Source organism: Caretta caretta, chromosome 8 (assembly GCF_965140235.1).
Source record: "Caretta caretta isolate rCarCar2 chromosome 8, rCarCar1.hap1, whole genome shotgun sequence".
NCBI lineage: Eukaryota > Metazoa > Chordata > Testudines > Cheloniidae > Caretta > Caretta caretta.
Window position 1 is genome coordinate 77,024,332 of NC_134213.1, and position 69,155 is coordinate 77,093,486.

At 42.6% G+C, this 69,155-nt stretch overlaps 1 protein-coding gene across 1 annotated transcript; it reads right to left on the reverse strand.

The window, feature by feature from the left end:
• Positions 1 to 21,853: 21,853 nt before the first annotated feature.
• Positions 21,854 to 59,704, reverse strand: ZNF326 (zinc finger protein 326). The gene is made up of 10 exons (XM_048860542.2): positions 59,547 to 59,704; positions 54,383 to 54,512; positions 51,815 to 52,220; positions 48,834 to 49,029; positions 41,365 to 41,479; positions 39,961 to 40,108; positions 37,328 to 37,427; positions 33,885 to 34,015; positions 32,268 to 32,363; positions 21,854 to 22,607 (listed from the first exon to the last, which is right to left on the reverse strand). Exons 1-10 carry the CDS (start codon positions 59,560 to 59,562, stop codon positions 22,422 to 22,424), a joined length of 1,524 nt encoding a protein of 507 aa, XP_048716499.1. The 5' UTR covers positions 59,563 to 59,704; the 3' UTR covers positions 21,854 to 22,421.
• Between the last annotated feature and the right edge of the window lie 9,451 nt (positions 59,705 to 69,155).

Genomic DNA, 69,155 nt, shown 5'->3' on the forward strand with positions numbered 1-69,155 from the left:
CTGCTTTCTTCTTTCCTTACACAGGTGCATGAAGGTTACTATTTTTCTAGTAGAAAGAGTAGAACAGTTGTTTTCTGCTCTGCACAAGATCCCACAGTGAACAAAACTAAAAAGCTTAAAAATAGGTAGCTTGTGGTACTATGATAGTAACTGTATGATATCAGTTACTGTAGGATAGTAACTATGCAGCTCTTGCTTTCCTTTCAGAACATGTTGAATTCTATGACTCACTATATCTTTTTTCTTAATAAATATTATACATTGCTTCAGTTTGCTGCAGTACAGTATTGATTTTACTGGGGATGCATTTATGCACTTTCCAAATTAAATGTGAGCAAGGTAATGCTTCGTTTAAAATAACACAGGCTGCAGGGGACAGATTCCTTTTCTAACTTTTATACAGGATTTCCTCTCCTACCCCACCTCAACTCTCTTTGTGAAAGAGGACAGACTGATGGTTATGAACATACCCATCTTTAATGTGGGAGAGTGAAATACAAGCCAAAGATGCCTATTTGGATTTCCCTTTTTGTTTGTTCTCTGGAGCCTGGATTTAACTGTGCCTGTTTGTTCTGACAGCCAGGCCGCGCAGTGACTTTAAGGAAGAGTTGGATCTGTCTCATACATAGTAGTGTATAAAATGTAAAAGTTAATAACTAATTTTTAAAAATATGTAGGCCACTAGAATGAAATGACATGAAGTAGTAAGGAAGGAAGGAATCTGATAATGCTTTTATAATTGTGGATTAGCCTTCTTACAGTATGTGTGTAAAGAAATTCCTAAAGTATCAGTCATTCTATTCTTGCTTTTTGTAGACTTTTTGTGGTGAAAGTAGCTAGGCACTTTATCAGTATTTTAAACACACAGGGTGAAATCCCAGACCCACAGAAATCCATCGGCATTTTGCCATTGACTTCAGTGCAGCCAGGATTTCACCCATGCCATTCTTCTTGTACAAATGTTTTGCTCTTCATTTAACCAAAAATATTTTACAATATTTTTTCTGGCAAATATTAAATCCCTAGAACTGAACATTGTTAATTGTTTTAAAATTGCCATCTGCAATAAAATTATGCTAACATCTAACATGACTCCCCAAACTCCAAGAATTGAATCAGTACTAACTCTGCATAGTTGAGCCAAGTGCAGTTACAGTTAATAACATAAGATACCCCCTTGATAAGATTTTTTTTTTTAAAAAGGCAAATATATAAAGGCTATATTTTTTAACATTTTAAAATATATAGCACTCTTTACATGTTGTTTCATCCTAAAATTTACAGTAGATATGTAACATTTACGAAAAGCTGAATGTTAGTCTCTAGATATGTCCATTTGTCTCCACAAACCTTTTAAAATGTGCTATAATTAAAATACACAAGACACTTAAAAACATTATACAGATATGAAAGTCACACCACCAATCTGCCCATTCCCCCCAACGAGCATGAATACAGTTAGAGGTTAAAATGATTGCACGGTCTTTGGGGCAGGAACCTTGCTTTTCTATCTGCACTCTGAAGCGTTTGGCATGCTTTTGGGTGTTGTGAAATAAACACCTCTAGAATCACATTTCCACAAGACAAATCCAAAATAATAAAATAAAAGCTAGTTTTTCAAACTGTGCTCTTTACAACATTCCATAAGGAACGACATGGTGATATTTCACATTAGTACTTTGAAAACAGCCCAGTTAGTTTGAACAGACAATTTTGTAATTTTGAATCAAATTAAATAAAAAGAAATTCCTATAATTAGACATTTCAGAGAGACACTCTCTTTGAATTTACGAATGCCATATTTAAATGCAGATACTGATTTTAGTAATCATTCTACAGAGCTGGAACAGTGTATGCAGCCTTAAATGGTGTTTAGATTTAGTGCATTCCTTTTCACTTAGGAGGTACATTCTGTCAGATTTTAGGCACACTTTTATTAAGATGTACTCAATCTCTAGTGGGAGTTTATACCTTGCACACTGGACAATTCTCTGAGTGAAAAACAGTCCAGCATAAAGAAGAGTTTCATGTAGAATACAAATAGGAAGCATTAGATGACTACCTCTGGGGGATACAGGGTTCTCCAGGCTTCATCACTAACTGACGTAGAGGCTCAGGATTGGTCAATCTGTTCACCCTCAGGGGCTGTCTGGAATTATAGATCAGGGACCTTATTGCCATACCCCAGCTGCTGCACAAAGACACTAGAAGAAAGGAGATTTACGAGTATTTCAGCAGCACTGAACCAGGGATACAGAAGTTATACAACAGGGAGTACAGTGACTCTAAATCTGTAGGCATTATGCAAAAAGAAAATGCAGAGTTTGGTGTCAAGGGAGCTCTCCAGAAGCAATAGGACATTTTTGTAAAATCTCTAAAGAATAAATTTAACAGTTATTAAAGAACAACACCCTGTTATTGCAGTCACTGAACTTTACATCACAAGGAAAGATGCAAGGGATTTTCAGGAAGACATCTGTCATTTAACAGTGACAGTGACCTCGGCACTGCCAAGCAATTCAAATCCCCAGTGATGGAAACACATTAATCCTTTGGTAAAGGGTGGGTTGAGACCTCTAGCATTAGGGCTGCTGCATGGTACCTCAGCTTTTAGCCTCAGAATAATAATAAAATAATAATAAAGTGTTAGAATATAATTTAATTATTCATATATTAATTTAACTTCACTTATACAAAATGGACAGCCCGATAAAGGGGCATTAGGATTTGATGGGCAGCATTAGGTTCCTCATTCAAACATTTTTATAAATGTGCTACTAATAAAACCTGGACATGCACATGAAGGGACTGAACTCCTACATTAATGTTAGCCGTTCAAAAATAAAAGGCAACTATTTGTTAGACCAATCTGGAATTCAGCCAATCAGATGCAGTATGGGGATGCTCTATAGATCCTGATGGACAGCTGCACAGGTTTTTCATCGGTAAAGGCTAAGATCCAGTGCTGCAGTCTGATTGGCGCAAACTAACCCTTACACTCATGCCGAGTCCCACTGAAATCAATGGGGCTCTGCACAGGCATGGAAGCCTGCTCAGAAGTACCACACACTTGATGGATGTGCCAGGAAGGAACCCTTTCACGTGCCATGAAGGCCACCCTAACCCAATGACTCAAGTAGCCTCAGTAAGCCTTTGCAGGGAAGGGCAAGAGGATTTGGGCAGTGATGGAACCTCTTGCCCTGCCCTGCCCTCCCCAGGCCCACTCTCTGTGCACTATCACACAGGGAGCTAGCATAGACTGGAGCGCCATGGAAGGTATGCATCCTCAAATCCAACCCCTTTCCCCTCTTTAGGCAGCAGAATCATGCCACTTCTACAACCAAAGGGGCGTCCACAGCCAAAGAGGGGACTACATTTTTCCCATAGTGAATTCTGTTGTAAAACTTAATAATGTGCAATTGTATAGTGCTTTCCTTCTAGAGATTTTAATGCACTTCATAAACATTGAGTTAACTTCACAACACCCCTACGAGCCTATGGTTGAGTCAGGACTGGAACACAAGAATCACTAAATGAAAGTCTACAGTTTGTGTTATGCAGGAGGTCAGACTAGATAATCATAGTGGTTCCTTCTGGACTTATGAATCTATGAATTTAGAGTAATCTGTCACATGCTAAAATCTAGGGCACCCTGCCTATACCCTACCGAGGGCTCAAGGCGTGACCCAATCAATTTAGGCACCCCCACCCTTTCCCTTCCAACGGCTCAGGGTCTCATGTTGGGTTCCAGGAAGTGCCCAGCCTGTGCCCACCCACCGCTAAAGGGCCCTCTCCCAGCCTATGGGGACGATCCACTAGACCTGGGACTCAAATAATGACGTGGGACAATAGAAAAAACAACAGGGACAAGTTGTGAGAGTCAAAGGGTCAAAAGTAGGAAACCTTTAGGGGATACCAAGCAGAGAACCCTGGACAGTGCCCACTGCTCCTCAAAGGTGGCAAGGGAGCCAATGGACGCTGCCCAGAGAAACTCTGCCCTGATGCGTGAACAGAGGGAGGATCGGAAGTAGGCCCCACAGTCACAGGAAACCCCGTAAGCCAACCTCCTCTCCCTGGTCTTATAGATGACCACTTTAGCCAGCGCTAGGAGAAGGTTGACAAGGAGGTCCCGCGACTTTGTGGGGCCACGGATAGGGTATGAGTATAGAAGAAGGTGGGGTGAAAAGTGCAGCCAAAAATGTCAAAGGATATACAGGAGGAGCCAGAATAGGGGCTGCAACCTGGCGCATTCAAGGTATACGTGCGCCAGGGTCTCCCTCATGCCGCAAAAGAAGTAGGTGTCGGGGACAGAGTGAACCGCGCCAAGTACACACCCAGGCTAACGGCTCCGTGGAGGAGCCACCAACTGATATTCCCGGCTGAGGGCTCAGGAAGAAACCTGGTCAATTTAAGTACCTGCCCTTTTCCTCAGAGCTTAGGGCTCTACAGGTCTGTGGAACCTTTTCCCAGTGAAAGAGCCTTACACAGTTGTGCTCTGAACATCTATTTATTAGCAACACACGCAGAATATGTATACCAAGCAAATATCTTATGCTCACCACTCCCAATATACAGACAAATTTCACCCAATGGCCAGTGAGGATCCACTCACCTGGGGGTTCCCAGCGATGCCTCTGCACATCACGGTCATGCAGAGGGTCAGAGTTCCAGCAGCTTGAAGTTGAACTGCAGTCTTGAAATGGTTCCCAAAGAGCATAGTTTTATCTATATAATGTAAATGAAAAACAATCTTCCCTCCTCCAAATTTACTGAACTTATCACACTATCCCACACTCCTAAACAACAAAAATTTTAACCAATTACACACCGGCACCTATGCGTCTTCCTTCCTACCCAAGTTTCTTACATTTTATATTTCATGCCCAAACTGTAAATAGTCATGACCTTCTCTTTTTATGCCAATAGTCAGCATAAAAACACTAGGTAGAGCTTATCTTACCATTTATTGAGTCTCTCTCCGTATCCTCCCTAATTTCCCAGCACCTGGGTGTCTCTACTTTACAACCTTGGTGGTTATAACTCTTGTTCGGGACATTCCTGAGGTGTGCGTATCGGGGGGAGCGGGGTGCTTTATCAACAGCAGAACATTCTTTTTTTAGTTTTGGTGATGAATTCCCTGAGTTTCACACAAGGCTGGTTTGGGGAGGGGGAACTGATCTGGTCTCAGGCCTACAAATCCATGTGAGGGCTTACCATTATATACATAATGGTACCATATTTTCAGTGCAATTTTTCATCCCATTGCTTACTGCATCATAACCTTGTTTACTTTATTGGCCATCACTACACATTGAGCAGATGTTTTCATTCCTCTGCCCACAGCGCTGCCCAGATCTTTTCCTAAGTTGTTTTAGTTCATTTAGAACCCAGGAAGCTGTACGAATAGCTCAAATTATTCATTCTAATGCACATTACCTTTCATTTAACCACCCTGAATTTTATCTGCCATTGTATTCTCCATCCCCCTAGCTTTGTCAGGTGCCTCTGAAGTTCCTCAGAGTCTTCTCCAATCTTGATTAACACCACAGAGAAGCCAATGAATAAAAAAAGAAATCAAAGGCTATGAAGTTACATGACCAAGAGCCTTCTCCACCCAAGGAGGAGAAATCTTTCTTTCCTGGCATTGGAAAGAAGAGTCCCCAGAATGAGAGACACATGCTTAGCATGAAAAATCAAGTTGCAGTGTAATGAAAATCTTAATACTAGGGGGCTGTGAACAGAAGTGGGGAACTATCCCCAAATTGTTAGTGTACTTGTACACTGTAAAAGCCCATTGAATGGTTACTGTGGTCATCTGAGGCGCCCAAGCAAACAGTCCTCTGGCTTAAACCAGAAAGAACTGGGGGAAGGCTGTTCTAGGGGAGGAGGACTTCGACAGTGGGATGATTTTTTTCCTTTTTCTACGAAGCCGATTTGGTGACCTGACCCACAAGTCCCACTTCGGAAGTTTGCTCAGGCTTTTTGCGGGGGTAAGTTGAATGGACAAGAGAGCGAGATCGGAGAGTGCTTTTGTGGAGGGAAATAAGACACTTTTTGATTTTAGGCATTAGGCCAATTTGTTATATTTTTATTATTATTTATATATGAAGAAATTTACCCCATGCTCTATGTGCACTTGACTGTATTTTAAAACATTCAGAATCTTATTTAAATTGGACCATCTTGAGCTGTAGATGCTCAGCTCCTCTAAAAATAGAATTACTTTTATTTATCTTACTGCGTATGACTTGAGATGCCTAGAATTTTAGGCACTCACGGCTGAAATGTATTACAATTCTTATGACTTAAGACTCCATCTGCTTCACCTAACTCCCCTGACCCACAATGACCAAGCAAAAAACAATCCCTTTCTGTCATAGAATCTACCTGTTGCCAAAGAATTGTGCTCCAGTACCCAAGCTAAGCTTTTATTTTAAAAAGTTTACAGTCTACAGGGTCGTGAAGGTAACCTTGAAAACAGTAGTGCAAACCAACACTGTGTTGTCTTCCCAAGTCTGCAGACAGTCTGAAACAAATGCTCAGAGGTATGACCATCATGAGACCATTAATGTCCATGAGTTGTTGTCTCAAGCCTAATGACAATTAAAATGTTAATATTAACCATTTCATTCCTGTTTCAAGAGAAACATTCACCTAATGTGGTTATCCTACAACGCCAACATAAAAAAACCCAGATTGTCCCCAAGTCAGCTCCCAAAATCTCCAGTTTCCCCCCCATCTTTTACAATGCAATTATGCATGGTCAGAACAAAAGCCTGTATGTGCAACACTGAAAATGACAAAAAAATTAAAAATGAATTTAATATCAGAATAAACAGGAGCTACTATACCACTATGTAGAATATAAATTATTCATTCATTTTCATATTTAATTCATGACAAATCTCCATTTTTATTTAAATTAATCTGCTGCAGAATTTCAAGTCTGCTACACCAGCGAGCCACAAAAATTCAAAGGCTCACTACAGAGAACACAGGGACTTACCTATGACCTGGTTTCTGCCTTCCCTTGCTCTAAGACCGGAAAAGAGACTCTGCTTCTGGCTGGTATGGAATCTTTTCTGATAAAGGTTTTCCCTAGAGTTCTAACAACTGCAGTGTGCAAAGACTACATTTAGGTGGAGCAAACCTATCTGAAGAGAGGCTGTGTTACTCATATCCTAGGGTCACTTACAAAGAATATGCAGTAACAGGACAATGTCTAAGGCTTGCTCATCAAATTTTCACATATTGGCTTCTAGAAAATACTGGAAGAATAGACTGATATTTGAAGCAGAATTGAATTTTGCTGAGCCTTTCCTTACCTTCTGGCTCTCCCTACTTCCCTGGGTTTCCCAACCTCACACTCCCTCCTCACAGGGAGTAACTGTAGGCTACTTCCCTTTGTAGCCCCCAACACACCTCCCTTCTCCCATGGAGTGACTGCAAACTACTGAACCATGAAGCCTCAGCTGCTCTCAGCTCCTCCTGGGCTTTATAGAGCCCCTCATGTTCCTGTCCAGCTAAGCTTCATCTAATTAATCTCTGCTCCCTGGTTCTTTCTCCAGGTGTAGTCTTGGCAGTTAGTTGGCCCACCTAGCCACCTTAACCCCTTCAGGCTTTATCTGGGGTGGATACCCCCATCACAAGGATCCTCTTGCTTCATTTGTTGCAGAAGTGAGGTGTGTAGTGAATGAGACAAGGGATTGCAGGAAAAGACAGGGTGGTCTCATGATTCAGACAGATGAATGCTACCTTGGAAAACTGGTTTCCACCCCATCTTTGTCAGAGTCCATGTGTGATGCTTCACAAGTGACTTAAACAAAACTTTTCATGGGTGGTCACTGTGTGTTCCTCATTTTTTCGGTGCCCAACTTGAGACCCTAGGGTCTAACTCACAGAAGTGCTGAGCACTCAGCTGCAACTGGAGTAAGTGGGAACTGTTTTGAACATATGCTATCAAAATGGCAAGTACTTTGAAAAATCAGGTTCCAGGTATCTCAAGTTGGGAACCCAAAATTAGTGGACACTTGACACTTTTGGCTTTATTCTCTGTCTCAGTCTCTTCATCTGTAAATGGTGATAATGCCAACACCTCATGGGACAGTGCTGTTGTGAAAATAAATTCATGAATGTTTGGGAAGGACTCAGATACATTAGTGATGAGTGACATAGAAAAGCCTATTAGGAATTTAACAGTGCTGCATTTAGCACACTGTGTTGATGGAGAACAGTAAATAAAGCAGGGGGCCACACAATCAATGAAGATAAAAAGAAATATTGAATAGCCACACATTCAGTGAGCACCATCTATCCTTCAAGTATCTCCACGTACCCTGGGCAGTCGTCTCTTGCTATTCAGTTGCTATACTGTGAGAGATCAGGCTTGTGTCTAATAGGAAGTCGAATTGCTTGGACTAGGTGTGTGCATGGGGATGTGGATGGGATCATATTTAAACTAATAATTCTTGCCCACTCCCAGCAAAAATCTTCTAAATTGCCCTAAACCAGAAAAGTATTGGAGAAAATAAAGAAAGCATCTTAATTCACATTGCAACATCATGTCCACCATGCCTGCTTCTCTTGTCCCTCTAAAGCTGCAAATCTGTCTTGCCGTTGTTTCTAATGCAAACTGATCGACCTGTAGTTTTCCAATCTCGGATACTATCGATTGGAAGACCCAAGTGGCTTTCCTGGGTGTTTTGTCTTTCAGCTGAGGCACAAAGGGAACTATGTCGTAAGTTCTGGTGCAGCTTGGTTCCCTTTGTGCCTCCTTGCCTCGTGGGAGGTAGGTTGTTATGGTGCATCACACAGTAGTGCCTGTCTTGTTGACCTGAATTTGATGGGTTAGTTGTGGTGGCTCGCCACTGATCGCACCCAACCAGAAGATTTATATGTTCTTATCCAATTCAGACTACAGAGTTTAAGAACTCAGAGTTCTATATTGGGAGAGAATTCTCGGGGTGCTTGGCAAGAACAAGTACACGGAGGACAATACTAAATTGATAAAGCCTTATTGAAATTAACATAAAAATAAGAAATGCTATGAAACTTATAAACTGCCAAACAGTAAAAGAATTCCAAAACTCCTGGTGGTACCATTTCTATTATACCTTAACCTAACATACTCACATCCTTCCTTGAGAACCCAGTAATAGGAGGTGAAGCACCAGCCTCACTCCTGGCATGCCCGATTACATGATGGTGCTGGCTTCCCCAATGGTTAGGAATGTTGAGTAGTTATACTATACTCACAAGCTAAGCTATAGATAGAGGTCAGAACTTAGAAGAGCTGAACTTAGCAGAACCAAACTGCACTGAACTAACTAAAAAACTAACCGAACTCTCTTACAAAGTATTTTATAGGATCCTGACCTATGTAATTCAGGCCCAACCTACTATACCCAAATCTTATTTCCGTACCCTAAGAAATCTATGGGTACCCTTCTCCTATAGGTTAGAATTATGACACTTACTTTCTAAATATATTAATAAGGATTATCTCATTCCAAAACTGCCAACCTAGCCTCACTTGATGACCTCCAAGTTGTGGTGTACCCTGCAGTTACCAACCAGTTGTAAAAGCCAGATAACCTGTAATGTGATGTGGATAGTTCCTCCCTTTGGTTCCCTAAAGTTCAGGGACCATTCAGTTGAGTTATTTCTCTTTCTTAACTGATCTAACTCCCACCATGTGAACTGCTTGAAGCAGTACAATTGCCCTTTTGGAAACTGATGGTAAAGCCATGTTTCAGAAGTGCTCACAGTTCTTTGGCTAGCATCTCCTAATAGTTGACATCTCATATGTCATTTAGAAATGACTCCAAGGGGCTGGTACACTCATTGGTCTCACAGTGAGCAGGACATTTGTGAATGGCTGAGCTTTGACACAGAATATGGAAGTAAACCCAAAGAGCTTCCTGTGGCTTTTTGATAGGGAAATGCATACAAGCCTTCCTGGTAAGTGTGTAAGTACTTGTGGTGTATTCTAGGGTTGTGTCAGCATCTCCATCCCAAACTCCCTAGGGTCATTAGGTTTATTTTTGTTGAGATTCTAGAAGTAAAGTAAGCAGATTTCAGATTGGCACTCTTGGGTAGGTGTGTAATCATACCAGCAATTTGCATCTTCTGGAGAAGGGGAGCCTGAAGTCACATTCTGTCTCTGATGTTCCTACTGCCATACTTTTCTTCTGGATGGTGGAAGATCCTTTTGATTGAATCAGATGAAACCGATACAAAAAGGAATCCTGGTTTTTACGGAAGAGCAGGTGGCAGAGCCCACTTTTCTTTCTTTGCATTACATCTGCCATGACATTGTTGAGCTTTCTGAAGTTGGGTTGAGGCTGCCACTTGGTGTGCCTCGTAATTGTTTTCCATATGCTGTCCCCCAGTTGTCTCCCAGGTACTTCAATTGCCACTAAGTTCAAAGATGCAAAGAGATCCTTAGAGTTTGTAGTGGCAGTGGCAACTAAGGACAAAGATATTGAGAGTTTGTTTAGAAGGGCTTATGAATGCTAACCCTATAACAGGAGCAGCTTCTTGACCTTTCTGAACCAGGCTAAGAATACATGTGCAAAGCACATGGCAGAAGATGCTTACAGAAATCTATCAGCAGCACAATGCCTCAGTTTTCTCATCAACTATCTGAGGAATGGGTTTTGACATGCTGCCACAGTTCCTGTTAGTTTCCACCACTCCTGCTAAAGATTATTGTTGGAGCCTTTTACCAGGAGCCAAATTCTTCTTTGATTTGCCTGTTGATCCCACTTAAGCAGGGCCACTGGCTTGCAAGCAAAAAAAAGAGTTACCTACCTTTCGTAACTGTTCTTCGAGATGCATTGCTCATGTTCGTTTCAAGTAGGCGTGTGCACACTGTGTGCACAGTCGCCGGAAGGTTTTTCCCCTTGCAGTACCCGCCGGGTCAATTATGGAACCCCCTGGAGTCGCGCCTTAATGGAGGTATATATAACTCCCTGACAACCCGCCACCTCTTTAATTCCTTCTTGCCAGATACACCAACAGAGGGAAGGTGGGTGGGTCTTGGAATGGACATGAGCAACACATCTCGAAAAACAACAGTTACAAAAGGTAACAATTTTTTCTTCGCGTGATTGCTCATGTCGATTCCAAGTAGGTGACTCCCAAACAGTCCCTAGGAGAAAGGGTTGGAATTTACCGAGTCACAGACCGTAGCACTGCTCTGACAAATGCGATATCATCTCTAGCCTGCTGTGTAATGGCATAGTGTGACATAAAGGCGTGAATAGATGACCTCATCGCCGCCCTGCAGACGTCTTGAATAGGAACCTGTGCCAGACACGTTGCAGATGAAGCTTTCACTCTTGTGGAGTGCACATTAATACTGGGGCCAGTACCTTTGCTAGGTTGCAGCACACCCTGATACATGCCATGATCCATGTAGAGATCCTTTGGGATGACACTGGGAGCCCCTTCATCTGCTCAGTAATTGCAATAAAGAGCTGTGTCGATTTCCGAAATGGCTTTATCCGCTCAATGTACAAAGCTAATACTCGTCTGACATCTAGAGAATGGAGCATCCATTCCCAGTTATTAGCATGTGGCTTAGGGAAGAATACTGGAAGAAAAATGTCCTGGTTTGTGTGAAACTGTGAGACCAACTTCGGGAGGAAAGCTGGGTGCGGCCGCAACTGCACCTTGTCTTTATAAGACTCAGTGTAAGGGGGCTTGGACGTCAAGGACTTGAGTTATAGCCACTAGGAATGTCACCTTCCGAGAAAGGTAAAAGAGAGAGCATGTTGCTAGGGGCTCAAAGGCCTTCAGCCTCAAGAGCATCAGGTTGAGATTCCATGGGGGAATCTGTTGCCTTACTTGTGGCTACAGTCTATCTAGCCCTTTGAGGAAGCAGCCAACCATGGGGTTAGCGAATACTGACCATCCAGTTGAGCTGGGATGGAAAGCCAAAATAGCGGCCAGGTGCACCTTTATCAACGATACCACCAGGACCTGCTGCTTTAGGTGAAGTAAATAGTCCAGGGTGAAGGGAATCGATGACTGCAACAGAGGAGTGCCCTTCAGCAGAGACCAAATTGAAAACCTCTTCCACTTAGCCAGATAAGTGGCCCAAATGGATGGCTTTCTGAGGCTAAGGAGAACCTCCTTAACCAAGTCTGAGCATGCAAGCTCTAACAGGTTTAGCCATGGAGTGCCACACTGTGAGGTGAAGAGACTCTAGATTGGGATGCTGGAGGTGACCATGGTTCTGTGTTATCAAGCCTGGGACCATGAGCAGAGTTATAGACATCTAGCAGACTGACAGGTCTAGCAGCTGACGTGGCCACGCTGATGCTATCAAGATTATTGATGCTTCCTCTCATCAGACCTTGAGGAGGACCTTGTGGATGAGCGGGAAAGGTGGAAATGCATACAGCAGGCGCCCCTTCCAAGGAAAGGCATCCGCAAGCGAGCGTGGGCTATGAATCAGGAAAGAGCAGAATTGCTGACACTTCCTGTTGCACTGTATCGCAAACAGGTCTATCTGGGGAAATCCCCACCTTTGAAAAATGTTGATTGAGTCATCAGGGCAGAGAGACTACTCGGGGTCATGAAAAGACCTGCTGGGGTGATTGGCCAGTTCGTTCTGCGAGCCTGGAAGGTTCAATGCCTTCAAATATATCCAGTGGGCAATGCAGAAGTCCCACAGCTTGAGGGCTTCCTGACCCAGGGGAGAGGAGCGAGCACCACCCTGTCTGTTTATACAGAACATTGCTGTGGTATTGTCTGTAAATACCAATACACATCTGCCCTGTAGACGGGTTTGGAGCGTCTGGCAAGCAAGGCGCACCACACACAGCTCCCTGACATTGACGTGCAGAGCGAAAGTTCTGCCTGAGACCAAAGACCTTGAGTCCTGAGTTTTCCCAGATGTGCCCCCTGATCCCATCAACAATGCATCAGTGACTAGGGACAGCAATGGCTGAAGTCTGGAAAAGGGTATTCCCATACTGTTTGCAGGTCAAGCCCGAGGGACTCGAGGACCTGAGGAGTGAGTGTGACCAGTGTAGGTGGTCCCAGTTCGGCCTGTACATCCAGGCTAGCCAAGCCTGAAGGGGCCGGATTCACAGCCTGGCATGCTGTACCACATACATGCAAGCAGCAATATGCCCAAGTAGTCTCAGGCAATTCTGCGCTGTAGTGGTAGGAATTCTTCTGAGATCCTCTATGATGGCGCTCATGGCAAGGAAGCGAGATTCCGGGAGGAATGCTCTCGCCTGACTGGAACCCAGGAGGGCTCCGATGAACTCTACTCTTTGAGTGGGGTTATGGTTGACTGCCACATTCAGAATGAGGCTGAGCCTGTGGAACATTGTCCGCTCCAGGCTCATGTGGTCCTCCACTTGTGCCCAGCAGCAGCCCTTGGATTAGCCAGTTGTCTAGATACAGGAATACTTGCACCTGCCGCTTCTGCAGGAAGGCTGCCACGACGGCCATGCACTCGATGAACACCCGAGGGGCCACCTCAAGGCCAAAGGGGAGGGCTGTGAACTGACAGTGGGTGTTGCTGACCACAAATTGGAGGATCCGTCTGTGGCACGGAATTATGGACATGTGAAAGTACATGTCCTTAAAGTCGAAGGCGGTGTACCAGTCCCCTGGATCCAGGGAGGGAATGATGAAAGCCAGGGAGACCATGTGGAACTTTAACTTCTTCATGAATCTGTTTAGGTTTCGCAGGTTTAAAATAGGCCTGAGCCCAGCCTTGGCCTCAGGGAGTAGAACCTCCTGCCCTGAACTCCAGAGGAACCTCCTCTACTGTCCTGAATTGTGGAGGTTGCTTGTGAGAGGGGTCCCTGAAGAGGGATGGGGAGGGTGGGTGGGAAGGCAGGAGGGAACAGAATTGGAGAGAGAATATCCTAATTCTACCATGCTCAAGACCCATCAATCGGAGGTTATTTGAGCCCAGGCACAGTAGAAATGGGATAGAGGATTCACAAAGGGAGGGAAAGGATCCGGGATTTGAATTGGTGTGTTGCCCCCGGGCGCAACTTTAAAAGTTTGGCTTAGCAGCAGAGGGCTGCTTTGCTGCGCCCTGGCCTTGACCAGAGGAGGACTGAGGGGACCTCCTCCTGTTACTCCTGACCCGCTTACTGTTACAGTCCTGCCTGGGAGGAGCTGAGTAGAAGCGAGGGGCAGGTTATGGTTTGAATGGCTTTCTCTGGGGGGCTGGCATATGCAGTCCCAGGGACTTAAGGGTTGCCTGCGAGTCCTTCAGGCTATGGAGCCTAGTGTCTGTTCGCTCTGCAAAGAGTCCTGAATAGTCAAAAGGCAAGTCCTGAATGGTGTTCTGGACTTCATGCAGGAGTCCCAAGACTTGAAGCCATGAGCTGCACCTCATGGCTATCGTGGTTACCATAGTCCGAGTCACTGAGTGCAGGAAGGCCTGTAAGGAGGTCCTTGTGACTACCTTGCCCTCCTCCAGAACCACCACAAATTTGGAGTGGGATTCTGACAGTAGCAGTTCCTGGAACTTGGACAATGTGTTCCAGGAATTGTAGCTAGGACCACTTGCTGGTTGGCAATGCGAAGCTGGAGCCCTCCAGTAGAATACACCTTTCTACCGAAGAGATCCAGCCTCTTCGTCTCTTTAGACTTAAAGGTCAGCCCCAGCTCTCCATCTTTCTGGTTGGCCAACTCCACCACCAGAGTACCCGGTTGAGAGTAGGTAAACAGGTGCTCATACCCTCTGGATGGCATGAAATATTTCAGCTCTACCCCTTTTACCGCGGGGGGGAAGAGAGGTGAGTGTTTCCCATAGCACCTTAATGGTGCTAACTAGTGGCAAAGCCACCCTTCAAGGTCCCCTTAGGGACCAGAATATCCACCATAGGGTCCGTCTCCATCTGCATGTTGAGATTTTGAGCCACCCTCCTGAGCAGCTCCTGGTGTGCCCTAGTGTCCATGGCAGGCAGTGGTGGTGGAACTGCCCATCACCACTTCATCCCCCCCATCAAGACACCTTGTGCGGTGCCGGTGCTGGTTCCCGGGCCTGGGCCTGCGTCTGCCTCGGTCCCAGAACCCGCACTGGTATCAGTGCCAACCTGCGTGCCCATCTACTGCCCTCACAGAGGTTCCCGGGCTACTGAAGTAGCTGATGGAGGGACCCAAGCCTCCAAAGCCACTGACAGGGATCTGGATCCCAGTTCTTGGGCTTGGTGGTAGGTCCACGGTGTCCAGAAGGGCCATTGAGCCGGCGCCTGCCACTGCGGAGGCCAAGATATCACGGGAAGCAGCTGCCCTTTTTCCTGCCTCGAGTGGTGCTGGGAGCAGTGACGGCTGCTCCTAGAGGCATACGACTCCACCTCAGAGTCTGATGAATAGTCTGACCTTTGCGACCAGGATGGTGTGGACCCAGATGGTGCCGGGCAACAGTGCTGCAGCAAGGGCAAGAGGTGCTGCATCAGTCAGCTTGCCTCTCGAGGGCATGGAGCCTCTCTGCGGCACCGGTGCCGTGCACGGGACTGCACCATCATCGCAATAAGGCCCCAAGCCACCTCAAAAGGTGTCCGGTGTGGAAGGGAGGTCTATGTCCTCCTCCTGAATCTCCCACACCAGGGAGTCCACAAGAACTACACTCGACGGACCTTCCTGCAAGGCGGGAGTCAATGGTGCCAGCAGAGTCACAGCCGGAGCACGGTGTCCTGACATGGGACACACCCCTCTGGCACCAGCTCACTCCACTACTTTAGTGGGAGATTTCAGAGCAACAGCCGTGTTAGTCTGTATTCGAAAAAGAAAAGGAGTACTTGTGGCACCTTAGAGACTAACCAATTTATTTGAGCATAAGCTTTCGTGAGCTACAGCTCACTTCATCGGATGCATACTGTGGAAAATGTAGAAGATCTTTTTATATACACACAAAGCATGAAAAAATACCTCCTCCCACCCCACTCTCCCGCTGCTAATAGCTTATCTAAAGTGATCACTCTCCATACAATGTGTATGATAATCAAGTTGGGCCATTTCCAGCACAAATTCAGGTTTTCACACCCCCCAACCCCCCCACCCCCCAACACACACACACACAAACCCACTCTCCTGCTGGCAATAGCTTATCTAAAGTGACCACTCTCCTTACAATGTGTATGATAATCAAGGTGGGCCATTTCCAGCACAAATCCAAGGTTTAACAAGAACGTCTGAGGAGGGCGGGGGGGTAGGAAAAAACAAGGGGAAATAGGTTACCTTGCATAATGACTTAGCCACTCCCAGTCTCTATTCAAGCCTAAGTTAATTGTATCCAATTTGCAAATGAATTCCAATTCAACAGTTTCTCGCTGGAGTCTGGTTTTGAAGTTTTTTTGTTGTAATATCACAACTTTCATGTCTGTAATCGTATGACCAGAGAGATTGAAGTGTTCTCCGACTGGTTTATGAATGTTATAATTCTTGACATCTGATTTGTGTCCATTTATTCTTTTACGTAGAGACTGTCCAGTTTGACCAATGTACATGGCAGAGGGGCATTGCTGGCACATGATGGCATATATCACATTGGTGGATATGCAGGTGAACGAGCCTCTGATAGTGTGGCTGATGTTATTAGGCCCTGGTGTCCCCTGAATAGATATGTGGGCACAGTTGGCAACGGGCTTTGTTGCAAGGATAGGTTCTTGGGTTAGTGGTTCTGTTGTGTGGTATGTGGTTGCTGGTGAGTATTTGCTTCAGGTTGGGGGGCTGTCTGTAGGCAAGGACTGGCCTGTCTCCCAAGGTTTGTGAGAGTGTTGGGTCATCCTTCAGGATAGGTTGTAGATCCTTAATAATGCGTTGGAGGGGTTTTAGTTGGGGGCTGAAGGTGACGGCTAGCGGTGTTCTGTTATTTTCTTTGTTAGGCCTGTCCTGTAGTAGGAGACTTCTGGGAACTCTTCTGGCTCTATCAATCTGTTTCTTCACTTCCGCAGGTGGGTATTGTAGTTGTAAGAATGCTTGATAGAGCTCTTGTAGGTGTTTGTCTCTGTCTGAGGGGTTGGAGCAAATGTAGTTGTATCGCAGAGCTTGGCTGTAGACGATGGATCGTGTGGTGTGGTCAGGGTGAAAGCTGGAGGCATGTAGGTAGGAATAGCAGTCAGTAGGTTTCCGGTATAGGGTGGTGTTTATGTGACCATCGTTTATTAGCACTGTAGTGTCCAGGAAGTGGATCTCTTGTGTGGACTGGACCAGGCTGAGGTTGATGGTGGGATGGAAATTGTTGAAATCATGGTGGAATTCCTCAAGGGCTTCTTTTCCATGGGTCCAGATGATGAAGATGTCATAGAATCATAGAATATAAGGGTTGGAAGGGACCCCAGAAGGTCATCTAGTCCAACCCCCTGCTCGAAGCAGGACCAATTCCCAGTTAAATCATCCCAGCCAGGGCTTTGTCAAGCCTGACCTTAAAAACCTCTAAGGAAGGAGATTCTACCACCTCCCTAGGTAATATATAGCGCAAGTAGAGTGGGGGCGTTAGGGGATGAGAGCTGAGGAAGCATTGTTCTAAGTCAGCCATAAAAATGTTGGCATACTGTGGGGCCATGCAGGTACCCATAGCAGTGACGCTGATCTGAAGGTATACATTGTCCCCAAATGTAAAATAGTTATGGGTAAGGACAAAGTCACAAAGTTCAGCCACCAGGTTAGCCGTGACATTATCGGGGATAGTGTTCTTGACGGCTTGTAGTCCATCTTTGTGTGGAATGTTGGTGTAGAGGGCTTCTACATCCATAGTGGCCAGGATGGTGTTATCAGGAAGATCACCGATGCATTGTAGTTTTCTCAGGAAGTCAGTGGTGTCTCAAAGGTAGCTGGGAGTGCTGGTAGCATAGGGCCTGAGGAGGGAGTCTACATAGCCAGACAATCCTGCTGTCAGGGTGCCAATGCCTGAGATGATGGAGCGCCCAGGATTTCCAGGTTTATGGATCTTGGGTAGTAGATAGAATATCCCAGATCGGGGTTCCAGAGGTGTGTCTGTGCGGATTTGTGGTCACTTTAGATAAGCTATTACCAGCAGGAGAGTGGGTTTGGGGGGGAGGGGGGAATGTGTGTGTGAGAAAACCTGGATTTGTGCTGGAAATGGCCCAACTTGATTATCATACACATTGTATGGAGAGTGATCACCTTAGATAAGCTATTAGCAGCAGGAGCGTGGGGTGGGAGGAGGTATTTTTTCATGCTGTGTGTGTATATAAAAAGATCTTCTACACTTTCCACAGTATGCATCCGATGAAGTGAGCTGTAGCTCACGAAAGCTTATGCTCAAATAAATTAGTTAGTCTCTAAGGTGCCACAAGTACTCCTTTTCTTTTTAGTGGGAGAGCGACCTTTGTCCGTTCTCTTCTGCTGGTGCGGCACCGGAAGAGGTCTTTGGCACCGGAGAATGTCAGTACTGAGGGTCCCTGGAGCGTGAGTCCTTTCTCAGCGTTGCAGCCACCTCACATCAAAGTGCTGGGCTTGGGGTTGGACGCCGCCTGGGCTGGCTGGGGACAAAGGGCTGACTCCATGAGCAGCAGTTTCAGCCTAAAGTCCCTCTCTTTTTTGGTCCTCGATCGGAAGCCTCTGCAGATCTTGCACTTATCCGTTTGGTGTGCCTCTCACAGGCACTTCAGAAAGGAGTCATGTGGCTCTCCCTTTGGCATGGGCATCAGACAGGACCCGCACGGTTTGAAACCCTGAGACAGAGGTATGCCCCGGTTCCCGGGAGGGGAAACATGATGGGGATGGGGGAAAAACCCATCTAAACTCACTATACTATTTACACTAACTGTAAGATTTTAACTATTTACAGGACACACTGAACAAGTCAACTAAGGGATTGCTTGCTCTTTGCAAGAGAGAAGCTGCTCCAACAAGCGTCACTGGCAGTAAAAAGGAACTGAAGAGGTGGCAGGTTGGCAGGGACCTAGATACACAGCCACGAAGGCGCGACTCCAGGGAGCTTCGCAGCTGACTCGACAGGTACCATTAGGGGAAAATCCTTCCGGCGACTGGTGTGGGGGTGTGGGAATGAAAACTTGCAAGCCAAAGTAAAAGATATATCTTGGCATCAAAATAGAAAAGGTACATGAATGTCATTCTGTTACAAAAGAATTTTACTTCCACACCAGTGCAATTCCAGCACCAACCCAAATCCAGAATGTGGTCACCTATATTTATTGAGAATGGGATAAAAAGCATGGTCCTATAACCAAGGCACTGGACTAGGATACAGGTGACCTGGATTTAATTCTTGGCTAAACCACAGAATTCCTCACAAATCTCTCTGTGTCTCAATTTCCTCATCTGTTTCAATGGGAATACTTCCCTAGCTCACAGAGGTACAGAGAGGATAAAGTAATTAATGTTTGAAATACTCAGACTACAGTAATGGGGACCACGTGTACCTAGATAGCCAGAAATCACCCTTCCCTATTAAACACCTGTCTTATGATTGCCATGAAAGCCAAGCGATCCCACGCTAACCCTGAAGGGCTGTTCATTCAGACATTAAAGTTGGCCAGAACAATCAGGCTCTGCAACAATCATCCCAGAAAGGAACTCTGCCAGCTCACATGAGGCTATGAAGTGCAATGGGATGAACAATCTCCCAATACCACATTCCATCTTAACTCCATTACAGGACTTTCACAAAATGGACACACTCGACCAAATCCAGCTTTGGAAAAGGAGGTTTGCAATTCAGATTGGTGCAACAATTATAGCCATGCCTGCCTTTATTTTCCCTCAGTTCAAACTGCCCCTTGTACCTGATGAGATACTTGGGCCAATAGCAGCTTAGACATATCTCAGTAATACATGCATTCAGGGACCGTATCTGTGACAGGTTGTCCCCCTTAGGATGTCACCTGATGTGCTGAGATACTGCTGAGCCCGCCTATTATGCCAGCCTGGGCACCCTTTTTACCTGTCTTGATGAGCCAAGCTATTAAGCCTCCTCCAGCACACACACACAGGCAGGGCCACTCCCAACTGCAGAACGAAACAGACACAGAACAGTTCTGGGAAAGCTCAGCTTAAGGGACTTGCCCCAGCACTCAGGTATCCACCTCCCTTGGGGTGCAGACCCAAAGATATATTATGAAATCTGCCTCCTCCCTCAATGTGGAGGAAGGTATACACAGCCTCCGCCCTTTGCCCCCCCCCCCCACACCCCGCACTGTGAATTGTACTAACAGGATTATATTATAAACAAGAAATAAGCTTAACTACAAAAAGTGAATTTTAAGTAAATATGAGATAACAGAACAAAGCAGATTACTGAGCAAATAAAACAAAATATGCAAGTTAAGCTAAATATACTTAAGAAGCAGGTTACAAAATATAATTGCTTACCCTAAATGTTATTTTAGGCAGGTTGCAAAATTTCTGTGGTTTAGAGCTCGTTATATTTCTTTTCAGTCTGGACTCCCCCCTTGCCTTCCCTTCAGGTGTCTTTAGCAGTCTTTCTTCTTGGGCATTTGCCTTCCTCCCCACCCTTAAATAAGATTTACATAAGGCGGGAATCCTTTGTTTCCCAAACTTGACCTCCCTTCCCTCTAAGGTGCCACAAGCACTCCTCGTTGTTTTTGCTGATATAGACTAACATGGCTACCACTCTGAGATAATCAGGTGACAAGACCACCTGACCTAGTAGTGTCACAGTTACGTCCCCGGACACCTCCCAAGAGGGAGAGAGATCAGTATCTTCATGGTTTTGTTGTTCCTTCCTGATGGCCCATCAAATTTGATGGCCTGTCGTCGGGTGGGTGTCTTCCCATTACACACCCAGTTGTAATGGTTACATAGTCCATATTCCTAACCTTAGGTACAGAAATGATACATACATATGAATTGGATAATCACATTCAGTAAATCATAACCTTTCCAATGATACCTTACAAGACCCATCTTGCATAAAGTATATCTGTCGTATTCATATTTTAAGCATATTTTCATAAAGACTATGGAGCACAGTGTCAGTGTCAATGATCACATCTTGAATATGTTTTAGTCTCACAGACCACCTACCTTATATTTCGCAAGAAGTAAAATTCTCTTTCAGCCAACCCCTGCTCACCTTTTCACTCCAGATCAGCGGGTAGAGATTGATCTATCGGGGATCGATTTATCGCATCTCGTCTAAAATGCGATAATCGATCCCCGAACGCACTCCCTGTTGACTCCAGAACTCCAGCTCACAAGAGGCTGAAGCGGTGTTGACGGGGGAGCGGCAGCAGTCTACTCGCCACCGTCCTCACGGCCAGGTAAGTCGATCTATTCGTGTCGACTGAAGTTGCGTATCTTAGGTCGACCCCCCCTAGCGTAGACCAGGGTTTAGTTTCCACCACAACTACTTTCCTCCCTCCTCCCCCTAGCCCTTGCTCCTTTACCTCAACCCTCTCTGTAATATAAAAATGGCAGTGAAATAGCTACAAATTAACAGTTTGTTAATGTGTTTTGATTAATCTAGTTCAAAAGAGGACTAGATCAAAGCATATTAAATGTTAATGCACGTCACCAAGGGTCCACAAGGACAGATATTCCACAGCAGGCTAGCACAGGGCTTTCACACCCCAACTGGATAGAACTGTATGCAGAGTGTGCACAAAACGCACACACACTCCCCATGTGCACCTACAAAGCAGGTGGAAGCATGGAATGCATATTGATAGGTGATGACTGAAACTTTGAAGCATCAAACAATAAAGGGTGCTGTGTCAATCACTGAACTGCAAATGGAATAATAGGTTTGCAAATTGGGTTAGTGGGATTTATATTTGAATTTTTTACTTACAGACATTTCTTCACAACAACTGAAAAAAATTAATTTTTGCTAGTATTTAACTACAAAAAATAAGAACACCAATGTTTCTAAAACATTTTATTACTACAAACTGGTACATTTTATCACAAAAAGCTACAAGGCCTGTTTATAACATGTACACTACTATACAGTGTGCGATACACTCCAAAAAAATAGCCACACTCACAGCACAATTTTTAAATTTATGCATCGTAGCCCTAAGGGGTAAATATTATGAGCTGCATAATGTATTATGTCACACAGCACTTGGAATATTTACCCTCAAACTACCTTTTTCAAGTGATTAGAACAAACACGAATAATATAGCCAATTTTCAACACCAAAAAAAGAAAAAGGAAGCTTAAAAAAATATACAACACAAAATGTTTTAATCAGCTCTAACAGTTTGGTTGCTATAAAAGCTCAACTAAAATGGTCTTAATGTCATTTTAAACAAATGGGAAACACAGAAATTATATAAACAAGTTATCTGCATAATGGAATGCATGCATAGGGTGGGGATGTTACACAAGTCTCATCTGTGAAACTATTACAAAGTCTTGCATTGAGCCACTTTAGAACAGAAGTAAAAAGCTGTTTTTCAACTTCAATTTTTTCATTTTCATGCATTTAGTTATCTTCAGTTTGGTCAAGGGTGAAGTCAGTTTGTTCTTCTGTTTCTTCTTCCTCCTCTTCCTCTTCCTCCTCTTCTTCCTCTTCAGCAGGCTCATCAGCCTTGTCTTCTTCTTCTTCTTCTTCTTCTTCCCCTGCCTGCTGATCCTGAGATTGATCAGTAATTTCAAAAGGATTTTCACCCTAAAATAGAGAAATTAAACTGTTCAAATATTTTGAAATCTAAGACATTAAAAATGAAACCTTAATTTTATTTAGCAGAAACATGCACTGTCAAGTCATGTAAGAGAAAAAACTGTTGAAATAATGCTGGAATTTGTTACACCATTTCTGGGGCAACACATGGAGATCAAAAAATGGATTTTCAAGGTTCATGATGAGCTACATCTAATTTTTATATTTTAAACAGCCACCTCATGAGTATAAAGTGAGAAACAGAAGTACAAATCTCTATATGTTAGAAATCATGATCTCAATATTTGACTCTAATGAAATCAGAACTGGCACTTAACAGTTTGAGTTGATGCAGACTGAAAGCACCCATGTGTTAGATATGCAGATAAAACCTCAGTATCACTTCAGCATTAACAACTCAATAGATAAAACAGCATGCTTAAACTTCGCAAAAAAGCAATTCTTCATGTAGCTCCAACAGCTTTGCTTCCTGGATTGAAAGGTGAATTTGAAAAAACTGGTTTCCTTCTACCTTCTCTTATTCACACTAAGGGCATGGCTACACTTGCTAGTTAGAGCGCATTAATGCAGCCCAGTGCGCTCTAACTCACAACGCGTCCACACTGGCAAGGCACATAGAGCGCTGCTGGTACTCCACCTCGGCGAGTGGAATAATGTTTGATGCGCCCCCGCTGGAGCGCCGCAGTGCCAGTTTGGATGCCATGGTCTGCTAATGCGCTCTGATCAGCCTCCAGAAGTGTCTCACAATGCAGGAATGTAGGAATGTGGAACAATGTAGGAATATGGAACAAATCACAGAATTAGAGCATCTACAAAATCCTAGCATTTCCAATCCTGAAAATGGAATTTGACTATTTCATTCACCATAAATTGATGCCCCTGTGTATTTCTACAGATTGAGTTTGCTGATAAACAAAATAGACTTTCTTCAATAATGTACAGATCTGATGGAATCAAGGTAACTTAACACCAGGGTTTTGACCTTTCTTATGCTGAATCTCTATACATTTGAAAACAAATTGTTTATTTTGCTTTGCTTTTACCCACTTTAATTTATTTACCCTTGCACCACTTGAGTATGAGCTTTCAGTTTTTATGTAAAAAAACACTTTTATAGATTGTATTTTGTCAATTTTGTCCTAAAATTTAGGCTTTGTGAAAACTAGCTTCTAGATGTTCTAGCCACTCTGGTCATCACTTTGAACTCTACTGCCCTGCCCTCAAGTGACCAACCATCAGACCAGCCCTTTAAATTCTCTGGGAATTTTGAAAATCCCCTTCCTGTTTGCTCAGCCAGGCGTGGAGTGCTCTCAGCGAATCTTTCCAGATTACCAGGCCTCCACGTGCCAGGCGATCCCAAGTATGGAGCAATGGTGAGGTGCTGGACCTCATCAGTGTTTGGGGGGAGGAAGCTGTCCAGTCCCAGTTGCGCTCCAGCTGTAGAAATTACAATATCTTCGGGCAGATATCAAGGGACATGATGGAAAGGGGCCATGACCGGGATGCTCTGCAGGGTTAAAGTGAAAGAGCTGCAGAATGCCTACCACGAAGCCTACGAAGCAAACAGCCGCTCCAGTGCTGCACCCACGACCTGCCATTTTTACAAAGAGCGGGACACGATACTTGGGGGCGACCCCACTTCCACTCCAAGTACCACCGTGGACACTTCAGAGCACAGTCCAACAAGGCAGGAGGAGGAGCAGCAAAGCGGGAACGAGGGTGCTGAGGAGGAGGAAGACACCCCGGCATCCCTAGATGCACGCATCCAGGAGCTGTTCTCAAGCCAGGAGGAAGGTGGTCGGTGCTTGGGGAAGGACAACCACCAGAGGAGGTTCCCGGTAAGTGGCTTTTATTTTGGGAAGGAAGTTATTCAGTGTGGGCTCTTGGGACGAGGAGGGATATGGCTGCATGCATGCCTAGATGCAAGATAGGGCGCTGATGTGCTCTCTCACATCGTGGTAATCGGCCTCAGTGATCTCTTCAAAGCTCTCATCCAGAACTTGGGCAATGTGGTTGCATAGGTTTTGTGGGAGAGCCACTGTGGTCCTTAACCCAGTCAGTCTAACATGTCCACACCACTGTGCCATGAGGTGCGGGGAGACCATTGCTGCATACAGGCAAGCTGCATATGGGCCAGGGCGGAAGCTGCATTGTAGTAGAAGACCCTCCCTTGCTTCTCAGGTCACCCTCCCAGGACGAACTCCTGTTGAAAATGTGGGAACAGTGTTCAGTATAGGGGCCCCCTGCAGCTATTGACTCTCCCCAAGGCACAGAAACCCAGAGGACAGTACAGCCATGAAAGAATCAGTCCCCCTTGACCCTGTGCTTACTCACCATTCTGGGGCTCCTGGGGGTTGTGCGCGCTCGCTTTGGGACAGGCAAATTATGAGACTGTGTAGACTGTGCTCACCCTCCTTAAGTACGGGGGAATCACTGCTCTGTCTGGTGTGAACAATGCTGCCCCTGTTAAGTGTTGCATTTTGTCTTTACAGATGCAACCTTGAGATCTCAGCCGTCCGTGTTATCACCGGCCGAGAGGCTGCAAAGAATCAGGAAGAGGCCACATAGAAGCAAAGAGGACATGCTGCATGAAGTCATGCAGAACTCCCTTAATAAAAATCAAAAAGTGCAGGAGTGGTGGGAGAGTGAAAGGAGGGTCCGCCAGCAGAATGCGTATCGCCAGCACCAAAGCACAGAGCAGCTGATAAGCATCATGGGGCGCCAAGCGGACTCGATCCAGGTGCTCGTAGCCATGCAGGCAGAGTACTACCACCCTCTTCCCGCCCCCCCCCCCCCCCCCCCCGGCAGCCCTCATCCCAAAACTCTTTCCCTTGTGCCCCATGTCACCTCCAACCCACTTTCTCCAACATCCGGGTTCTTACCGCAACCAGCTGCCTCCAACACCTGTAGCTTCACCACCCAGCCCTGAAAACTATGACCCTTACCCACTGCACTCAACCCCCATCACCATGCAGTGTAACCATCCTGAAGTGCAGCACTCATTGCACAACACTCCGAACAGGAAGGCTTGAGTATGATAACAGAACATACTAAAACCTGTGATTGTACCGTTCCCCACCCCACCTCCTTGCCCTTGTGTTTCCCAAGCAGTTGTATTTCTTTTCAATAAATGCATTTTCTTTTCATTAAATAGATTTTTTTTGCTTTGAAAACATTATTTATTATTGCATAAAGTAAAAGATACCTTAGTCCAGGAAAGCAACAGGTACTGCAAGTCAGTGTATCATACGTAGCAAACACAAATTCCTACTAACATTGGAACCACTGCACTTCACTCCCGTGCAGGGCACCAGACACTACTGGTGGCTTTCAGCCTCAAATTGCTCCCTCAACGCATCCCTAATCCTTGCAACCCCACGCTGGGCCCCTCTAATAGCCCTGCTCTCTGGCTCTTCAAATTCAGCCTCCAGGTGTTGAACCTCCGAGTTCCATGCCTGAGTGAAGCTTTCACCCTTCCCTTCACAAAAGTTATGGCGGGTACAGCACACGGATATAACTGTGGGGATGCAGTCATCGGCCAGGTCCAGCTTCCCATACAGAGAGCGCCAGCGGCCCTTTAAACAGCTAAAAGCACACTCCACAATCACTCTGCACCGGCTCCGCCTGTTGTTGAATCACTCCTTGCTGCTGTCAAGGCTCCCCGTATATGGTTTCATGAGCCATGGCATTAAAGGGTAAGTGGGGTCTCCAAGGATCAGAATGGGCATTTCCACTTCCCCTACGGTGATCTTCTGGTCTGGGAAAAAAGTCCCGGCTTGCAGCTTCCTGAACAGGCCAGTGTTCCGAAAGACGCGTGTATCATGCACCTTTCCGGGCCAGCCTGCGTTAATGTCAATGAAACGCCCACGGTGATCCACAAGCACCTGGAGAACCATAGAGAAATACCCCTTGCAATTAACGTACTCAGAGGCTAGGTGGACTGATGTCAGAATTGGAATATGCGTGCCATCTATCGCCCCTCTGCAGTTAGGAAAACCTATTTGTGCAAAGCCAGCCATAACATCATGCACATTACCCGGAGTCACAGTTCTTCTGAGCAGGATGCGATTAATGGCCCTACAAACTTGCATCAACACGATTCCAACAGTCAATTTCCCCACTCCAAACTGGTTAGCGACCGATCGGTAGCTGTCTGGAGTTGCCAGCTTCCAGATTGCAATAGCCACCATCTTCTCCACCATGAGGGCAACTCTCAATCTCGTGTTCTTGCGCCGCAGGGTGAGGGTGAGCTCCTCACACAGTCCCATGAAAGTGGCTTTTCGCATCCAAAAGTTCTGCAGCCACTGCTAGTCATCCCAGACTTGTATGACGATGTGATCCCAGCACTCAGTGCTTGTTTCCCGAGCCCAGAAGCAGCGTTCCATGGTGGTGAGCATGTCCGTGAATGCCACAAGCAATCTCATATCTTATGTGTTACTCGTGTCGATATTATCGGAGTCCTCACTGTCACTTTGGATCTTAAGGAGTAACTCGACTGCCAAATGTGATGTGCTGGCTAGACTCATCAGCATATTCCTCAGCAGTTCGGGCTCCACTCCCACAGACCGAAAGGGAAGAGAGAGTGCGCAGTACAAAAAATGTCGAAAGATAGCGCCAATTGTGGATGGAAGCAGAGGGACTGCTGGGATGCGAACCGATGCATCATGGGGCGTGGAGACAGGACCCAGAATGCCCCGCACTCCCTGCCCCCTTCCCACAAGCCACAGCACCAGAATGGGAAGAGGTGTTCTGTGGGATAGCTGCCCACAATGCACCGCTCCAAATGCTGCTGCAAGTGCTGCAAATGTGGACATGCCAGTGCACTTGCAGCAGTCAGTGTGGACAGACTGCAGCGCTTTCCCTACTGCGCTCTACGAAGGCTGGTTTAACTCAAAGGACTCTACATTTGCAAGTGTAGCCATGCCCTAAGTCAGTCTATTCATCCTCAAGAAGACAATTCTATTTTAAAGGTGAACTGTAAGGCAAAATTAAAACCAAGTTAGACCCAGAATTATAAATCTTTTAATGGTCACTGAAATTGTCTGATCTGAAATTCATATTCTTGGTTATCCTTACTGAACCAGGAAGTAGCAAGCAGATTTCAGACAGAAGTTTATTTTAAATAGATTAGTCAAAACTTAATTTTCTCATGAATGCTCTCCCTGTTTAGTAGGGACATTCAATACAGAACATTTTTGTTTTGCTGTACACCTTTAAGAACTGTGTATTAATAGTAAGTAAAAACAATGGAATTACATGAAATGTAGACAGCTGTTTTGCACAGGCTGCTAATTAAAGCACAACTAGTTTTCCAAGAGTATTACTTAAAGGTGATCTGAAAAGGAAAAAATATTGGGCTTCTGCCTTTTTTGCTTATGATGTGCAAAGAAAGTCATGTAAGTTTGGAGTTTATTTTTTAAGATTTTTTCAAGCACCACGGTGTTATTCAAGGTCGACTTAGGAGGACTACAACACCAGACATGACTGGAACTTGATAACCTCTATTTCTTAGGTTAAAAAAGCAACACTTAAATCTGGATTTATGCCCTCTTTTGAGATACACACACACAGCCTGAAACCAGAGGTTACTGACCTTACGGTAACTGGAGTTCAAGATGCTTTTGTCCACATGGATCCCAATGCAGACACATGCACCTAAGGCATGCAAGTGTCCACTGGGGTTGTGAATTCACCCTGTGTACCTTTACGGATGTTTCTTACAGGAAAGGTATAGAGCAGCTCAAACTTCCAGTCAGTTCTTTCAATAATTCAGAAATCCAAGAACTCTGTATCAGTGGGGAAGGCGGGTGCATCCTGGGATCCATGTGGACAAAAACATCTTGAAGAACTCCAGTTACTGTAACATAAGTAACCTCTCTTTATCCACATGGATCCAACTATAGAACTAGCAATTATCCTTCGAAGAGGTGGGTGATAGAGTCCTATCTAAATGGCGACTGTAGAACAGCATTACCTAACTTGGCATCTGATCTAGAACCTATCACAATGAAGCAGTGATTGGTAAACATATGAACAGAACTCCAAGTAGCTGCTCTACAAATTTCAGAAATAGGAAGCCCTCTGAAAGAAGTCACAGATATCAACTGGATCCTAGAAGAGTGTATCCTAACTTGAGGGGGAACAGGTAGTTTATTCAAAAGAACAGGAAATTTTAATACAGTCTGTAACCTATTTACAGAGTCTGAGAGGATACAGCCTACCCCTCAGCTTTACTACCAAAGCTACAAAAAAAGTCTAGATGATTTACAAAAAGGCTTCGTTGTGAAAAGATAAAAGGGCATATCCCTAAGAATATCTACGTGTGTGGAGTTTAGTCTCCACAGAAGAGAGCCATGAGACTTAAGAAAAAATACCAGTAAGGGAAGAAACTGATTTACATGAAGTCCAAAACTACTTTTGGTAAAAATCCTGGATGAAGCCCGAGTGTAACTTTGTCCTTATGAAACAGCATATGGAGGGCCAGACATCAAAATTTGAATTTCGCTCATCTTGTGTGCTGAGGTGATGGCTACCAAAAACATCACTTTAAACAGAGAGGTGATACAAAAAACATGACAAGTTCAAATGGAGGGTCCGTCAGACTTAAGGACCACGCGCAAGTCCCAGGTAGCAAATGGTTCCTTAATATTGGTGGAAATATGTGAATTAAGCCTTTTAAAAACCTACGTAACATAGGGTGATAGGAAAATCTAATGACCATCAACATATGGATTATATGCTGATCTGCGGCCAGATGGACCCTAACAGAGCTAACTAAAAGCCCTGAGTACTTAAAAGACAGTAAGTATTCCATAACATAATTAATTACAAACCCAAAGTAACGTATTATAAAATTTTATTTATTTTGGTCTTGATCATGTTTAGGCATCAATGAGGAGACAAAGATACACACACACACACAGCCTACTAATACAGTACCAACTGGTACCAATACAGTACTAATACAGTACCAACTAGTAGCTGAATCTTTGCAGAATCCTACCGCAGAAATTAGGTTAGGTTTAACCAAAAATAAGACTGTGGGGGAGATATGATTGCTCTCTATGAATAAATCAGAGGGATAAATACCAGGGAAGGAGAAGCATTATTTAAGTTGAAGGTCACAAGAACAAATGGATATAAACTGGCCGTGAACAAGTTTAGGCTTGAAATTAGATGAAAGTTTCTAACCATCAAAGTGAAGTGAAGTTCTGGAACAGCCTTCCACAGGAGCAGTAGGGGCAAAAAACCTAACTTGCTTCAAGACTGAGCTTGATAAGTTTATGAAAGGGATGGTATGATGAAATTGCCTACAATGGCATGTAGCTCAGGGATGGCCAACATGAGCCTGAGAAGGACTCAAGTTGGCCACCCAACTCACAACCACAGGCAGTTAGAAGGAACTGAGTGGCAGATGGTGCTTCTCTGCCTTTTATACTCTTGCTGTGAGAGGTGCAAACGTACACCAGTTGCCTGTGCAGCCCAAAGGGACACTTATGGCTAAAAGATTTCAGGTTTATGTGCACAAACCTATGGTGGGATCCGTGTATATGAATTCTCAAACTATAGTTTGTTTATTTTTGACACTTTGCAGGTCAATTGTAGGTTGCTATTATGTCCAGGTACAATCACAACTTGTCTTTGGTATTAGCGAAATGAATATTTAACAAATCAATAAGTGTGAAGTGTATGGTTTCAGAGGAACAGCCGTGTTAGTCTGTATTCGCAAAAAGAAAAGGAGTACTTGTGGCACCTTAGAGACTAACCAATTTATTTGAGCATGAGCTTTCGTGAGCTACAGCTCACTTCATCAGATGCATACCGTGGAAACTGCAGCAGACTTTATATACACACAGAGAATATGAAACAATACCTCCTCCCACCCCACTGTCCTGCTGGTAATAGCTTATCTAAAGTGATCAACAGGTGGGCCATTACCAGCAGGAGAGTGAGTTTGTGTGTGTATGGGGGTGGGGGGGATGTGAGAAAACCTGGATCTATGCAGGAAATAGCCCGACTTGATTATGTAAAGAGTTGTCACTTTGGATGGGCTAGCACCAGCAGGAGAGTGAATTTGTGTGGGGGGGTGGAGGGTGAGAAAACCTGGATTTGTGCTGGAAATGGCCCACCTGTTGATCACTTTAGATAAGCTATTACCAGCAGGACAGTGGGGTGGGAGGAGGTATTGTTTCATATTCTCTGTGTGTATATAAAGTCTGCTGCAGTTTCCACGGTATGCATCTGATGAAGTGAGCTGTAGCTCACGAAAGCTCATGCTCAAATAAATTGGTTAGTCTCTAAGGTGCCACAAGTACTCCTTTTCTTTTTGTGAAGTGTATATAACTCAAAATTCCAAACCTTCTTTAAATTGTTGTATATGTTCAATCTTACATCTGCAACTTCAGGGAAAGACATTTTAAACTATCAGCTTTAAGAACTAAATGCAAGAAAACCAGGAAATTCCAAGTATAGAAATGCACTTTTAAAGTCACCTAAACAAATTTACCTCTATTCTCTTCTCTCCTCCTCACCCCCAACTACCTTAGCTTGCAAGCTAGAAATGTTTTGCTAAGGATATTGAACTATAAGTCCAAATTCTGTATATTTGTAGAATTTAATTAAAGACTCAAGAGGCTAGAGCTCATGGCTTCAACTGATGCATCTATGCTAAATCTTACAGGATGAGAACAATTTGAGATTTTAAATCCTGGTTATTTGGCACATTGATTGCAATCTTGTAATTTTTCCTGAAGACTTTACTCTTGTCAGTATAGATTGAAAAATCTGTATTATTTTGACACCCTATGTATGGACAAAATTATGGCTATTTTGACACCTACTTATAGTTACTCTCACTACAGTTTAAATATCAAAGCATGGTTATTTAGTTGATCCAGAAAATTGTGCATTATACATGAAACTGCATTCACAGGCATCCCAACAGATGTCCTGCTCAAGGGTTGCAAAGGTTCTTTAATTCTAAGTTTATGGTAGCATAGACTGCTATTGGCAATGCTGATTTATTTGGACACTGAAATAAACGATATCAGACTAGTCATTTTCTTCTGCAGCAAACAGAAGTGGAATAATCAAGTGGTCTGTGGACATACTAGCAATTTAGTATGACAGTTATGAGATGTGTAATGGAATCTTTGCATTTATGTTACTGATGAAGGAGGATATTTCAGCAAAAGGATTACCGCAGCTTTAATACAAAGTCACAGGATTTGCAACCTCTGCAAGAGTCAGTGTCATACATACTGTTATTTACTAATAAAGCATCAACAATGCACCTAATTTACAAACTCAACATGAGTCTCTGCTTAAAAAGTAAAAAGGACACACAAGACTGGACAAACTAGGACACCCCAAAATGGGAATACAAAAGGATTTAAAAAAAAACAAACAAACATGTTAATAGCTGACTTATTAGCATCACAAAATTTTTGTAAGGTACTTAAAAGAGGGTAGAGAGGTGGCTCAGTGAATAAAGATGGAAGGGTATTCCATGGATTGGGGTGGTCTGTAAGAAGGCAGAGGAGACAAACATGCACTGAGATTAGCATCAATGGGGAATGTAGAAGGAACAGGGTGACACCATAAACAAGATCAGAGATGACAGTATCATTTTTTCCTTTCATATCTTACCTTGACATACAGCTCATATCGTGCCTTCACTATTGGGTTATTCAGGATGCTGGTAGCAGTCAGTACACTCTCCCTTTTTATTTGTTCTCTGTAGGCCTATGAAATGGATTTAATTGTAACTATTACAAACCTGATCTATTTAAATAGTTGTGTGATACAAATTTAATTCATGCTCTATTGGTTAAGGCTGCTACATTAGAGCTGTTACACATTTACTTGTCAAAGCAGGAAACACTAACTCTTGGCATAAAAGGTCCAACCTACACAATAAATGAAATAAGAGGAACTGGGTACAACACAGCTGTATCTGTATGTGGGCGAGTGGACTGGCCCCTGGCTTTAGCCTTGTCTAGGGATACAGTTAAGCCCTCATCTACATTACAAACTGCAACCATGTAACTGGTTTCTCTGAATGTATTTAATGCACATTTAAACTTACACTGGCCGCTAATGCAAAAAAGTTCTCTGACTTACCATCTTATCAGAGCAGATTGCCCTGCATATCATTTTCTATAATTTATTATAATTATTGAAAATATACAAAATCTCAGTAACTGTATAATGGACAAGGAATGTCCAAACTACTGCAGATTTATATTATTCTCCAAGCCACACTCACCAGCTACCACCGTTTTTCAAGTCATGTTCCTCTTTCAACCAATCACTTTAGTAGATTAGCTAAATTAAAAATGCAGCATTTTAAATTGCAATGGAAATTTTGTTTCTGTATATCACTACTACTTCTCAACTGTTCGAATTCTTTCTATATAAGACTTTTCCTTCTGATTAAAAAAGTGCTTAACAATCAGAACACACACCTTGGCTTTAAACATCAGTGAGGTGGCATGCGTATGTCTACATGAAACCAGCAGAGGAAATGATGGCAGCAGCACCACCCAAAATATATGAATTTAGGCCTTGCACTAGGTATACATTAAAGTCTGATACAGACAGGAAAGGACAATGAACTATTGCAATATCACTATAAATAAGTACCTAAATCAATGCTCTAAACTCCTATTTATAGACTTAAATAACTATTGTTCCAACAATTCCTTTCATTTATCTCATGCATTCAATCAAGAACAGTATTTAGTACTACTTAATATTTAATGCAGTAAGTTTTCTTACTAGTTTCAATTTCTAATAGAGCGAGGAATTTAACAGAGAAGTATGTCACCACTGATTTTCTTTTGATCCTTATTGGCAGCCATAAAGTACATTATTAATGTATACACTGTTACTGGAAAGTTGAACCTTCATAAACCATTACTTTCACTAGAAAACTAGCATATCAGAGTGTATACTCATTAGTCAGAATATAAATCTCTCATCAAATCGCAACTTAAAATGATTGTTCCATTTAGTAACATAAACCTAAATCTTACACTGAATCACAAGAAAACTATAAAACCCCATAGCAACAGATCACAATGTAAGCTGTCTATTTGATAAGACGGCTGAATTTATTGCTCCTCATTAGATGCCCAGTATCAAAACAGAAGATTCTAAAGTTAAAAAGGAAACCTGCATTCTATTTTCTGTTCAGATTAGACTGTACCTTCAGCAGTTCACAGAACAAGTAATTACGAACATTTATAAAATACTAAATCTTACTTGCTTTCCCTTTGTGTGATCAGGAGATTTTAAGTGCTGTTGAACAGAACTGTGTAGTGCAGGAACATACACACTGCAAGCACTGCAGTGAACAGTCTCAACTTTCATCATGTGGTCATCAGCAGTAACGCCTAGCAAAGAAAACAAGACATTACCACAATTATGAGGCTCTATTGTCTATATCAGTGGTCTCCAAAGTGGGGTGCACAAGACAATCGATTGGGGGGTGCAACAGGAGGAGAGCCGCCGGAGGGAAAAAAAAGGGGGGCAGGGGCGGCCCTGAGTCCTCCGGCCCGTGGAGGAGCAGGGGCAGCCATGCAGCCAGCGGCCAGAAAGAAGCAGCACTTTCCCCTTCAAAGCCGGCCTGAGAGAAGCGGTGCTTTGAACGGGAAAGCGCCACTTCTCTCCAGCCACTGGCTGCGCAGCTGCCCCTGCTCCTCCTGAGTCCTCCGGCCCGTGCTCGCAGGGCCGCATTCCGAAAGGGGCTTTAGAGCTGCAGGCCAGGGCCCCCTTAGCCCAGGGTCCTGAAGCCCCCACGTTCCAGATGGCCCTGCCTGCTGGGGGGGGCAGCTCCCAGAATCGTGGCCATGGGGGTGGTGCTGTGCTGCACAGAGCCACCTGCACACCCCTGCACCAAATAGGATCTGCCCCAGGTAAGTGCGCTGCACCCCCTGCCTGCCCCTGTCCTGAGCCTCCTCCCGCAGTCCCACCCTGAGCGCCCTCCCACACCCTAACTCCCTCCCAGACCCCGCACCCCACTCTGAACGCCCGCTGTATCACAAAGTGTTAAACCAAGATTTTCAAAAATAATAAAGCATATTCAATCACATTGCTCTCACTAAAAATATTAATAATAATTATTTTTAGGGAGAGCAAAAAGGTTTTTTGTACCGTTAATAAAATTAAAAAAATTTAAAATATTGTTTATTTCACCTTTATCTCATTGTTTTTTAATTTCTATTTTTTGTGTGTTTTATAATTTACATAATATATTAGTACAGTAGTACATGTATATAATTTATAATTTATACATATATTGGGGGTGCGTGCTCAAAAATTTTTTCTGATGGGGTGCGCGATCAAAACAGTTTGGAGACCACTGGTCTATATCAATCATACACAAGCAAACATTTACAAAGCTCAGTTCACGCTAATTAAATTTGTCAAAGACAGACACAGTTGCTTAACTGAAAGAAGTCAAAGATGCTCCTGGGAAATAAATCAAACCCACTTTAATATCAAAGATATGATTCATTTAAAAAAAACAAAAAACACCAAAGACTCAGGTCTAGAACTCTTAAATGGAGCTGGTGGATGACAGTCTTTATGTTTAGAAATCGGAACCGAAGACAGTCCTGACAGATCCTTTTTCTTATGCATTTTAACCACCTGCCCGGGGGTCTTACGTGGTCCTGAGCCCTTCAGAATTGCGAGCGAAGGCTCACCTGACCTTGACAGAGTCAGGGAGGGGTCTCTTCTTTTAGGAGTAGACCTGGATGGGGATCTGTCCTTGTATCAATGAGTGCACCCCTCCCGTGCAAAGCCCATGGTGACAATTCCTTGGGCTTAGCAGCTCTAGGCTCCACTCTCAAGCTCATCCTTAGAGGGTCACTGCTCGTCAGTTAAGGTCACTGTACAGGGGAGTCTCCCTTGCCTGAATCCAAGTGAGATCTCATGGCTTTCTCCATAAGGTGCTTCCCAAGCTGAACATCATGAACTTCACATATTCATGGGGGAAACAAACTGTAAATACTGCACTTTGCTGAGATATGCATCTTACCCAGACAGTAGTGGCAGCACAGATGCTAACTGCTCATGGAGAAAGAGAGAGGCTAAGATATGCAGTTCTTGAACCCTAGGACACCAGGCCTAATCCCAATCCACAGGGAGGGACTCCCTACAATGGGAAAAACTAAGCCGAACTAGCTATATTATCACAAAACTTTAACTATGCTAAATATTAAAACTATTTACAATATATATTTACAGGCTGATGAGAAAGAAGCTGGAGAAAACTGTGGACCCAGAGGATTCTGAGTAAGGCCATGTAGTAGTAAGAAAGAATGGGAGAGGTGTCAGCCTGCACTGCCTCTTATGCCCTCGGTCTGCAGCACAAGGACAGCAACTGCACAAGTGAAGGCCACCAGACACTGCTTACTAAGAATTTCCAGACTCGGGCACACGGCATGCATTGGTACCCATGTGTGGAATACACATACGGACCAGCACTCACAGAAGAACCTAATTTTATTTAGGGTACTTAGATATTTTTAAAGTAAAAAATAAATAAATAAATAAATAACCCCAAAAAACCCAAGTATTTTCTATAGGACTGATCCTATTGTAGTAGCTGTATGAATTGCCACTCTGCCCTACTTAAGGACATATGAATTTTTTTTTCCCCAGACAGGAAAAGTTGCAGGACTCAAATTCTACTTAAAAACTTACAATATTTGCATTCAAGGTTTTCTGTTAACAAGCTAACATGAAAAGATTTTCCTATACACACACACACAAGAATTTAAGGGGATAACTTTTTAGAACTGCTGTAAATAGTTTAATTTAAACTATTTAACATGTTTTATAGTACACTGTATTTTACACTGCATTTAGCAGATATGACATCCACTGGACCAAAGGTCTAAGGGCTTACTTACACATGAAGCGTGTGGATCTTTGATCCAGTGGATGTCTTATCTAATAAGTGCTATGCTAATTAACACAGTACAAAGATCAAGGATAAGTTCCTGGCCACTATATGCTCTATAAAAGGGTCAGAGTAGCAGGAGGGAGGATTCTTCTTAGTGCACACACTCTGGAAAACAGCCACAATGCTGCCTCCTGAAAACCCCTTGTAAGACCCAGCATAGAAGCTCCACCTGGACAGAGAGGGGTGTTGGGGCAGGGCTGCTTACACAGTACTGCAGCTCATAAGGCAGGGAGGACACTGTCATTCAGAAAAGTCTGTAGGGCTAAGTTACACCAAGGGCTTCTCCAGCCCCAGGACAGCCCCAGAATGGCTACAACAGTGGCTTAAAAGTCATTTTAGCCCCACCACCTCCCCAAGTTGTGAGTTTAGTGCTGCACTTCTTAAAGGCCCAGAACAGAATCTCATCCCAAAATAGGAAGGGTGTGGAAAAAGTGATATGTAATCTGACTCAAAATCTTAGTAGTAATACCTATTCTTGGAAAGTTTTGAGACCACTAACACTACAGATGCACTAGAGACCAGAACTGTAGAACTAAAAGGAGGAGACTTTCCTTTGGAGTAAATAGCTTTTAAAGAGAGTCTTAAGAGTCCAACAGATATTATAAAGTGCACTGGAACTGATTTTAATCCAAACATCAGATCAGCATGTTCAAATGAAATGAAAAGAAAAGAAAAAAAAAAAAGACATGGATATTCCCAAAACATGTACTTTCACATGGAGTCTGTTACTTGCCTTCCATTACATCTTTTTCAACAACTTGGACATTTTCAGTCTGGTTGTTGGTCTGCTGCTTGCGCATAGCTGTCTTCTTGAATTTATTCACCATACACTCCTTGAATGCAGGAAACAGAATATCAATTTTAAATGACTGACGTATTTCTCTACCCACACAACACCCCAAATCAGAAACATACTAAATTTTGAAAGTTACCCAGCTTTCTATTCTTGATTATTAGATTTGTTTGTATCAACTATTATTAGTTCCAAGGGAATTTTCTGGCATAATGACTAACAAAGACATTCAAAGCTATTAACTTCAATAACAGCGTATTTTGTTACCTAGCTATGAAGCAATGCTACTTTTCAAAAATTCTGAACTTGCCTTTCTGTTCAGTAGTGTTTACTGTGAACAAGCCTTTTCCTAAGTGAAATGATCTAATGAAAAATTAAGTACATGTTTTGAAGACGATAAATGGTACAATTTAAACTCCAATATGCAAGTGACCTACAAATCAAGGTTTCAGAGTAACACCCGTATTAGTCTGTATTCGCAAAAAGAAAAGGAGTACTTATGGCACCTGAGAGACTAACCAATTTATTTGAGCATAAGCTTTCGTGAGCTACAGCTCACTTCATCGGATGCATACTGTGGAAAGTGTAGAAGATCTTTTTATACACACGAAGCATGAAAAAATACCTCCTCCCACCCACTCTCCTGCTGGTAATAGCTTATCTAAAGTGATCACTCTCCTTACAATGTGTATGATGATCAAGTTGGGCCATTTCCAGCACAAATCCAAGTTTTCTTCCCCCCCCCGCCCCCCCAACACACACACAAACATTGTAAGGAGAGTGATCACTTTAGATAAGCTATTACCAGCTATTACCAGCAGGAGAGTGGGGTGGGAGGAGGTATTTTTTCATGCTTCGTGTGTATAAAAAGATCTTCTACACTTTCCACAGTATGCATCTGATGAAGTGAGCTGTAGCTCACGAAAGCTTATGCTCAAATATATTGGTTAGTCTCTCAGGTGCCACAAGTACTCCTTTTCTTTCTACAAATCAAGATAATTTAGATGTATTCAAGTTGGCAAGGCCTGAGAAAATTCATCCACAGGTCTTTAAGGAACTAGCTGAAGCAATCTCAGAACCATTAACAGTTATCTGCAAGAAATCATGGAAGACAGGTGAGGTCCCACAGCACTGGAGAAGGACAAATATAGTACCTATCTTCAAAATGGGGAACAGATGACCCAACGAATTATAGACCAGTCAGCCTAACTTTGATACCTGGAAAGATACTGGAACAAGTTATTGAACAATTAATATGTAAAACCTAGAGAACAATAGGGTTATATAGAATAACCAATATGGATTTGTCAAGGACAAATCCAGCCAAGCCAACAATTTCCTTCTTTGTCAGGGTTACTGTCCTAGTGGGTAGAGGGGAGCACTAGATGAGATATATCTGATTTTAGTAAGGCTTTTGAAACAGTCCCACTTGACATTCTCATAAGCAAATTAGGGAAATGCAGTAAAAGGTTTAGAAAGCCTGACCTATGGAGAAAGGTTAAAAAAACTGGGCATATTTACTCTTGAAAAAAGAAAAATATGGGGGATCTGAAAACAGACTTCAAATATGTTAAGGGCTGTTACAGCTTATGTCAACACTTACAACAACATGTAAAGTACAGGCACTACACATGTAGCTACATGCCGCAGTGAAAGGCAGGTTTACAGATATACACAGCAATGAAAGGCTCCAGCAGCCCTCCCCGACCCACCACCAAAGCCTTTCCCCGCTGCCTCCTCCTTTCCTCACTACCTCCCTTTTTCCCCGACACCTGCCACCGCCAGAGCCTTTCCCCACTACCACCCCGCTCCCTTCCCCTCCCACCACCAGCCTTTCCCTCCCTCCCCTCCAGCCGCCAGAGCCTTTTCCCGACTATCTCTCCTGCTCCCTCCCCCTCCACCACCAGAGACTTTCCCCACTTCCTCCCCTGCTCCCTTCCCCCACACCATCAGAGCCTTTCTCTGCTCCTTCCCCTGCCAAAGCCTTTCCCCACTGCCTCCTCTCCTCCACCATGGGAAAAGGCTTTGGCAGTGGGGAGACAGCTGGGCACTACACTACTAAAAATTGCAGCGTAGACATGGGAGGCACAGTTTCAGCATGTAGAGAGACATGTAGGGTATATACCCTAGGGGTTCAGGGTACAGGGCACTTAATCTATTCTACTTAAGCCATGACTCACTGTATACACTGTATTTATACTGGTGCTAGCTTTGCATGCCATGACTGAACTCTACACACCACCGTCAGTGCACCTATAAAGAGGACCATACTTAATTGTTCTCCATGTCCACTGAAGAGAGGACAAGAAATAATGGGCTTACTCTAGAGCAAGCACAAAAATTTAGGTCAGATGTTAACAAAAATGTTCTAACTGTAAGGGTAGTTAAATTCTGGAATAGCCTTAGGTTGTAGAAGACTCACTGGAGGCTTTCAAGAACAGGTTGGACTAACATCTGTCAGTGATGGTCTGGGTTTACCTGGTCATGCCTCAGCACATGAGGCTGTACTAGATGATCTCTTGGGGTTCCTTCCAGCCCTACATTTCTATGATTCTATGAACATTATGACTTACGTGCAGAAATTCCATCACTACTTTGTCAAATTTGGTTTGCTTCTGAATATGATCCAATGTTTCCTGGTGAGCAGCACTTTCCAAATGAGCTTCAATGTCTTTCTCTTCAAAGGTTCGAAATTTACAAAATGAGCAAGTGAATGCCATTCTAGCAGGAGAAACACGTATGTTAAAGGTGTTACTGTTCAATAAGTTTCTGTTTGTTTTTTTAAGTCAGTGTTTTTCAAAAATTACCTACATGGCTTATGTGGGGACATGTTAAATCCAGTCATCTGTGGCAAGTAGGAAAGCTTTCCCTAGTAAGTGTAGAACATTAAGCCAACTTTTTCTATAATTTTTATTAATGACATTTACATAAAAGAAAGCTAAATTTGCAGTGCTACGGTTCTGAAGGTAAGGGCCAAAAGTGGCCGAATACAAACCCAGCTACTGATGTCTATTTGAATTTTCAAATAGGCATGTACTGAACTGTCACTTAACATTTTGTAAACTGTAGAATGAAACAGCTTGGTTAATTTTATTGCTGATATTCAAAAACACTGTCAGTGTTTAGCAATAGTGAAACTGTCAAGTGTGTCAATCTCATATTGGTGGGGAAAGGTACTAACGGCAGGAACAGGAAAGAGGGCCAAAAAAAAAATGGAGACTGTTTTGAGCTACATCTGTTCCTCAGAGTGCTTCTTTCCCTCCACCCATATAATACGTAATCCTATATAATCACAAAACTACCAAAAAAAACCCCACTTCAGGACGAGATCACAACAGGGAGATCTCAATTTATTTTTACTACAAAGTTGAAGTCTTACATCAAAACTCCCCTTGCACTCTGGAGAGTCTGAGATCACGGTATAATCTTAATGAATCCATTTTCCTGGGGCACAGTTTAGTGGAATATACTTGAAACTGAATACTCCTCTTATTTACAAAAGTATTGCCTTTTTGTGTGAAAATCAGGTCTCCCACATAATTTGGTACTTTTGTAATACTTAAAATGGAGACACATGAAACACAGAATAAGATCAATTCCTATCCTGAGGAGCTTAGGAAGGATAGCAGGAATACCCTTTCAGCATGTAGATTCATCTAATTGTACTATAAACATATGGCGTAGTACTGGAAGATGGTACCACTATAAAAGACAATTATTTGAACATCTCATGAGCGTAGTGGTGTGCACAAATATATTTTCAGAAATATTAATGCTACTATATCTCAAAATGTTTCAAGTTCTCTAGTTGAGCAATCTCCTCTCCTCCAAGACAAAACCGTTTGGTTTTTTTTAAAAAAAACACTGTTGTATACCTAGCACCCTTTCATGTATTCCTCTATAGAGAGTACTGGGACCAGCAAAAGGTGCTAGGGAATGATGACAGATGTTAAGTAGAAAAAAACAACAGCACAAACCTGTATCCATCACCATATTTTTCACTGTTTTTCTCCCTTCTACGCCTCTGTTTCTCTCTTCTTGCCTCAATTCGACGTTTTTCCTCCTCTTCACTTTTGACCTCTGGTTTGGTACCTTAACACATAGTGAATTGGGTTAAACACTTTATATCTCCAAAATCCAGAGTGTAGAAAGTGTAATGCTTGACTTCCCCTACCTCTTTCACAACCATCTTTTCTAGTCCCAAAATGTAAAATAAATTCAAGTCATAGTGTTTCAATGGCATCTATAAGTTTTGGGTATTTTTAATTTAAAAAAATCAGTAAACATTAATATTGCAATGCAAGTTTAGTGGTTAAGGGCCTGACTAAAAATCTCAAAAGTGAGGAAATTCAGAGTTAAAGCCAACCCAACCACATTACTAAAGGCATTTCCAAGTAAGTGACCAGGAGGGACACTGGAAAAATCGCAATTATTCAAACACCCCACAATTTTAGTGTTTCACTGCAATATTTGCTGTTGCATAAAACATAATTTATTAAAAAGAAATCAGTCTCTAGCCACCCTTTTTGTTGTGAAGATAGCTTATACAATGGAAACGAATACAAAGATAATCTACAAGGAAAAAAGACAATAGTTAATGCTTCTTTTTGATTATTTATGATGTATAGGCACTGAATGTCAAATTTGAAATCCTCCCACACACTTTTGGCTTATAGCTTAAAGATAAATAATAGATCTTCCTACTTTTTGCTAGAGGGCTAGAGTTGTGGAGGACCAATTTTCTTAGCAGGGATAGTAGAATCTTAAAGAAATTCTGTCAAGTGTTTCTCAGGCATTTGAGTAAGAATATGTTGACAAGAAACTAAGTTTTAAAATGTCTGACTAAAAATCCCTTCCTTTCTTAACTGCTCAGTTTTCAGTCTTATCAATCACAATAGTTCTATATTTCTGCTCTAGAATTCTATGAACATGTAAAAAAAAGTCATTCAGGCCACCGTTCACAAGAAGTAAGGTGGTATAATTTGTTTTTTCTTTTTGCAGGTCAACTTTAAAGAAAGGTCATTTCCCCTGAAATGTGTGTCCAGCCAAACAATAGCAGAAAATGTGTACACACTCCCATGACAAACTCATCCCAGGGAAGAGAATTTCAAAAAGGTTGCTGGGCCCAGAAGTATTATTAAGTGTTCAAAACATTCATAATTACTTTAGAAGAGCTGTGCTTCCCTACTGGCCTCCAAAGACTTTTTGTATTTTATTTTGTGGAATAGGCTCTTCACTCTTCATGTAGGGCCTGAATACTACTCTGCTCCTGCGGGAAAGAGAGTATCCTCCCCCCATATCATTCTTTTTTTACATTTCCCAATAAAGCCTTCCAGAGTTAAAATTTTCAATGCGGCGCCTTACCTTCAACCCAGAAAATGGGCAAAGGATTCCTTGTTTAACTGCTGCATAAATCATCTGGTATGGAGTTTTGTGGAGTGAAATGGCCTGAGCAGCTTACCCTCAAGATCAGTAGATACCTTGAAAATGCCCAGCCTCTACCAGACCAGGGGAATGGAAGCCTCAGTCCAGATATGGACTTGTGTCTCCCACTTTCCTGCATGACATTGCATTCATTTTAAAAGCTGCATAAATTTTCATATGCATTTGCTAAAGTGGCATTATTGATGGATCCATAGATTTGCAATGTTTCATACAGACCTCATTAGAAAAGCACACCTGCAAAATAGGTTAACTAGCAGTCCATTCTTCACAATTTACTATTTAAAGTTAATGACTTGCAGTATTTTGCAATTACTGAGTGAAAGTCTCAGAAACTGTTCTGCAGATTTCAGTTGGTCTTGTAAGCAGAGTAACCACACAAACAAAAAGTGTTATAGTTTAATGGAAAGTCCATTACACAGCATCTTATAGGCATCAATATTTTTCCATCTTTACCCCAAACAGACAGTTTCCACAATACTGGAAAGAAAGTCATGAAAATTGCAAAGTACCATTTTGAAGTAAACGTCCATACTGTGTAATTTATTTTCAATTACATTGTTACACACCTTTTAATTTCAAAACTTCACAATTCCTGCTTAGAGCACCCTCCAGATTATGTCCCAATGATTTGTATTTTGCCACACAGAAAATTAAGTGGTACTTCCCACCCTCCCCATAACCTTAGGGCAGGCAGACTAAGGGCCTGTCTACAGCATGCAGCAGTGTGTGCTATGGGAGTGTGAATTCTAAAGCACACCAATATGATACGCACTAACTGGCCCATATAGACCCTGCTGGTGCATATTGAAAGTCTGTGCACAAAGCACCAATGAGCACCAATAGGCTCCACGTTGGGCAGTTAGTGTGCAGCACACTGGTGCGCTTCAGAATTCATACTCCCAGAGCACACATTGCCACACAATGTAGACAAGCCCTCAAACTCCATTCTGAGAAGCACTGTCCTCCAGTACTTTAGGAAGTGCATTAAGCCATTTCAATATACTATTAGTCTACAAAGATCAGGGGGAAAATAACATGTTCTGGACATGGCTTTGTCCTGAGGGGATCTGCCAAGGCAAAGGTACCTCTCCACAAGGTGAACACCACCATAAGGCAGTGAATGAAGAAGTGGATGTTTCTTCCTGAGACGGCCAGTAATGAACTGATGCACATCCTGCACAAGCAGGGCGGCGCCAACATCCCTTGAATGGGTGATCTGTGTCATGTTACAATGATCACTCATGCATTCCACCTTCTAACATGCACAGACGTACGAGGAACATTGTGGAGAGTGCTATGCATGATGCCATCAGTAAACGAATCGCCAGGACCCCCTCCAACCAATATGTCGCCACCCGGCTCCCTGGAAGGCAAATTTGGATGAGATGGGGGAAACTTTGCTTCACTTTGGACTTGTGTCCACAATGTTATGCAACAGCTGGAGAAGAGAGTCAGCTACCACTGAACATGGTGTGAGGAACATCAGGAGCTGGGAGAGCTAGAACTATGCTGGAGACGACCCTGAAGGATGCTAACCATTGCCAGTATGTGGAAAAACCTGAGACGGAAGGCCTTTGAGGTGATGTGCAAGTGGGACACCAGCAACCACTTCCTCCCTAGGGGCAGTTTCACCCCACTTGCTGACTGGAGATTCATTCACAGGGCCCGGCTCGACTGTGTCCCGCTGAACAGAGCTGTCCGCCACAGGAATCAAAACAAGCAATGCAAAAAGTGCAGCTATGCCAATGAGAGACTATCCCACGACTTCTGTAGCTGCTAGCCCCATTCCAGAGCCTATCAGCTGTGCCACAATGTCATCCAAGATCGCCTAGTCAAAGTCATCCTGCCACCCATGGGGAAAGTTGGCGTGAACTCCACTATCCCTGGAATGAACAGTCAACTGGACCGAACATCATCATCAACACTAAAGAGGAACATAAGACGACTGTCATGGTGGACATCACAGTTCCCTTTAAGAACAGGACCCCGGCCTTCTGCGATGCCCGAGCTCAAAAGTGGAAAAATAGGCCCCTCGGGCTGATGCCTTGAGAGCTAGGGGTACGAAGTTCAAACACACACTCTGATCACTGGAAGTCTGGACGCATGGGACCCCAGTAACGAGCAAGTGTTGCGACAACATGGAATTGATCAGCGCTATGCTTGGATGATGTGGCAACTTATGGTGTCAGACACCATCGGGTGGTCAAGGGACATCTATTTAGAACATCTCACCAGATATAGGCAACATCAGGAGAGATGAGCTGGAGTGCCGCTGAGAAGTGAAGTCAGGAAAGATAACTGAAATACTTCTCTGATGGACTGTACTTACTGAGGGACAACCTATCCTAAATCATTGAGGGACAATCTACACTCATTGCTACATTTGCTTCCCACAAGCTACTCTTAGTATAACTTTTTATGAGTGATGTACCCAAATATTTGGATGCCAGTATTTTAACTGTACCATTAAATATATTAACCTTAATTTGGGATACTTCAGATTATGTACTATATGTATTTTATGGCTTTTAAACCAAACTTTGTACTTTCGGATAATTTAAGCATTATACCCAGATGTATAGAAACTCTTTCCTTAATTTGTGTATTAGATAATTTTAACATTAGCTTTAATAAAAAAAATCTGCCTCTTTATAAGGGGTGTGGGAAGAAGAGTAACTGTCCAGGGCTGTGGAGGAAAAGACTGAGGCAGATATACTCCAGACCTATTTTTGTATGACAGTGTTGTTTCTTAACTCCATCTCCTGACTGCCTCTCATTTCAATCTCTTTCAAATTAATAGAATCTCTGCTCTCTCGAATTTCTGTAATGATGCCAGCAGCAGAGTAAAAATGGTTAGGGCCGCTCAACTTTATCTTTGCAATCCTGTTGCCAGCACCACTGACAGAAGATTTATTATGCAGATATGATCACAGGGATCACATCTTTAACCTGAATAAATGGAAAAAAATAAAAGCAGACACAAGGAAATGTGGGCTCAGTAACCTATTTGAACACCTGGAAGTAAAGAGGTAGCAAGCTACAATGGGGGAAATTTTAAAATTTAAAATATGTTCTGACATTTATAAATGAGATTAACCAAATACAGTATCTGGTGCTTGATGCAATAAGTTTCAATTTGCAGCAACTAAGACTTTTCCATTGTACTCATGAGAAAGGTTCCCCTACCCGCACCCCCAACTGGATAAATTACACCAAAGACACTTAAATTAAATATGAAAGATTGAATTTTGAGGATATGACTAATACAGGGAAAGTAAAGATCTCTCTTAAAATGTGCCCTGGAAACAGTCAGCTGGAGAAAGACCCATAGGGATTTGTGACAAGAAAACACTTTTCCCTACAAAAGGAATAGCAACATTTTGAATATGGCAAGTATACCTAAGTATCTGAATATGGCATAAAAGAACAGTAATTAAGGGAAATGGATATCTTAGAATAGTGTTAATGAACAGGTGATAACTTAGGGTCAATGGCTTGACTGTCACTACTAACCTATCCAGTTACTTGATGGATGTGGCCTATGTAAAGTAAGTTTGGGGATCTCTAGTTCCAGATGATTAAGTCTTCACATTACAATTTCAGAGTAACAGCCGTGTTAGTCTGGATTCGCAAAAAGAAAAGGAGTACTTGTGGCACCTTAGAGACTAACCAATTTATTTGATAGACTTACTTATTTTTGTATGTTTTAAAAAAAAGAATGCTTTATCATTCTTACAGTGCCACTTACCCAGGAATGAGATGAATAGAAATTTCTAGAATCGAGTCACCTCCACAAACACCAGCTTAGCACAACTGGGCTATGCAGCTCCAAAGACAAATTAGGAGATCTTTAAGATGTACTGCACAGCTTGGAAGTATCTGGATGTGTATTTTACAGACCTGTTCTGTCACACCAACTCTGGACAAGTCAAGCAACACTGTTTCCTATGTAATGTGTATAGGAATATTTCCTCAGCACCCACTGCAATTAGTCCATGAAAAGTTTAACAGCACTCCTGAAGCGAAAGGCAAGGGGACAAATATCTGTAATTCCCAGTTGTCCATCCAGAGCTGTGCAATTCACAGTATTATTACAAGGTCAATATATTAGACAATGGCTTGCATGTGGAAGTTTCTCCAAAATCTGCATATTAACTTTACTTCACAAGTTTATAAGACGATTTTTAAACTTATTTTGCAGGTGTAGTTTGAAAACAGGATTTACAGAAAACATTGCAGATCCATCAACAACACGAAATTAGCAAGGATACAACAACAGGTATGCAATTAGGACTTAAAGTTCTGGTGTAAGAAAAGTGACTGCTAGACATACAACTTAAGATTTTTGATCCTTAAATTCATGTACTGCAAAAGCAAACAATTAAGTCAAGTTCCATTAACAACTTTCTGTCATTACCTCGTTCCAGTAACTTCAAAATTTCTGGAGAAATGAACTGCTAAAAATGAACAAGTATAAAAATAAGTTTCACTAAGCCAGCTGCTATACATGTTGTCTTTTCTTGCTTGGGTCTCTCCTTTCTTCTTTCCAATTTCTGCTTTTTGCCACTCTTTTTTTTCCTTCACTCGTCTCCTTTTCCTTCATTAATGAATTTCTTCTTTTATAAGCCACAAACATCTTCCCTTCCCATTTACCTTTTAATGACTTTCATTACTTCCTCACTCCCTCGGTTTCCCCTTCCCTCTTCCTCCCCACCCATCACCTCCCTCTGCCACTCTTTCAGTTGTACTGTAGATAAGTTTCTTGTGGTGTGAACAAAAGGGATACTCAGGAGTTGCTAACGAGGTAGGGATAGAGCAGGGGTTCTCAAACTGGGGGTCGTGACCCATCAGGGGGTTGCAAGGTTATTACGTGGGGGGTCATGAGCTGTCAGCCTCCACCCCAAACCCTGCTTTGCCTCCAGCATTTATAATGGTATTAAATATATTTAGAAGTGTTTTTAATTTATAAGGAGAGTTGCACTCAGAGGCTTGCTGTATGAAAGGAGTCCCCAGTACAAAAGTTTGAGAACCACTCTGATGGAGCACTGTAGTAAAGAACCAGTGGGACTTGGTTTACAGAAAAGCAGAAGGAAACTGCTTTCATCCTTGTCAAGTACATTAAAAAAACAAAAAAAAGAGGACACCCAGTTATGGCAACTGACAAGAACTAAAACACAGTAGAAAAATTCATGACAGGAGTCAAGTTTCCATTCCTCTGGCTTATACAACAATGCACTTTTTAGGACTTAGCAAGTCTCAACAGCTACAATACAAAATACTATGGAACAGCAAGCACTTATCATGCATCTTTACTGAACTCAGCATCTGCGCAGGCACTGATGCGTCACACTGCAGTTTTTCCACAGAGGATTGGTATACAGGGAATACATTTTAACACAACAAGGATAAAGGTATGCACAATCCCATTCTTACAGCCTCAGAGCCAAGCATGGAAAAGAAACCTGAAGTAAGGTTCAATACTTAAAAAGAGTGCCCACGTTCAAGCTGAATGTCAGACTTCCAGGTTTAATATTTGCATTTGCACCCTAAGATCTGAAATAACTTTAAATAATGAAGGGGAATTATTTAATCACAAATTTGCTGTGATACTGTTTGCTTAGAGACAGTCTTCTGCCATACTTATTTAACACACCATCACGACACTTGTTCTCATTTGATAAGCTATCTTCACAATAAAAGAGCAAGAAAGTTTATTTAAATAAACAATTTGTTGGAGAAAAAAAAAGATACACCTGAAGGGACTTACCTTCTACCCTTATGCATTTCTAACATGCCCATAATATCTACACACCAAGGTGACTATCTGATCTATAGTTTTTAAAGCCCCTAGTTAATAAAGTTTTGACTTGTGCCAACACCAAGCCCTAGTAGAGTACTTCAGTGCTGAAGAATGAAGAATTGCAAAACATCACAAACGCCTGTGTCTAAAAAAAGGAAATTAAACAATGCCATTTGTATTATTTTTCATTTAATTACTTACTAGGTAGTTTATTCTGGTTCATCATAATAGGTTTTGTCAGTTTGGGTTTCTTGATAAATGTCCCACCAGGTTTGTTATATGGCTGCTGTATAATTTTTCTCTTTATTCCTCTTGCAGCAACTGCTGCAGAACTGGGTTTGTTATGATAGTCAACAACAATTCCAGGTCTATGCATCCCTCCAAAGTCTCCCATATGCTGGAAATTTGTGAAATCAAGAAAAAGTATTAGTATATGAAATCAACAGAAACAACACAATTGCTACATGTAAATATTTATAAATACATTTAAGCAGATAAAAATCTGCATTCTGGAACAAAACACTGCTAAAATAAAACACATCAAAATTGGGTGCTTAATGACTTTGTTGATGCTTCACTAATAGATTAAATGTGCACCTAGGAACTGGGTTTCTGCTTATTCAGAACCATTAGTCCAGGCTATGAGTATGCCTATCAGAATTCATAGCTCAGTACACTTCAGCTCCTTCTCTTTAGATTCTCTAGTTGATATGTCTGTTCTTTTTTCTGGCGAGAAAGCCATCCAAGTTCTTTAGAACTCATCTGACAGTCAGAAAATAAGTTTTCTTTGTGGGTTTAGGACAAGGAAATAGAGATGACCATCAAGATTTTTCTATTTTGATGGCAACCTTAAAGCATAGAAGTTGTCCGGTGTGGACCACTGACTACTGGAGAACACCAAACATACTCTAGTAACTTTATCCTGTCAAGAGGATTTAAGACAGTGAACCCAGTGAATTTAGGACTTCTTTAAAAAATTGCTTTTAGGGGCAAAAACATCCATGCAAAGCAGAACACGTCAGCAACAGGGACAAGGAATTGGGCTAGATGACAAGTCCGTTAATTCCTTTCTGTCTTGTCTTTGAAAGAGACTGTATAATGTACAGACATCTGGGGAGTTGTATCTGTGACAGTCAATTCTTTGGAGGCAATGGAGTAATCTGAAGAGGAGGAACCAAGGAGTAACAGCACAAAACTGATCTCCTATTTGCTCATTTACTTGATTAACAGAGGGTAGACAGGAAAGCCCACCTGATTGGACAGGATGAATCAGATAAGCAGAAATACCTGTAATGTCACGAAAACAAAACTAATGTTTTACTACTCAAATTAAGAGTACCTTACAATCATTTAGTATAACGTACTATATGAAAAAAAAATATACTCATAAACAGTGAATATATTTTAAACACACACGGCTGGAGTATAGTACGTATTTTAAATAGGTATATTTACAGTTTTAAAAACATAAAAGTCCATGCACAAATTCTCAAGTAATTCCAATTTATCTATTTAATTATCAAGGTACTACTATAAAGGTATCTAGCACATGTGTTCATACTGCATGTATTTAAATTTGATGTGAAGTACACACTTGAATAAACAGTCTTTCCAGGTGATCCACATTTTTAAAAGCAAATATTTCCATCGTCTATTAAAGGTGCAATGCATTTTACATATGGAAAGTTGTTTAGCTTTTATATTGTCCTCAAATAATTCCTTTATGAAGGGTAAAACTGATAACATTAATTTTTAAGAAAAATTTTAGATAAAAGTACTCTACTATATTTTTAGACAGAACTTTTAGCTCGGAAACAATTCTAAAAGGAGGGCATCTGAATTTAAAACCCCACCACTTTCAGTTTGACAAACAGAGGGATATAAAAATTAGACTCTCTTTCAATTAAGCTACCTGTTAGTTAGCAGCTATGTGTAAGTTTTCTGTGCTAAATTGATTGTGGCAGCTATATTACTTAAGAATATTGGGTAAGTAATCCTTTTTAACAAAAACAAAAAACAAAAAACACACAGGCATTTAGAAGACCCAATACAAATTATTCTCATCTACATTTTAAGCTACAAACAAGCTATATAGTTTACTATAACAAAACTGCTTCATAAAGAAACAAGGTATGTTTACAAATTTTATAAGATAGTAAGATACCTCTAAGGTATAGGCAAAAAATGTTCAGTAAGTGAACTATTTGCACGAAAAAAATCAAAGATGGAATTATAAAATTAAATTAAAGAGACACCATCAACTTAAATATCAATTCTGTCTGGATATTTTTCCCTACTGTTATAACATCTCAGATTTAACAAACTGAAAAATGTAGAGATGTTTCTCCAATCTTTCAGCTTTTGTACTTTGTGCAGTCAGTTTCCCTATTTCCTATTTGCCTGGCTCTTTTACATAACATGGGAAATGTGTAAGTACAACAAAATTGGCAGAGGTAGTGGATAAGTAGATGTCGTATATGAAACTCATTTTAATTCCTTTTAAGATGACTAGATTTCAAGTTGATGACATCCTTTTAAACAATACTTTAAATTTAAGGAAAACCACTATAACTGCTTGCCACCTACCTTTGACATTTCCGCCCCTTTCCCCAGATACAAGTTAGAGTAAGAACTAAGTTAAAAATGAGACCTCCTGTTTGGTCAAGCATGTGTTTAATAAAGAATTAGCTAAAATTTCACCTGCCCATATGAAGACGAAAAAAAAAAAAACAGTTTTATGGCATACACAGCCTAACATTTTATTTTTACATATACATTGCACCTTTAACCTACTCAAAACTTCAAAAAGGTTCAAGTTAACCTTTTATAATTATCCAAGAACTTTCCCACCAGCAAATATGCTAGTGTTTACAAGGAAAAAGGCAACTCCTTTTAACCCCTTTTAGACCAAACCTAGTACTTTTATCTTCACCTTTCAAACAAAAGGAGAGATTTAACAAAACCTTATCAACTAATCTTATATTGCTCTTTACTTCCAAAACAGAGGGTCTCCGTACTTCTTCATAAATCAACTTCAAAGGGATTACCAGGCTGATCAACTAGGACAGTTTGCTTGGTCAGAAGTACACTGTGATGAACAGTGTATTAGTTTTAAAGCTGTGGTCTTGAAAGGGTTTAAAAGAGTGACTAGTGAAAAGAATCTGAAAAGATTCTGTACTTACTCCTCGGCCTCGGCCTCTGCCTGTTGATGGTCCTCCAAAAGCATCATAGCTTCTGCTTCCAAATCCACTTTCAGGATAAGCAGGCGTTCCTCTCCCCCGAGAGCCTACAGGTGCAGGCTTCATATGGGGTGAAGAAAAACTGCTGTAGGAAGAGTAACTCTCTCTTCCTCTGTCCTCCATAAACCCAGGCCTCAATTTTGAACGTGAGTAAGGTGCTTCCCAGCTAGACCCGCCCTGGTTTCTACCTCCGAAAGAGTCAAGGCTATTCCGGTAGGAGCTGTCAAATCGACCACCATAACTACCTCCGAAGCGGCTTTGTTCGGGTTCATTATAACCATAGCCAGATCTGTACAGATCTCGCCCACCCAGAGAAGACCCGGAGTCATAAGACTCATAAGGTCCAAACCTGGAAAAGTTGCACAGTGAGGGAAAAAAAAAAAAGTAAGCTTACTAGTGTTATACATTTCAAAAGACAAGTTATCAGTTGACATTTATCAACTAAAATCAATTTATACTATACTGGTTTGTACGGTTGTGTTACTGTTTTTATCTTGATTAGGGCTGGGCAATTCAAGCTGTGACCAGATAGAACACTATCTGAGCCATTTTCTGTACAAACAATTCTAAAGTTCAGTATGTCTGAACTTTGTTCAATTTAATTTCTCAGCAGTATTTACTAAACATTATTTGAGCCCAGCCCTAGTCTCAGGAAAATAATCACCTGCAGAAGCTCACAGGGTAGTCAAACTGTTTCTTTTTCAAAGTCATGCCTAACATTTTAACAATTAAACAGCATTTAAAATGGCCTATTTTCCCAATTGAAAATTAAGCTAAAATATATTTAGTATTTATAATACAACAGAGGTGATTTTTACACCCCCATAGTTTTACTTTAAAAAATAGAAAATTAGTGATCTATAGTTCATTTGTATTTTTGGACATTCTTCTTGTAAAATTTAAAATTTTCCAGTCACAGAGATCATGATCACCAATACCCCTTCATCTTTTACTTGTAGACCATTAAGTCTAGCAACTTCAGCATTTGGAAAATCTGTACAAATATGTACACATTACACATGGAGATGGTCCATGGGAATCTCAAGGTAGAGTGATAAGTAGCAGAACTCTTTAGTTATTCACTGGGGTTTGTTTTGTTTTTAGTTTTTTGGGGTAGGGAGGAGGCGGGGCAAGGAATCATTATCATCTCTAACCACATTGGGAAAGGGAGCTCATTAGTCTCCCCAGAGAATTAAAATAGGGCAATTCCACAGAAACTGGGAAAGGGAAGCCCTTTACTAACAGAAATACAAACTAATAAAATGAACTCAATTGCTTCCCATGTCTATGGTAACATGAATGCCTTCATTTTAAATACATTAGTCTCAGAAGATCCAAAACTACACACAAAAATGACACTATTTACAGATACAGTCCATGCACAATTGCAAGGTTTTATGGCAATAGACATTTTAATGTGTTCAAGTCTCCTGTCAACCTCAATCATATACAGATTACTAAATGGTAGGTACATCTTATTCCTGAATCTGTGCACAGATTTTAATTGATCATAAGATTTATCATTTGCAAATCCTAATATTCATCAACTAGTAGTCTAACAAAACTGCAAAGTATATTTTCTCTATTCTCCCTACTTGCCTAATGGCATTTTCTCTATCCTCCCACCTGTCCTTTCCCAATGGCACTGCCATGCCTACATATAGTTACCATACAGTAGTCCTGCTACCTCCAGTCGAGGATTCAACTGTGCAAATGAGGACACCAACAAGTTATTTACATTTTCTTATAGTTTTATTTTGTTCCAGTTGAAACACTGCTCTTAGAAGCAAACTACTCTGCCCAGGATTTTAAAACCTGAAATAAACCAGTTGGTATATACTGTATGTGTAAATTTAGCCTGAAAGAGTATCAGGAACACTTGAGTATTAAATATGCAACACTGCACCAGAAATTTTACTTTTAGACCAATCCATTTTACAAAATAGCCCAGAATACGCAATTTTGGTGTAATTAGTACCTGCCAATAAAATAATCTGGACATGACTTTAAGTCATAATACCAGTGAACATTCTCACAGTTTACATTAGAATTGAAGGGGTAAACATAGATCCTAAATGTTCCTTGGAAATGGAATGCTGATTCCATTCTTAGACTCAATCTAAAGCACTGAACCAATTAAAACATTTTAGCTACAGACTGCTAAATTAAGAGACATTAAACCAGTCTAAATTTACTAATCAGGTACAGACTGCTGAAAGTCACTAAATAAAAAAAGAGCATTGTAAGTTTTAGTTAAAAAAATAACTATGTCATTATGATTGCAAGAATTATCCACAGAAGCATTGATTTGGACTGTCAAGATGTCATAGCATAAGTTTTCCAGTCTTTACTGAACATGAAGACTTATAGAGAATGGAACGCTATATATATATATATATATATATATATATCACACAACATGCCTAAGGAACACTTAAGTTGGAAAAAGATATACTTTAAAATTTTAACTGGATTTTTTAAGTTCTTGAGACAACTGAATGATTATTTTACCTGTTACCACCTCCTCCTCCTCCTCCACCACCTCCTCCTCCATGACTCTCCATCCCGTAAGATTGATTTAGATAAGAGTCCATGGATCTTGGGCCACCATAAGCTCCATGTCCATAGTCACGGTCCATTTCTTAAAAGAACAAGAAAAACATTTAATAGAAGTTCTCGTTTATTTTGAGAAACAGGTAAAGTAAATCTGTGAGATGATATCCATAGAAGATTTGGTAGAGCATGCAGATGACACGCAGCTCTTCAGCTTTTTGATCAAGACTGTATTGTGTAGTGTCCTTGCCTGTCAAAGGCTAGTGCTTGCATGACAGTCAGCTAGGTTCACTCTGGGTAAAATGGAATTATTGCTGGCTGCAGAAAATACCTGGAATATGGCAATGACAACCCCATTAAAGGTTGGTCCACCCTCCACTTAGAATTTTTCAAAGGAAAACATTTTACAAAAATCAAAAAGATGTTAACTCTGTGGACCACAAATTTATCCAGCTCTGGGACTAAGAACCTGTTGTCATACGAGTGATTTTTAAACGACATCAAGTTCTATGTTGATTGTTACAGTGACCTCCATATCATATCGTTTGCAAACCAAAATTAATTCTTGCTACCTTTGCTGTTCTTTATTTACACACAAATCATTTTGCCTACTTTATTTAAAATCAAGAAGTAATTTAGCTATTCAAATGAAATTTTATTGAACCTTTTCATGTTTACGCTTTTTCATTCCTAGTTTGGGTGGGAGGGGGATTTCCGGAGAGTCAAGACCAGGTAAGTACCACTTTGGCTGTTCCCAGCTCTACCACAACAGGGGCAAATGCATAGCTAAGTTCCCTCTAAGCACCGTGCAGGCGCTCAGGGCTGTGGCAGGGAGAGATGCCCCTCCCCAAACCTGCCGCAGTTCCTCTCCCCGGGCCCCGACCCAGCCACAAACCTCCTGCGGCCAGGGGGCAGGTGCCCCTCCCCCAGCCCCAACCCAGCCGCCCCTCCCACGGCCCATCACGGACCTGCCGCGGCTGGGGGAGAGGTGCCTCTCCCCGCCAGCCCCGGTGCTGCTGTGGGAAGAGAGAACTGGAGGGGGTCCTCTCTCCACACTGTCCCCCTGGAGAACCCCACTGCACCCCAAACCCCTCATCCCCAGCACACCCCAGAGCCCACACCCCCAGCTGGAGTCCTCACCCGACCCTGCACCTCAACCCTCTGCCCCAGGCCTGAGCCCCTCATCCCTGTCCCCACCCCAGAGCCCCTACCCCCCCGCCCTCTGCCCCAGCCCTGAGCCCCCTCTCACACTCTGAACCACTCAACCCCACCCCACCACATGAATTTTGTTATGTGCACCAATATGGAGGTGATGTGTCACACATCACCTCCATATTGGTGCACATAAAATCCATTCTGCAAATGCGTGGGAATAATTAGAGGGAACACTGATGCATGTGTGTGTTAGGGGACAAAGGAGAGAGGGTCAAGCTGAGGCAAAAATCAATTATCACCTCAGCTGCTCCTAGGACAGCACAAGTTATATGTAAACTTTTTTTAAAAGTAAATGAACACCCTACAATAAAGCAATATTCCAGAATACCACTGAAAACAGAATAACATCAGCTCATTCAGATTATTAATTTATTTTAAAGCTCCTTAGAAAAGTTAGCCTTTTAGATATAACACCTGAAAAAAAATACCTAAAAATAAGTTTTAGCTTGAAATTGCTATTGCATTATTTTCTGGTTTGTTTGTTTTTTTAAAACACATACACAAAAACACCTACAAATCTGCTGAGCTAATAAAAAGCTCAAGAGTTCGCGAATGCCTAACTGACGTCATCCCTAATGGAGGCCTGCCCTTTCAAGGCATTCAACATAAAATTAGGGAGTACTATAAATATATTTAGAACCAAAAGGACGAGCATCATTTTCATGCACAGATAACTGTGAAGAATAAAGCCAAAAGAAGCAGGGACAGAAAAAGAAGGTTCTTGCTAACACTGATTTGAAACAGCTAATGGAAAAGAAGAATCTTTTTGTGAACAATTTCAATGCCATCCTTAAAGAAACTATCCTTTTTTTTTTTTTTTTAAGTTTAAGAATCTGAGCTAAGGGACTCCACTTGACTGACAATTCCTGTATGCAGTGTTGTTGTAGCTGTACTGGTCCCAGAATATTAGAGAGGTAAGGTGGATGAGGTAATATCTTTTACTGGACCAACTTCTGTCCATTTCAGATGGCAAAAAATTTGATATCTTGCCATTTTACAACCAGAATTGCCTATAGTAATCTTAAGTCTTGGTTGTGCAACAGTCAGTCCAATGTTTTCTGGCAAAAATTGTGTGTTAAAGTTGACTTTGTCCCTTTTAAGACCACTGTCCCTCAATTAAATCCAGAAAGTCACACCTCTGTGACTACAGAGCCCCACTCAAGTCAATGCCTCATCCATCCATATGGATGAATTTGTGGAATCAGGGTTTATGTGCACATAAAACATTCAGGAACTGAATGCAGACATGAGCATATTTAATATGTGTAACAGGTAACATTCAGGTATGTTCTAGAACATGTATGCATCTAGTTCCATTTTCTTTCCAGACTAAAATGAAATTGCAGATTACAGCAGTCTATGTATTTACATTAATTTACTATAGTTTTAATTTATTCCACAAACCGCTCCAAGTTTTTTTTACTGTCTCTTCATAATTTCAGACCAGGCTATAGATCCTTGAAGAGTTACAGCAGTCATCAGTCACCCTTTAAAAAGTGCTTAGAACTGGCTAAAAAAATTCCATCAGAAAGAAACTTGCCAAAAGCTCAAACCAGACTTAATTGTTGAGAAAAAGGAAAAAGTCCATATACTGTACTATATGCCGTTTGTGTCCTCTATTGCCATCTACTGGACATTTACAATTTAACTTTCAATCCACACTGCTCTGTAGGGTAGAATTGACCCAGTCTGGATGCAACCATCATCCCCTTCTACAGCATACCTAGCAAGGATTAAAATCTGATCCTATACACAAGTCTGTAGCATCACAACTGATTTCTTCTAGTCCTTTTTTGAAGTGTTCTGTTTTATTTTAACTAATACAAAGCAAAACCATTTTAGAAGCATGTTAAAGTTAATTCTAATGATATGATATATACAACTTGCCACTATCCCTCATTCAGAGAGAAAACTGATTTTGGATTCACTATAAAAATAATTTTAAAATAAATAAATAAATACCATCCAGATCTTTTATAGCACTTTTCATCAGAGAGGTTTTAGAGCCATCCCATTTGGTTAATGATTTTACTGAATGTTTTAATAAATATTTTAAACGCCCATTTAAAAATTGCATTTTTCTTCCACTGACAATGCACTTTCTACTAAAAAAATGAAAATTACTTAAGATGGGCATTTTAACTTAATATCAAGATGAAAGATTTTAAACTGGTTATTCTGGCTTCTATAAAAGATAATCAAACTCTGGATTTATTGGGAATACATACGTACGTACAGCCAAAGGCTGAAAGACCATACCATAGGAACTGCCACACTGAATCCCAATCTTTTAGTGGATTGTTTATGTACTGAAGCATAAGGATTTAGAAAACCTATTTTTTTTTTTAAAAAAAAGCCATTCTAATGTAAGAGTGGATATAGTTAATGAGACTATTGATGTCTAATCCTTTTTTGAATCCTTATCTCTTGTCCTTGTACTTCTTGTAGAAATGAATTCCACACATTAATTATGCATAAAGCTGCGAGTCTGTCACAGAGGTCAGGGATTCCATGACTTCCCGGGACCTCCATGTGTCTGGTCCTCGAGCAGCTGGGGCAGCCCAGGGACCAGACACATGGGCTGCTACTCCTGCAACCCCAAGCAGCTTTCCCCAGGGGATGCCAGAGCAGCAGCGGCCCAGAGCAACAACAGTGTCCCCAGGCCGCCCCGCCCCCTAGCAGCCATGAGGCCTCAGGCTGCCCCACCTTTCCCCAGAGCAGGCACAGCGCCCCCCAGGCCGCTGCCCCCTTTCCGCCCTTTCCCCAGAGCAGGCAAGGCAGCCCCCAGGCCACCCCCACCATTCCTGGAGCAGGCACAGTGCCCTGGAGTGCACTAGAAGCACCTAAGAGTTAGTCAGGAGTGTTTATAGTACAAGTCATGAACAGGTCATGAACGGGTCACAGGCTGTGAATTTTTGTTTACTGCCCATAACCTGTCCATGACTTGTACTAAAAATACTTGTGACTAAAACGTAGCCTTAATTGTGCATCCTGTTAACACTTATTACTTTTATCACTTAAATCTGTGGCCCCATTTTTAAAACCCTTTTTCATAATACAAGAACAAGGTGCCTTCTCTGAACCATTTATTATTTCAGATCCCTTTCAAGTCCCCTCTTACTCAAGTCATCTCTAAACTAAACAATCCCAATCTTTACTCATATGGAAGTTTTTTCCATGCCCGTAAAAATGGGATGACAACAAACCCTGCTCTATTTCTACTATATCCTTTGTGATGCAGAGTAACAAGAATTGAGCACAGTATGCCAAGTAATGTCATTCTATTTTTTTCTTTCATTAATTCCCATCCTATTCTTTGAGTATCTCAACATTTTATCCCCACCCCCTTTTTTTTTTGACGAGCAGAGGTTTGCATTGATATGTCCACGCAGACACTCAACACCTTTTCCTGGCTGATTACAATTAATCTGGATCCCGATCATGTGTACAGCTAGCCCGCATTATACTCATTAAAGCGAATAACCTTGTTATTATCACCAGTGACTTCTCAGCCAGATCGCTTTGGACTGGCTTTGCTGCTCACACCTGAAACTGGCCCGCTGTGTCAATTCACACCATAACTGCAAGGGAATGCCTGGCGAGCCGCAGCTGGGGCGGGCGGGCCAGCGGGAATGCCCTGAGGCTGGGCTGCCATGAGGCAGCTACTGCTCCTGTCACAAGCTCGCCCCCAGGGCCCCTCACTCCCCTCCGGCCGCGTGCCGCCCCCTGCACAGAGGCTGCAGGTCCTCAGGGCCCGCTCCCGGCTTCCCGGGCACAGAGGCGGAGCCGGGGGCGCCCGTCCCCGCTGCACGACACAAAGCGGACGCTGCCATTTTGAGACAGAGGCGGGTCCTGAGGAGGAGGCGGCGGCCGGACTCTCCCCTCGCTCCGGGGGGGGCGCCCTCACCTTCCCCGTAATCCATGGCAACGGCGGCGGTGCCCTGTGTCGGGATCGGTGGAGGCCTCCTTGGGACCACGACAGCGGCGACCCCAGCTTCTCTCAATGGCGCCTTCGACAACAACGAGGCTGGGCGGGGCACTGGAGCGACCCCACAGAGACGTCGGTCCTCGATTGGTCACGTTAGGGACATCACGTGACGACCCGTGGGCGTGAAGACCATCGAGAGGGCATAGAAATGAAAGGCAACGCGGAGGGGAAGAGCAGTGGGCGCCGCCATGTCAGCTTCGGGCATCGTTCTTTAGGGCCATGTAGGTCACTGGCTGACTAGTCGGCGGCCGTTTTGGCGTCTGGTGGCGGCCATGTTTGAGTCTGGCACATAGCCTAAGAGCAGGCCTTTGTTTATTAAATCACTTTTAAATGCAAAACAATGGCGTGGTTAACTTTTTGTTTTTTAAGGTATCCAGCCCATGGAAGGTAGCTCTATTTAATAAAAAAAAAAAAATACAGTTGTGCCTTTTAACTTCCATCCACATAAAGCTTGACATTAATCACAAGTAAATACAGGTTTCAGAGGAACAGCCGTGTTAGTCTGTATTCGCAAAAAGAAAAGGAGTACTTGTGGCACCTTAGAGACTAACCAATTTATTTGAGCATGAGCTTTCGTGAGCTACAGCTCACTTCATCAGATGTTTAAGTGAGCTGTAGCTCACGAAAGCTCATGCTCAAATAAATTGGTTAGTCTCTAAGGTGCCACAAGTATTCCTTTTCTTTTCACAAGTAAATAATCACTTAATAAACAAGAAGTGCATCAGTCACCATTTTCTAAGGTCACTTACATTAACTCAGATCCTTAATGTTTACATTTGTTAAGTTATATAATTCTTTAAATAAATATACAGTGTATCCTCTTTGTTAGCCAAAAGAAGTACCACATTTAGTGTACAGGCTTTAGTTGCTAACCAGCAATCAACCATTTTAAAGAAAATGACTAACCAGTACAAATGTAAAACAAGATTAAAACTGATTTAAATAAAATTCCTACTTACTGACTTAAATCAATATATGCTGATTCTCTTGCTCACTCCCTCAAACGGGGAGAAAGTCAGTCCCCTGTTGAAGAAGTGCAGAACTGTTTGCACAGCGGAGTGCTTATTTATCTAATATCTCCATATCATATACTGAACTCAATGTTTTTCAACACCCACTTGTCTATGAACCCAAGGCAAGTTACTATAGCCTATTACAGGAGAGAGGAACATGAGACTAACCCAGGACCAGGCCCCTTTTTTTGTCCTAAACCAAAACCTAAGTTTTAGAGCAGCTGTAAGTATGTTTTCTACCCTCCATCTCTGCAAGGAGGCAATTGAGAATACTCCTGACCTTGATCTTTGGAAATGGTAGATTGAGGGGGTCACACACTCTAGCTTTTCTTGTAGAGCAATCCTGTTCTAAAAATCTAACCTCCTATTTCACCCCTGCAGAGGTGTGGCCAGAGGGGATGAAAATTTTCTTCCAAATGGAGCCTTCGCCTTGGCTCTAATCACAGAGTTCTCAGCCAAAGATCCATTAGGCTCGGTTACAGCAACGATTTCAAGAGCCAAGTATTCAGCATGTAGTCTGTGCACACACCCCTCTGCACATACAGCCCTATGTAAGCAAAATGTTTCTGTACTATTACTTATGTATGTAAAATTTCAGAGTAACAGCCGTGTTAGTCTGTATTCGCAAAAAGAAAAGGAGTACTTGTGGCACCTTAGAGACTAACCAATTTATTTGAGCATAAGCTTAGCTCACGAAAGCTTATGCTCAAATAAATTGGTTAGTCTCTAAGGTGCCACAAGTACTCCTTTTCTTTTTATGTATGTAAAGGACAGAACCCCTTTTCCAATGAGCCTGACTGGGCAATCGGAGGTGCCTATGTCATATCAAAAAAGACATCAAGTAAAAAGTTATGAGGAGGAAGTAACTGCTCGGTTTCGGTAGCTTTATGGTTGCATAATCCAGAAAGGTTGTATAGCTCCTGTCAATCAAAAGATGCAGAGATCATTTCCCTATGAATAAAGTATTTGAGGACTTATTCAACTAAAATAAAGTTTGTAGTTTCCACATGGAAGGGCATAAAATGGACTCCACAGACACCTGATGAAGTGGAAGCAGACTACACAGCAGCCTGTTACAATCATTCCTTTACCACTTAATCCTATAGGTTGAAATATTCCATTTAACACCAGACACTGGCCTCTGGACTGGCTGAGCTGTGTTCTGCACAAGTCTGGAAGGAACAGAAATGGGACTAAGGCACCTTTGTGGCTCATCAAATCCTGAGATAAAGTGGCCTTGGTACAAGACAGAATAGCTTTTCTGCAGATATTCTCCATTGTTATCTTAAAAGACACTGTCTCTGAACATTCTACTGAAAAACTTATGCGCTAGAATACACTGGAAAATTAGCACAAAATGGACACAAACAGTAAAAGCAAATTCTACAAAACATTTATAGAAATAAATTTGTAATATCCACCTAGTTCTATTTTGTCACCTCTTCATTCAACTGTCTAGTCTCCGTTGACAAGAGCACATAGTTCTCTGCTGTTTGCTATTGAGATTCATGAGATCCCTATCCAGCATATGAAAATTAAATTCCAAAAGGATAGAAGTAACCCACAGAAACAATCAACATCATACAAAATATGTCTATAGAGCCTGATCCAAAGGCCACTGAAATCAGTAAAAGGATTGCCATTGACTTTGGTGAGCTTTGAATGAGGCCCATTCAAAGAAAGATTAAAAGTCCAGCATAATTTAAATATAAAACACAAAGTGCTGACTAGAATTACTGCTATATACATTGGGGTCATTTTACATTATAAAGCAATTACTGACAGATGAAGAGACTGTCTTGGGGACAGTGATATGTCTCATTAGTAACACTGGTATAAAAGGGATGTATGACACAAAAAACAACAAGGAATCCAGTGGCACCTTAAAGACTAACAGATTTATTTGGGCATAAGCTTTTGTGGGTAAAAAACCACTTCTTCAGATGCATGGAGTGAAAATTACAGGCTGAAAGTGTTTTTTTAACCACAAAAGCTTATGCCCAAATAAATCTGTTAGTCTTTAAGGTGCCACCGGACTCCTTGTTGTTTTTGTAGATACAGACTAACATGGCTACCCCCTGATACATGACAAAAAAAAGTGAACACAGAACAGTAACAACGGAGGTGCTTTGGGCACTAAGCATCGCCTCCAATAAGCTTGGGACTTACAAAATGATAGAGAGTGATAAGAAACTGGACCTGCAAGCAGATTGAAGGTGCAGCAGGCATAGCACATAGGTCTTTCGATTCAAGATAAACAGGCCAATAAAAGTGTATTATTTTAGCCTTAATTATTATCATTTGGCTGCTGTTGGTTTGACTCTTTTTTAAAACAAAGGCTCCTTTTTTTACTCCCTGCAGGATTCCCAGAAGTGAAAAACAAAGCAAAGAAAAACAAATGGAGAGACAAATAGGGAGCGAGAATAGAATAGTACTGTGCTTTATGATCCAAAATGTGAACGTTTTGGCTAAGCACAGAATCCCCCTCAGAATGCTCATTCTGCTCTTGAATTCATGTTCTATTGCCTCCTTTATTGTATTGGTGTTTTTGTAAGTTATTTTGAGTAGTCCATGAATAAGAAAACAATTGGTCATCTAGTCAAGCATCAACAGCAGAGAGAGTATTATAAAAATCTCTCTCTTTTGTAGTTTGATAGTATCACTACCCAGATTCTCTCTCTGTTTTGAATGCCATGTTTTCTGTTACTTTCTGTACATTCAGAATATTGTCTAAAAACTGAAGAAAATTTGCAAAAAGTTTCCACGGTTGCTAACAATGGGTCAGCTCCACTGGTATTGGAAATGTTGGGAGCCCTCCTATGGACAAGTCATCAGTGTTTTTAAACATTGTGGGCTTGATCCAAAGCCCAATGAAGACAATGAAAGTCTTTCCACTGATTTTCATGGACTTTGGTTCAAGGCCCTGTGTCTTCTAACCCTATTTAAAGCAGGTTTAATTGACAAAAAGATTTCCAGAAGCCTATCTGTGTTCTAAGGGACCAATGCTGCTAACACCAGTGGATATGAGCGACATTATTAACACAGGGCTCTATCATTTGACATTTTAGGAGACTAACCACTTGGATTTCTTCTCTCACATTTCAATACAATATTCCATGCGGGAGTGGGGGGAAACCTGGAATCATTCTTATTTCTAGAATTTGAAATTTAATTCCTCCATTTCAATTAGATATAAGCAGACCCTGATTCTTCAAGCAGGCAGACCAACACAACCATCCAGAGCCCACTGACTTCAGTGGGCCCAGATGCACACATGGATCTAATTTCAAGACTGATCAGAACCATAGTCTGGCATTTCCTATACTGCCATATTACTGCCTTTGCGCTACATTCAAAAACTACATCAGACACTAGAGTGGGAGGGAAGGGTCAAACTCATTCTGTGATGGAATGGCCACATGGTACATTCCCACAGTCAAACCCACAGGAGGTAGACAGAGAGCTCAGTAAATTCCATGAGCTTTTCCTTCACATGCTCCCCTGTTGAGGAAAAGGGTTGGGAGTGTAAGACCCACAGAACCCAGGGATCCTCTGGGAACTATCTTTAAAAAAGGGAAGAAGGAGGATCCTGGGAACTACAGGCCAGTCAGCCTCACTTCAGTCCCTGGAAAAATCATGGAGCAGGTCCTCAAAGAATCAATCCTGAAGCACTTGCATGAGAGGAAAGTGATCAGGAACAGCCAGCATGGATTCACCAAGGGAAGGTCATGCCTGACTAATCTAATCGCCTTCTATGATGAGATTACTGGTTCTGTGGATGAAGGGAAAGCAGTGGATGTATTGTTTCTTGACTTTAGCAAAGCTTTTGACACTGTCTCCCACAGTATTCTTGTCAGCAAGTTAAGGAAGTATGGGCTGGATGAATGCACTATAAGGTGGGTAGAAAGCTGGCTAGATTGTCGGGCTCAACGGGTAGTGATCAATGGCTCCATGTCTAGTTGGCAGCCGGTATCAAGTGGAGTGCCCCAAGGGTCGGTCCTGGGGCCGGTTTTGTTCAATATCTTCATAAATGATCTGGAGGATGGTGTGGATTGCACTCTCAGCAAATTTGCGGATGATACTAAACTGGGAGGAGTGGTAGATACGCTGGAGGGCAGGGATAGGATACAGAGGGACCTAGACAAATTGGAGGATTGGGCCAAAAGAAATCTGATGAGGTTCAATAAGGATAAGTGCAGGGTCCTGCACTTAGGACGGAAGAACCCAATGCACAGCTACAGACTAGGGACCGAATGGCTAGGCAGCAGTTCTGCGGAAAAGTACCTAGGGGTGACAGTGGACGAGAAGCTGGATATGAGTCAGCAGTGTGCCCTTGTTGCCAAGAAGGCCAATGGCATTTTGGGATGTATAAGTAGGGGCATAGCGAGCAGATCGAGGGACGTGATCGTTCCCCTCTATTCGACATTGGTGAGGCCTCATCTGGAGTACTGTGTCCAGTTTTGGGCCCCACACTTTAAGAAGGATGTGGATAAATTGGAGAGAGTCCAGCGAAGGGCAACAAAAATGATTAGGGGTCTGGAACACATGAGTTATGAGGAGAGGCTGAGGGAGCTGGGATTGTTTAGCCTGCAGAAGAGAAGAATGAGGGGGGATTTGATAGCTGCTTTCAACTACCTGAAAGGGGGTTCCAAAGAGGATGGCTCTAGACTGTTCTCAATGGTATCAGATGACAGAACGAGGAGTAAGGGTCTCAAGCTGCAGTGGGGGAGGTTTAGATTGGATATTAGGAAAAACTTTTTCACTAAGAGGGTGGTGAAACACTGGAATGCGTTACCTAGGGAGGTGGTAGAATCTCCTTCCTTAGAGGTTTTTAAGGTCAGGCTTGACAAAGCCCTGGCTGGGATGATTTAACTGGGAATTGGTCCTGCTTCGAGCAGGGGGTTGGACTAGATGACCTTCTGGGGTCCCTTCCAACCCTTATATTCTATGATTCTATGAACTATTGTACACAGCCCCACAGTTCCTGAAACTTTTGCCCTGCTCCTTCCCTGAGAATATAGCTCCTCAGAAATAAATACATAGCATTCAGAAATCAGAAGAATAATTTGAAAGAACACTTCATTTGACAATAGTGAAATATACTAGGGTGGCAGTCAAACTCATTTTATTCTCCAGTTCAGTTTTGATATGTTTTGCAGTATGTGGCTGGGAATATATATAGAGAGAATGAAGATTTAATAATCTCACCTCCCTAGAGCATGAAGATCTCTGCACAGCAGCATATTAGTAACCAGCAAATTACCAATGAAGTACTCTACTTTTCTTACATCCAAATACCTCATTAAAAAGGCTACAATTTAGTCACAGGTATTTTTAGTAAAAGTCATGGACAGGTCATGGGCAATAAACAAAAATTCACAGATCGTGATCTGTTCATGATTTATACTAAAAATACCTGTGATTAAATCTTGGGAGAGGGTGCTGGGGGGCAGCATCCTGGGGGCTGCTGCTAGGGAGAGACTGAGTGGGGATGCCCAGGGCCAGTGGCACCAGCTGCTGGGGGCTGCGGACCACAGCTACTCCAGCCAGTTGCCCAGGGACCAGTGCCCTGGGCCACGGACTGCGGATGGCCACCCAATGACTGCTGCCTGGGGCCATGGACTGCGGCGGCTCCGGCTGCCCCAGGACTACTGCCGGGGGCTACCAGAGCAGCTGCTGGTGTGGCTGTCCCAGGGGCCACCTGAGCAGCTGGCCCCAGAGCCAGCTGCTCAGGTGGCTCTGGGGTCAGCCACCCTGGCCCCTTACATAAGTCTTGGAAGTCACGGAAAGTAACAGAATCCATGACTTCCACAATATTCACGACAGACATGGAGCCCTACTCGTTAACAATTATGCTTACTGCTTTTTAGATTTACAACTGGCCTTCATTTTTTCACAATTTGGATGTCAACTGCAGTTTCTGATCTGTACATCAAAGTGCCATTTCAGATGTACAGGACTCTGGCTGGACTGTATGCCTTGGCTACCCTCTTCCCTCCATGGTGGGCAATGGAGAGAAAAAGGGATCATAGTTGCATTGCTGTCCTAAGCAAATATAGGATTTGGAATCCTGCCATTGCTCCTTATTCTCTTTCTACCAGCCACCCACCCACCAGTGCCTTGTATCATTTCTTCTTCCAGCTTGATGTTACATTTTAATTTTATGCTTAGTCATATGCAGTGGGAGCCTCACTTCCTTCCTAAGAAAAATGCAAGTGGAGAACCAATAAATAAAATGCATTTATAGATATATTACATGGGATTTTTGTGGTTTGTTTATATACTTTTGCCTTTTAAAAAAATTCTTTAAAACAGTGGTACTGCTCGGATACAGCTGGGAGTGGTGACAGTAGAGACCAATACACAGGCCAGAGTAAGACCTGAGGGAACGTTTCCCTTTAGTGGCTAGCACCAAGGATACAAGTCTCCTACATACTCATAACTAGGACTCTGTGTTTGTCACAGAGGTCGCAGAAGTCATGGATTCTGTGACTTCCTGCGACCTCCATGACTTCTGCAGTAGCCGCTGTGGCTGACCGCAGAGCCACCTAAGCTCAGGCGGCCCTGGGGACAGCCACACCGGCTGGTACTGGAGGCATTCTGCAGCCAGCCACTCAGGCGGCCTCCCAGCCAGCCACACCTGGAGTGGCCCGGGGCTAGCCACACCGGCTGCTGCTTTGGTGGCCCTGGGCAGCTGGCCCCAGGGACCACCCAAGCAGCAGCCAGTGCAGCTGGCCCCAGAAACTGCCTAAGCAATGGTCCTAGGGGCGGCAGGAGCAGCTGCAGCTCATTGGCTCCTGGCAGCAGTCCCAGGGTGGCCGGAGCAGTTCCCCCCGCCCAGTGGCGGCCAGAGCGGCAGCGGGCCCCCCGGGGCTTCCTTCCCCCCCCCTCCAAGATTCAATCAGAGCTATTTATGGTATAAGTCATGGACAGTTCTTGGGCCATGATTTTTTGTTTCTTGCTTGTGACCTGTCCATGACTTTTGCTAAAAATACTTGTGATTATATCATAGCCTTACTAACAAAGTTATTTGTTTAGCTGAAGTAATAGAGGCTTCTGCTTTTGGTGCTGAAGATCCTGGGTTCCCACCCTGCTGCTGAACATGGTGTCTGTGTATATAAAAAACCTTGGGTTTGTTACAGGAGGACAGAAAGGGAAGCATGCAGCCTTCATTTAGAAAGGTGGCTGTCTCCAGGGGACATGCTACTCAAAAAAATAAAGTCTCTTTCCATACCAGCTGGTGTGGGTGGAGCAGAAGCAAACTATCACAGGCAGCTTTGCTCGATCTACTGTTCTGCCTTTTTTCAGAGTAGCAGCCGTGTTAGTCTGTATCTGCAAAAACAAAAGGAGTACTTGTGGCACCTTAGAGACTAAAAAATTTATTTGAGCGTAAGTTTTCATGACGGCATGCATCCGATGAAGTGAGCTGTAGCTCACAAAAGCTTATGCTCAAATAAATTGGTTAGTCTCTAAGGTGCCACAAGTATTCCTTTTGTTTTTGTTCTGCCTTGGTTCTCCACCTATTCAACAGTGCATCACAGTGTCCCTGTTGCTCTCCAATCTGTGTTTTGGAGGGGAGGGAGGGACAGAGGCATTCTTCCTAACTCTGCTCTCTGTTAATCACTTCTCCATTTCAGACTTTTCTCCATATTGACCTTGGTTCAAAAGTAATTGGGATGCAGTACTGCCAACATAAAGCATTCAAGAGTTATGAGTCAGGGTCCTGACAATTATGAAATTGGCTTAAAAACCATGAGATTTTTAAAAATGTTATTTTTATTTGCATTCTAATTTCTAAGCCGTTAGGATGCATTTGAGTGAAATTTTCAAGCTTTTCTCTGCAGCCATCAGGACTATAAACTTTTTTCAGCTGAAATTCTCATTCAGGCTTTGTCCACACTACCAAGTTTTGTCACCCAGCCTAGAGACCACTGCCAGAGAGGTGTGCGGGGGCTGCTTTCAGGAGCCGCCTGAGGTAAGCACCACACCCCTCACCCCCTCCCGCACCCCAATCTCCTGCCCCAGCCCAGAGCCTGCACCCCATACCCAAACTCCATCCCAGAGCCCTCACTCCTCACACACCCAAACTCCCTCCCAGAGCTTGCACCTCTCATGCACTCAAACTCCCTCCCAGAGCCTGCACTCCAAACCCCCTCCTGCATCCAAACTCCCTCCCAGAGCCCACACCCCCTCCTGCACCCCAACTCCCTGCCCCAGCCCAGAGCCTGCACCCAGCACCCAAACTGCCTCCCAGAGCCTTTACCCCTCCCGCAGCCAAACTCCCTTCCAGAGCCTTAGGCAGGTGTGGGGGTGGGGGCAGGACTTCGACCTGTTCTGGGCACCACCAAAAATTACACAAACCTGCTGCCCCTGCTGGTAAGTGGCTGTGGCTTTTGTAGGGCAGAGGTGGGTTCAGGGCATAGAAATGTGGGAGGCTGGCTGTGTTTCTGTGAGCTGGACATGTCCCCATGTAGTACGGCAGAACAGGGTGTCGATGCATGCCGAGATCTCATGG

Coding starts and splice junctions, on each gene's coding strand:
- ZNF326 (XM_048860542.2), bottom strand. Junction 41,480..48,833: donor GAACCAGAATAAACTACCTA/GTAAGTAATTAA, acceptor CTATGTGTTAAG/GTACCAAACCAGAGGTCAAA. Junction 34,016..37,327: donor TGAAAAAGATGTAATGGAAG/GCAAGTAACAGA, acceptor TTTCTTTGCTAG/GCGTTACTGCTGATGACCAC.